The 72,089-nt window shown below is 39.0% G+C and overlaps 1 long non-coding RNA gene across 1 annotated transcript; it reads left to right on the top strand.

Annotated features, from left to right (window-relative positions):
- Window positions 1-16,476: 16,476 nt before the first annotated feature.
- On the top strand, window positions 16,477-69,525 carry LOC132325786 (uncharacterized). Its single transcript, XR_009486019.1, has 7 exons — window positions 16,477-16,729; window positions 21,577-25,572; window positions 27,677-27,774; window positions 28,610-28,738; window positions 38,739-38,951; window positions 50,399-50,466; window positions 69,380-69,525. It is a non-coding gene; the product is annotated as an uncharacterized LOC132325786 (long non-coding RNA).
- The last annotated feature ends 2,564 nt before the right edge of the window (window positions 69,526-72,089 follow it).

Raw genomic sequence — 72,089 nt, 5'->3', positions numbered from 1 at the left:
CTAGGTGATAATATGCCCATTGTAATAAATATTCAATCATACAGTGAACCGCTTGGCACTTGAATTTTTTTTCTAGATTACTGTCAAGTCAGCCAGCTTGAAGGGGCAGCAGGTTATTTTCAACAGCTGGCAAGTTCTGGCAGTAAATAAATAGTCCTTTTTATTTACATATTTTCATTTTGTTGTCTTTTACTGACTTAGACATGATGTATTTTATTTACAGCCTCTAGAGGTAATAATACCAAATAGAAAGAATGTGCTACTACAAAGAGATAGAAGAGCTACATTACAATACCATGTGCTGAATTCCATTGAGCATACATGAATGAGAATTGAATATGAGGAGAGGGGGAGAGTGAGGCATCTATCTTTCTGTCTGTACCTGTATATAAAGCCACCTGTGTTGCTCTACATATGAAAATGTGATTGCAACAAAAGTAAGGCTTTGATGTACCATATTTTTTTTATTGAATTAGAAGAAAAAAATATGACCACATTTTTTTGCAATGGGAATATTTCCTAAAGGAGGTGGAAAAGCCTTGGAAGGGAATATCTCAATGGTGGATAAACAAGAAGAAATAGCAGTGGGTAGAATAAAGCTGGTCACCCTTAGATGCTAGTCATATTATTTTATGATGTATTATTTTGTCCAGAACACAGGCAATTTGCCATGGATAGCCATTTCTAAAACATTAACCTTCAGGATCTGAGTTCTGCTCACCTAATCCACTGAAATAATTCTACTCCAAAACAAGATCTCTTGCAGTCTGACTTGCCCCTTGAAAGGCTGCATATATTTTTTTTTTCTGCATTTGAAAGTAAAGCTGTAAACATTGCAGTCACAGAGCTGGCAGTAAGAACAATTACTGTTTCCTTCTTCTCACCAGAAATTGCATCTGGATTGTTTGCAATTAAAACAGACTTGCAAATACAATTACAAATTTTGGCTTAGAGAATCAGCCAGTGCATGCCAGGGACTTGCAATTGTGCTATTTGATTATAAAGATGCAGCCAGCAAGTACAGAACTGAGGTGTTGGGGTGGGGTGGGGGCAGTGAGCTGGGCGGGCAGGAACTGGGAAAGCATCACAGCACTACTGCTGGGGAGTTGGTATTAAAAACTTCTCCATGGGAAAGGTGCACAATGCCATTACTCCTGGGGCTGTGCTCCACAGCTCCTGTCAAGGCACTCTTCCTGAGGCAATGGACAGGGTTATTTTGTCTGCCCTCCACCTCCCCCTTAGACATAATGCACAGCACTAAAATATGGCCTCCCCTTTCTTCTCCCTCTTCACAGAGGACTAAGGACTAGTTTCCTGCAGCTGCCAACTGCTGCTGTACTGGCTGGCTCATCCCCATCTCCTCCTACTGCACATGTTAGCCTCAAAATCTTCCCACAAAGAGGGGCTTTCAGATGATGTGCAGTCATCTCTTTCAAGGACTGAAAGCTGAGAGCAGTTACGACTAACAGGGTACTTCAAGCTGGATGTAGGAGCCAGAGGTTGCTGGATCAGGAAGGATGACATTAGAAAGCACTCCAGAACCAGGACCATGTTTTCTGCTGTGCTGTATGTGAATATGTGGAGCAGAGGAGCCATTTTCACCTTCCTACTCTGGAAGCCAGATGAATGCCAGTTAAACATTTGACATAATTTGAAGTAGCCTGGGATCCTGACAATACAGCATCTAGGGCTAGATGTGCATGCTGTGTGTGCACCAGCCAGCTGGCTGTTTCCAGCATGCTGCTGTAGCTCTGCCTCCAGCACATGCAATACCCCAGCCCTGAAAGCATGCTGCATAATAGCCAGGTAGCCTTGCTTTAGCCTGCTCATAAGCTCTATTGGACTTCCCAATAGAGAATGATGTGTTGTGGGTGCAACACAGGGGTTGCATGGCTGAGGAAGTTGTTTTCCAAGCTTCTGGCTTTCTGTGCCATGGGACAATGGAGGCAGAGTGAGCAGAAACTTGAAATGCAGCACATCCAAAGGAGAAGCTGCCAGATGTCCACCTGTGCTTCTAGTGAGAAAAAAGGAGACTTTTAGAAGGAGAAAACATTTGGTATTCAAAGACCAACAGCCTGCTAAGCAAGTATCTCTGTGCTTTTCATTTAGCTTAATGACAACCACGAATGCTGGCAAGCTTTTTTCTTCAACTTACTGAAGCATTACGCTGGTACGTGGGAGTATTGGCTCTGGCAGGCATTGTGTGCTGTTTCATTTGTGAGTGAAAGAGGCTGTCTGCATTTTGAGGCATCACAGTGAAAACTATACTCAATTTGTGGCAGAATAATAAGGTGATCTGTTGTACTGCTTATGGAAGTAGAAAATGAGCTCTGCTCTAGGTGTATAATTTTCTACCATGGAAGCAACAGAAGTGTCAGTAACGTGCAGATGCTCCTATGAGCTGTGCTGCACACAAAGGGTCTTTGCTTGCTCATATATGAGCACATGTATATACTTGCATTGGGAGGGGCTGTATTAATCTCTGGCCTGCAGCTGTGCAGGTCTTCAGCCTCTGGAGCAGAGTTTCTTGTGAGGCATCAAAGGTTGTGATGGTGAGTTTATATTGAAAGCTTGATGAATATTCCTCCACCCAAATTTCAGTTATGGCGATCACAAAAACCTGCTTTTTCAATTGGAAATAAAAAAGAGGTCTGTTCAGTCACATTAAAACAGCTGGTTGTTTTAATATCTGTAATATAGTCCTCTGAGCCTGTACTCTAGCTATATTCCTCTAAAGAGTAAGAAATGCCATTGATCAGCCTGTGATCTTAGCAGTCAGTCAATGCTGAGCAGAAAAATGCAGAAATATTTTTGTTATAACAGGTTATGGGGAGGAATGTAAGAAGATACCCCTTTAAACAATAAAAAGTAAAATAAATTTTCTGTTAGAAAGGGAGCAAAATACGCTTTAGAGGTGAAGAAAAAAGGTGTGTAGCTGGCAACATTGAAATGTTTTTTCTTCAAATCCAAGTTTGTCTAATGACTGTTCTGTAGAAACAGCTGCAGGTCTGAGCTCAGAAAGGGCTGTCTCTGCCTACATTGTAATAACGTGGTTTTGGACAAAGCGATGCTCAGTTTAGAAAATTGTAAAGGAGAGAGATGGGGAAATAAATGAACAAAGATCTAGTGTAAAAACTGTGTGCTTATGTCTTCTCTGTGACATAAGGTAATGGCTCTGCCTGATATAATGGAGCAGAAGTTGTCATCTTGAATTTAACGAATCAGAGCAGTGAAAGTTAAAAAAAACAAACCTACAGTATCAATAGGTAGCAAACTCTTCCTAAATTTCTGCTGGTTGTTGGCAGTATTTTCAAGATTGAATAAAGTTAATCCTGAGACAAAAATAAATAGCTCTGGTCAGTAATATAAAATCATACTGGTAAATATTTGATGAAACAGGGGTATAAATTACTGAGAACCAGAGCTCTCCAACCCAGTATTCAGAAGCTCAAAAGAATTAAATTTTGTGATTTCCACCAAACAAGATTTTCACCACAATCTTTCACAGTCACTGCTGATTCAGAAGGGTCTAACTCTATTTTAAGTCAGTAGTGCTTTCTCAATGCAAATAAAACAAAATATGCTGGTCTGTGTAAGGAGAGGCATGGCCAGGAGACCCAGAGAATTTACTGTTTGCTTTTCTCCGGTACTGTTGAGGCTGTACTTGAAGATGGCCCAAATCTGGATTTCCAATTAAAAAGAGGTGTTGAGAAAAGTGACAGGTTCTGGATAGGTTATCCAGAGAGGGACTAGAATGTCAGGGACCTCAAGCTCGTGACCTCTGAGGAGACCAAAGGGAGCTGCCTGGGAAGAAAAGGAAGTTAGGAAACTCTGTGATAGCCTGCATCTGTCTCAATGCCGAAGATGGAAAAGCTAAACTTTTCTCAGTGGTAGCAGATGATACAAAAGCAATCCACAGAGTGAGGATTTAGAGTTTCAATGGTTGGGCCATAAAAAAAACCTTTAACACAAGTAGGGGGTGGTGGAGGATTTAAAAAGTCAGCTACATCAAGTCTTGGCTGACCTGATTTCATATTGCAATAGCACCAAGTCTTCTTTAGGTTATCTCTGCAATGAATGTGAGATGGAAAATCTCTGTGACACGGGCTCTGCTGCACCCTGGGAATGCCTGAGGCTGTGATGACATTTGTGTCATTTCCCCCCTCACCAAGAGGGGAAAGCAGCCATGCATTTTCCATTATAAGGTCATTATAACATGTAAGCCTATTAAAGCCATCAGGGCATGAATTTCTGATTTAAGTTCTCAAATCCCAGCAATGAAGACTCCTGTCAGAGGACTTGTATTCAATTTACTTTGCCAGCCTTCTTGCTTGCTTCATGTATATGACACATTTATAAAAATACCATTAATGGGCATTTTTTCTTTTCAAGAGCCAAATTTTAATAAAAAGCAATTCCCTCGGATTTCAGCAAAAGTCTGGGAAGCATCCAGTGAGAAATCCTAATAATTCCGTTTCTGAGGTGCTGATATCAGAAGATGTCTTTCTTCACTCTCACTGACAATAAAAAACTTTCAGCTTTTTAAATAATTTATTTGATGCAGTTCTATGCTATCATGCTACATGGTGAGAATTGTTTGTAATTGCTTGCAAGCTGACTGAGAGGCTGAATTTTTGATGAGCACCCATTCATAATTTACAACACTGAAAAAGAAAAAAGACTAACTTTGCATTAATTTTCCCTATTTCTATTACACATATTCACTGAGACCTAATTAAAACTCTATTAGATTAGAAAGCAAGAAACTGAACATGAGTATGGAAGATTTTGGTGGATATAGTCCAACATTTCTTAAACAGCTGCATTATGGATTTCAATGGGATATTAATTATGTAGGGAAATTAACTTTCAGAAGTAATTAATATAATCACTCTTTGAAAAATTTAACCAGAAGTCTAATCATTAAATTATTTCATACAAATACTCAGTGTTTGATGAAGACCAGGGAATTGAATGACTGGAGGGGTCCCCTCCCTGAGAGCTGACATTGAAACCAGTGAAGGATCTGAAGGAAGACTTTCTGCCTCCTTTTTCTAAGTGTTCTGTCTCCTTTTCTGTACTGACTCAGAGACCCTCAATGACAGCAGTCCTGCAAGCAGAAAGCTGAAACTTGCCAACAGTTAAACTACGTAGCAGGCTGTCTTTATGTGGTTCATGACTGTTATCTGAATCTCAGCTTCATTTGCATGATTTTTAACCTGGCTACTTTCTTTTTAGGACAAAAAGACATGCCTAATTATCTGAGTTTTAAAAATCAAGGCACAAAGTATTGTGCCCTCATCTTGTACCTTTACATTTTCTGATGTGAAATGGAGGTGTCCTGTGGGGAGGAATTGCAGCAGTGGCAAACTCTTGGATTCATCCCCTCTACTTTGCTCCTATCACCGTGGGACAAAAGGAGCCAAGGAATAGAATGGTGGTGTCTGACTTGTAGCAGCTCCTCTGTCATCTCATATTCCTGTAGTATGGAAAGGAACTAATCAAACCAAAGGAGGGTCACAGGATAGTGGCTTTTTATTGATTAAGTCTCTAGCTCTGGTGGTAGCTTTTTAGAAGCTTTTACAGGTGCAGGCTTGCTCTATGTAATAATTTTATTTATAAACCACGACACAGTCACTGTGTATCTCTGCTATCTTGTTTAAACAAACGTACTGAATCAAATATGGGCTGCTGGGGAGAAAAAACCACAACAGACAAGCAGAACAGCAAGGCAGTAATTTCAGGTGAGTCATCTCTTAATAACCAGGTAGGTGAGGTGGCAAAATGCTGGAACTGCCAAAAATAAAGGGGCCACCGAGGAGCTCTTGCTGGTTTTCTGAATAAGGCTTGAAAGCCTGAAAATGCAGATCCTGGGGGTAGGTAGCTCTGGGGTGAAGACATGATGTGGAGTTGGCAGGAAATTGCTCATGATGAGTTCAAACAAAGATGAATTGGAGAGGAGCTCCTGAGGCAGCTGGCTCAGTTCTGCTTTGAGAGGAGACCAAACCACGAGAAAGGCAGGCTTCTGTGGAGATGTAGTTAAAGTCACCTCTGAAAAGTTGTGAGAGATGGTCAGATGGCTTTCTGGCTGTATCTGGAGCTGAAAGTGTGTTATGGGGAGCAGGGATTGTGTTATAGGGCCTACATTAAATGATATACAGATTTGAACATCCACCTTCCATGTGACCCTTTAAACCTAAACCCATGTTATGAAGGTAGAAGAGCTTGAATATGGAAGTTTTCTATTTTGTGTATTTTGTTAGCAAAATTAAAATGAATGAAAAACATAAATTAAACATGCAAACTAAGTGAATTAATATTATAACACAGTAAGAAACTAATTAGCCATCTGCTTAAGCTGACCTGATAATACTAATGCTTTTTTATGTGTTTCATACCATAAACTGGAAAACCAGAGGTCATATTTACTTATCAGCCTGTCAGATCCATCATTAACTTGACTTACTCACAATGATGTTATCAGAATATTTTTATTCTGGCAGGTATTTTGTGTGTATATGTGTGTATATAAATATATATACCCAGAGTAATCTCTCGTGGAATTAATATAAAGATTACAGTGTTGATGGTGTATAATGCAGAGTATTTATCCCCTAAATTGTCAAAAAACAAAGTCAGTGCTTCGTGACTGGCATAAATACGGATACATAAAATATTCTGAATTAGTTCAAGATATCAAAGCAAAGAAGACTTGCCAGCAAAGACACAAGCAGCAATTTCACAACAGTAACAATGTCTGTTGTGATCTGCAGTATTTATCTACTTGGGAGGTTTTAGGCAATGAAATTATAATAGGTTGAATTCCCAGAGTTGTCCTAGAATTAGGATTACTGAGTTTTTAAAATAACATCGAGGCATACTGGATGTGAAAGGCAGCTGACTGCTTCACTTCTAGAAGCTTGCCCAGTGCAGGGTCTTTAGTTGTGTCAGTCATTACAAGGTGTTGGCAAAACCATTCACTTTGAAGCAGCTTTGGAGTACAAGATGGACCTTTGAAAAAGCACTTTTTTTTTTCAATCACATAGAGAAAAAAAACAAAGGAATTTGAGGGTCAAAGCTAGAATATCCAGTGGAAATATATGGAGTCTCTAATGCCACTGAACCTGCTTGGTTTTCTTTGTTTTCTTGCTCTTATTGCCTTCAGTAGTCCAGGGCTGTATTTCATCTGCTGTTGGCCCAGTGACCAAGGGAGTGACAAGATGTACTGTCTCTCTTCTCTGAAGAGGAAGGTGCAATGCCTCTGGCAGAAACAGGCAATCTAAGTGGCAGTGCAGAGTGAATGTTGTCTGGTGCAACTCCCATCACTCAGCATGGCAACAGGTCTAATCTGAAATACTTTTGAGAGGGAAAAAAAAAAAAAAAGAAATTCTGAAAGTAGTAATATTTAAATAAAAAAAAATTCAGTTTCCTGAAACACTATTTTCTGTTGATATCTACCCGACTTTATTGGAGTAAAGCTTCCTTGAGGGAAAAGTCAAGAAAGTCACTACTTCAGGGTTTCCACAATCCAGTCACGGGTCTGAGGTGAGATAGCCAGTGATGCCTGGAATACCACAGGAGCCCATGGTTATGCTATGCAGCCATCACCTCTGTGGCTGCAGTGTGTATATATGCTAAATCTAGTATTATACAAAAGTAAGCATAGCCCTACAGAGGTTTTAGAGATATATTTTGATCTATATGATTTCCATTGCAAGGCCATTAAGGATTTTAGGGGCCTATTATGCAAATTACTGTTCTTACTATGAATTACCAAATAATATAATACATTTTTTCCTCTGTTTCAGTGAATGGGTAATTATCCAGGAGCAGGGCAGGAAATTCAAAGCCACTGAAGAAATAGATCAAATGGAATCTGTAACAACAAGATGCAGTAACTTTCCTCCAGGCTCTTCTCCAGTGGGATTGTTCTAGCTCTGAGTATTTAATATTCTGGATATGTCTCTTAAGTCTAGCTAGGTGAGGGTAGCCATATTTGTCTTTGTTTGGTTTTGAATTTAGTAGAAGGCTGATTGATTGCTCTTTGCTGTTAAATTTTGCTACATAAGGAGCTCTTGCTTTCTGTTAGAATTATTTTTTTCTTCTGCACCCATTCTGATAGGTACTGTGCCAATACGTATTATGAGTTACAGTTATTTTCCATTCATCTTTTTAGATGGTCTTTGGCCTTTAACAATACAAGGTGCATAGGTTTTCACAAGTTGATATTGCTTAATGGAGTATTTGGGGGAAGAATGGTCTGACACTAAATAGATGATTGTAACAAAGACTTTCAGGGGCAAAAGTCAATATAAAAATTTCATGGGCTGTATTGAATAGACAGTAGACACAGAAGTCTACCTATTTTAATTGTTTTTGATTTACCCATAGGAAAGTGGAAGGTGTAGCCCTTTATAATGCATTAAGCAGAGAGTTGTGTGTTACTGGCTGTTAATTCAGTCCCTCATGGAAAATTTCTGCCAGAACAGGAACCTGTAGAATGTGTGGAGTATTGCTGCATGTTCCTAAAATGTGCAGGAGATCTCTGGGGCTACTAGTTAAATGTTTTGACTGCCAGCTTCCATAAATTACATAAATCTAAATGGAATTATAAATAAATATAGAAGGGGGACAGAGTCACTGTTTTTTTCCATTCAGAATTAATAGTGGACTCATAAATCCCCAGGCACTATCTTTATGGTGATTAGTTAGGATTCCAGTGGTGGTGGGCTATTGGCTCAATGCCTGATGCCCATTAATGCTGCTTTATCACTGCTCTTTTCAAGTGGACAACGGAGAGAAAATATCACAAAAGGCTCTTGGGTTGAGATATGGGCAGGGAGAGATCACTCAGCAAAAACCGTAATGAGAAAAACAAGCTCATCTTGGGGAAAATAATTGAATTTAACAACAATAAATAAGAGTAGGAAAACGAGAAGTAAAACAAAATCTTAAAAACACCTTTCCCCCCCCCCACCCCTCCCTCCTTTCTGGGTTTTACTCTCTTCCTGATTCCCCACCCTCTTTCCCTGAGCAGCACAGTGTGAGAAGGAGTGGGTGTTGCAATCACTCCATCACAGTTGTTTCTGCTGCTCCTTCCTCATCATAGGGAAAACTCCTCACACTCTTCCCTTGTTCAGTATGGGGTCGCTCCCATGAAAGACAATTCTCCAAAAACTTCTCCAGAGCGAGTCCTTCCCAGAGGTGCAGTTCTTCAGGAACAGACTGCCCCAGAATGGAGCCAGCAAACCTGCTTCAGAATGGGCTCCTCTCTTCACAGGTCTCCTGCCAGGAGTCTTCTCCAGCATGGGCTTCCCATGGGGTCACAGCCTCCTTTGGGGATCCATCTGCTCCTGTGTGGAGTCCTCCATGAGCTGCAGGTGCATCTGTGCTCCACTGTGGTACTCCATGGCCTGCAAGGGATCATCCTGCCTCACCTTGGTTTGCGCTATGAGCTGCAGGGGAATATTTGCTGTGGTGCCAGAAGCACATCTCTCCCTTCTGCACTGACCTTGGTGTCTGCAGAGCTGTTCCTCTCATGCATTCTGTCTCCTCTCTTCTCTGGCCACAATTTGCTTCTGCACAAAACTTTTTTTCCCCCTTCTTAAATCTGTTATCCCAAAGGAACTACCACCATTGCTGATGGGCTAAGACTTAGTCAGGGACCGATCCATCTTGGAGCCAGCTGGCATTGGATCCTTTGGCCATGGGGGAAGTTTCTAGCAGCCTCTCAGAAAAGCCACTCCTGTAGCCCCCGCTGCCACCAGAACCTTGCCACACAAACCCAATACAAGGTGCTTGCCATACAATTAATATTTCAGAGTCATCCTTTCATCAAGCCCTCTAACACATTTCTCTCAAGTCAGTGGTCCATAAAGATCCACTGACAGTAGTGTTAGCATTTGCCTTGTGGATGGAGACTGTGAAGTGCAAGATTGTGGCAGAAAATTCCTTTTGGTCAAGATATTAAACAGAACTGACATCTTTCCTGCAGTATTTGTTGTATTAGCTATACTTAGAAAAGGAAGAAGTGCAAATGTAGCAGTACATTTGTCTACAGCAGTCAGTATGTTTCCAGTGTCTCATGGGGCCCCTATAGATTTGTGAAATGTTATTAATTTTTGAAATTTCATATTATTTTTTCATTGCCCTACAGCTCTGAGACCATGATATTAAAATAACAATAGTAATTTTTATTAAAATGTAACAAAAGCTTATCTGTTTTCCCTCACAACCTCTGATCAAGTCCTGCAAAATCTGAGTCTTTTGTAGAGACTCTTTTTCTGGAGACAATTTTATCAAATCAGACTTTTTGAATGGTTACAGCTGTTATCCTCCCTCAAAGAATGGATGTGATCTTTGCCTTTTGTTTATAGCTCAATCACGCTGACTTTTACAGACTGAGATTTGTTCCACCAGCTACTTCACTAGGTACGTATCACACAGCTCCCCAAAACTTATGTCTCTATGAGCATCTTCTCTGAGAGGTCTTGTGTTAGAATTAGAAAAATCTTACATAGGAAGATGATTTGGACCTATCTGCTTCAGTCTTCCTTGAAAGGAATCAGGTCCTCATTGAATAAGGACTTTCATACTCCCATTTGTGTGCAGAGATTAGAGAAAGTATGTACATCTTACCTTTGAAGTTAGGACTCCTGTTAATTTGTGTTTTTCCTGCAGGGGTTGAGATGATTAGCCAAAAATCTTTGGTGCAGTTCATTACAAAATAAAACCTGGCTTCTGAATCACCAGAGAAGTCTCTGTGGAAGAGGCTTAGGATCTGGGTAAGACATGTGAGCATTTAAATGAATGCCTCTCATTTTACACTCAGGGAAAAAAAAGCCCTTTGCTGTCATTTGAAGTGATGAAAAAAGTTCCTTTGATAAAAGGAAGGCAGCTACTCCTATTATTTCTTTAACTTCTCCTTATCAAAGGCTTTTTTTGTTTTGCTTTTGTTTTTTGTTAAACAACAAAGACTATGTTCAGGATCTCAATATTCATTGTTTTCACGCTGAACTGAAAATAGCTCAGCAGTGATAACAGTTGCTTCAAATCTCCCTGAATCTGCAGGACAAAGAAAGTTTTTTTTTCCTATCTACATGGGCTCTGAGTTAAAATTTAAGAGAAAAATATCTCATTTATTCTGGTAATGTAAAGTTCGATGTTGTTGCAAAATAAATGGTAAAGCAGGTAGATTTAAGTGAGAGCTCTCTACATATATTCTCCAAAAGAAAGCTTAAAACCTCAAAAGAGACTGTTCTGGTAGAAAATATGGTAGAAAATGCTCTATGTTCATAATAAATACATTTGTACCGCGTTTAAACTGCTACAAATCTGAAATCCAATAAGGTTTACAATACCTTTGCCTGGAAACACAGATAAAGATACTGCAGAAGACATTGTGTAAAACCTGTTTTTATTTAATTTTGTTTCATTTCAAAGGCTGTTGAAAAAACAATAAAAATAGTTCCATGTTGACTTCTGAAATAAGGAATATCAGGCACAGAGCTGCAATACTACGTAAGGTGTAAGTGTGGACAGATGTAAAACAGCCTCAGCTCCATTTGCTTCTGAATGTCTCTACTGCTACAGTGAAAGATGCAAAAAAAAAGAGTCCCTTTACTTCAGCTGCTGCATGCTTTTTCTGATGTGGGAAGCCCGTTAAAATTAAGCAGATTGACTATTTTCAGTGCAAAGTTTGCTATCTGAAACAGTGGATATTCAAAGCTTAAATGATCCATGAGGAAAAAACATGTTAGTTAAGAAGCAACAATTTAAAAATGTAATAAATTTAAATATTCTCTGATTATGGTATTATATTATATATAGTTCAGCAATTAGATCATCAGTTACTAAATGTATTTGCTACCAAAATAATTAAAATGTTAATTACCAAATTCTCAGTCAGTTTTCAGCTAGAATGCCAATTTTTAGATCCGGAGAAAATATCAGCCTTCATGTAGGCTTAGTCATTACTAAATCCTGGTTGGAAAAAAAAAAACCCCAAACATCAAAATTGAAACATATATTTTCAATAGAAAAATCCAAATCTAATATATTTTCAGCACTAAAATCCAAGAAAATATTTCCTGTTTTTCAGAGGTGACTACATTACTGAATTTCTGTTTGTTGTTTTGAAGTTTTGATTTCTCATTATTAAAACTGAACGCATTCATATCTGTTCCCCAAGTGCGGACAGATATTTGTACTCAGCACATGTGGGTATGAAAACAGGAAAAATTTGCTACATTTGATACATTTGATACATTTGTATCTTAGGAGGACATCAGGAATTACACACCTGGCAGAGGCTTAAGAACTTTGGTGGCAGCACCACCTCCAGCAGCCTTGACTACTATCACGCAAGGACCCACAGCTCACTGACCCTCCCAGTTCGGTCCTAGAAAGAGCCTTTGGTGCTGTCCGGAGAAAACAACCTCTGCTCTCAGTTTTCACCCCCTCATCTCTTTCTAGCTCTCTCTCCTTATCCCATGAATGGAAGAGGCACTTACGCTGCTGCCTTCTGCCCTCCTCTCTTGCTGTGTCAGCTTTTCTACCCAGACATCCTAATGTTTTGCCCTTTGGTATTCTATTCTTCAGGCCTAACTCCAGTTCCTTTAAAAGTCTGCCAGCGCATAAAGTCTTCATCTTTTCAGCCTTCTTGTCTCTGAGCTTCCTCACTACCCATCAGCTCTTGGGCATCTCCGGCTTTCTCAGTTATGCCACACCCCAAATTCCTTCTGCTTTTGTGTCTCTGGCTTGAGTGATGGTGCAGCTGACAGTGTTAGGAGGTGCAGACTCAGGACTGGAAGGGGAATGTGGACACTTGGAATGAGCTCCTGAGGCAGCAACAGGCTTTAGGTTCTTCATGTTTTAATGTGTAAAGGATTGGCTGTGGATATCACTGCTGTTGTCTTCCATCTGACTTCCTTCATATCTGCTGTGTGCTGCTGTCCAAGATTCTTCCTCTTCCCACGCGAGCAGTGGGAATGGCTGAAGTTACCTCCCAACTCCCTCCCTCTAACCTTGTTAATGAATGGCTCTAGATCCAGTTGTGCCCTCTGCTGAGCCTTCAGAGGTCTGTGTGCAAGGCTGCAGTTATTAAAAGGTCAGGATGCTGAAAGCTAAATGAGTGCCACGTCTGGGAATGGTAGTGGCAATTACACATACTCAGAGACAGAGTCATTCCTCTGGCAAGCACCCACTGCACCACCACCATCTATAAAGAGCAGGTCGGTGTCCGTGAGCGGACAGGGTGCCACTGGAGGTGCATGCCCTTCCATCATCCTGCATGCATCAGTCCAGCCCCTCCATGCCCTAATCTAGAGCAGAGGACAGAGAAAGGGAAATCAAAAGTCCATCTCTCTGAGAGGGGAGGATTTTGTGTGGCAGTAAAGCATAGGTGGCATTTTCTGTAATTGCTGTTTCTTTATAAACTTACTCAAGGCTATATAAGTATTTCTTAAAATTTATTTCAGAGCACTCAGCCCCAAACAAAACTTTTTATCCTTAATTTTAAAGAAAAACTTTTATATCTCTACTGGAGGGAAAAAAGGCTTCAATGAATTTATACTAATTTGAAAATGAAAAAAAGGTGGTTGTGATCTGAATTACCGTTTTGCTACCGAAATGTGTCTCTATTACTGGGTCCATTATTAAAAATCATGTTTCTTGGCCCTTGTCTCCAGTTTCCCACCCTCCACTGTGCCCCTGGAGAGAGGCTGTGTGCATGCAGTCATGTTTAACTCCATCTTTGTTTGAAAAGTGTGCTGGTTATGTGCGGGGTATCACCAGAGGCAGCTATGTGTTTGCCTTTCATTTAAAAGAAATTGGAGGAAACTGCCCAGTTTCCATTTTTGCCACTAGAAAACTTCTGGTACTGCTTCTTTGAGGATATGATCCCTTTCATGCCTCCTATCCTCACTTACAGAAGTGATGAATGCCTGGAAACATGCCATTTTTCCTTACCTGAGAGCAGGAGTGGAGCCATGCTGTGCTTACTCACCTTCTTTCTGCAGGGGCTTTGGTGGAGCACAGCACCCTGTTCCTGTGCAGGATCATGGAATAGGAGCACAAAATGCCACCAAGACAGAGAGAAGAGCAGTTCTTAAGGGAGTCAGTCTGGCTTTGGGGAATTTGGTTCTGGGAATATTTGCAAATGAACACAGAGATCATAAAAATTATTACTGTTGTTACCACAGTTTTGGTGTTAGCTGTTCTTGTTGCTGTGACACTTCATAGCCTCAGTCATGAGTGGGACCTCACTGCCTAAGGGAAGAATGGTTGGTTCCCCTGCAACTGGAAATCTAGTCAGTGTTTGGCAGCCCTCTTTACTCCATATTAAAATCTTTGGTTTAAAGTTTGAAAAAGCTTTGAGCACCATTGGTACAAATTTTTGAAAAGCATTTTTTGAGTTAAATAAATGAGCTGTGGCTTTTCCATGTTCTCTACTTTACTGACAATTCAACTTTAGATTGAGTTAAAGCCACGAAGACAGCTCCTAGGAGAATATCAGCTGTGGTTTGACAATATGTTGATTCTGGCAGAAATATCAGCTTTAAGACTTTCTACACATATGATATTCCTATGTCCTGCCTCTTCACCCCTCCTCTACCTCCTGGCTCATTGTAAATATATACTAGCTTAGCTGGTTTTTAGGGATGGTCCACATCCTTGGGGGGCTTTTTAAGCTAGATGGCATATCATCTGATATGATTTGTATTTTCCTTGTATGAAGGATTTAGAAATTGCTGTGGTAAAGGAGTGGGGTTAAGTGACAGGAATCATAGTACCATAAAAAAACTTAGGTTGAGAGGGATCTCAGAAAGCACCAGCCTCTGGCTCAAGACCAGGCTACCATCAAAGATACAGCAGGTTTCTCCTGGCTTTATCCAACCAGATTTAGACGTCTTTAAGTATAGAAAATCTTTAATCTCAGCTCTACAATCATAATGCTAATAAAGGAGGAAAATACAGAGGTTGCATGCCAGCTGTGTTATATTTTGATAATTGAGCAGGTCTTTGGGCTATCACCCCTTCTGTTCTATCGTAGCTTTAGAAATCGTTTGTGTCTCAGAGGAGCAGTGGCAGCTCTGTAAGGTGTTTGCACTTTGGCTAATGAGTCTTTTTTCATAATGTGGCTGATTATCTCAGGAGACATGAGCTGAAGGATCTGCATTGCTCCCAGTCTGAAACAAACCCAGGTAAGTGTTCTGTGTGTGTAGTGAGGTAGTGCACTGGATAGATGCCCACGATTGCTCCTGGACAATGTGCACATGATAAAAAGGAGTGGATTTGAGAATGTGAGCCAGACTTCGCTGTTCATGTGTCAGTGCTTGGATTGAATTTCTAGTTTGATATCCAAAACAAAGAGAGCTGCAAGATCAGCTAAAGCTACTGCAGTGCCTGTATCAGTCCATTTGTTTGTGCATTAGTTCTTTAACCACGTGTAAATGTCTGGTGCATGAAGTAAGTGTGAAGGGTTTCTGCTTGTGCAACAGTGCTGCTTAATATTGACAGTTTTTTGAAGCTATTGGAAGCAGCTGAAAGGCAAGCATGCCAGGCAAACCTGGCCTGACTGCAAAACAATAATTCATTCAGTCTGTTTGTCACTTAGCTGAAATTTGTGTTCCATTTAAAGAAAAATGGAAAGAAGAAATAATGAACTCAGTTCAGTAGCTTCTACTCATACAGTCTTGAAGTTATCTGGCTTAAAGTGAAGAAAAAGAAAAAAAAAGAATGGAACAATGTTTACAGGATCTGTATTTAAATGATGAGTTAAATATAGGTACAAACTGCTGAAGAACTTTCTGCAGGCTTCTGAAAGCCTTAAACACACCCCCAGAGAAATCAATATAAAATCTTACTTTTACCCATTGCTTGCAAAGGGAGCTAGAGAGTAATAGCTCTGCTCTCTGGTGCAAACTGGAATGGAGCAGTGTTGATTCATACTAGATTTAAAAGGCATTTGAGATGCTGGAAGCTTGACTTCATCAGGAGCTGACTATCCTCATTTCTGTGTATCGTTAGGCACAAATGTATTTCTGTGTGCTTTTTCCTTACATCTTAGGAACAGAACTCAGAGGCCTGAGTTTTTTGTTGGGAAATGTGCCTGTCCCCAGGGATTCAGGTGGAGAGCTGCCATGCTGTCCAGGGACCAGACCAGCTGGAGGAAGACCAGAAGCAAACAGTGACAGCACCAGCAGCAGCTTGCAACTGAACTGGAAGGTACTGCCATGAATGCTTCTGCCTCAATCCCTCTGCCTGACTCACTGTTGACTACATATGGTTGCTTGTTATAGTCTGATAAAAAGTTATTTTTGGTTAAAATACTCTTTCTTTCAGAATATAATTATTTCTTGCCTTCAATTCAGTGTTAGAGCAAATATGACCTAATAATGGTTCATATTTTAGGGCACCATTTTCTAATTAAGAGAATTTCTCCTGTATCTTTTGATTGAATATTTATGCAGATTTCCCAGGATTAGAAGGTGCATGGCATGGACCTTCTGGTCCCCCCAAAGTGCATGGTCTTTGGGTCACTGATATTAGCACTGCCGAGGCTCACCTCCCCAGAGGGTGGCTGATTGCAAAGTGAGTGAGTCATGGATCACTTCACTTCTGCTGCATCACAGTTCACTTGGTGAAGTGATAATCCAGAGGCCTTCAGTCTGGGGGAGCACACTCTGTATCCAGGAATTTAGAAGTCAAACACTGTCTTGGACTGCAGGTATGTCATTGCTAAAAAAACCTGTCTTAATTTTAATTGCCTTACATAGTAGTTCTGTTTTGCATCAATGCCTTTCTTTGGCCTCTATATTGTTGCTCTTCCTAAATATTGTATTGTATACTAGATTTTAAGAATAATAGTTCGCAAATAGTTATTTTAGGCAATTAGGGGCTAATATAACAACTGAAAATAAAACTATCCCATTGTACTCACATAGGGGACGTGTGAAAAAGGACACAAAACAAAAGACAGGGAAAAAAAGAAAATTAAAAAAAGTTAATAGGGAAACAGACTATTCATCTGATATAAAAATGAATACATGTGAAATGGCTACTAAAAACAGCAATTGGATTTCAAATGTGTATGGACCAGGCAAAACAGGGAGAGATAGGTACACACAGCAGATGCAAAGATAGAGCCAGAGACACCAGCCAGAAGCACAAAGCAGAAAAGAGGGTGTTAGAGACTTCATAAACATCTTTGAGAAAAATTGATCCTCTATTTAGTAGACAATCTGTGCAATTTCTTTAACCTGAAAGAACTATAATAGTATTTTTCAGGATCTAAATTCCACAAAGTAGATTTGAAATTCTGGTAACCTGAACATGCAATTACATGTGAAATGAAGGGCAAGGATATTTATCAAAGTAACTTTGTGGGTTTGGTTTGTATAATGACAAGTCCTTTGTGAATTATGGTGGAGTACATAATACTGAACTTACATATTTGTCTTGCAAGGAAAACAAAGTGTTTGAGTCCAGTTTCAGTGCAACTGGAGAAAGCATGCAGACAGACTCTAAGGTCAGATGGGTACCCCTGCATGATGTGTATAGGCAAGGCAGTACAAGAATTCAATGTTTCTTCATAATTTTGGTCTTAGCTGTCAAGGATGACACTGACTTAGATTACAAGGCAGGTCTGTAACTGATTGTAAAGTGCAGAGAAATTACTTTACCCATAAACTGTTCTTCAGCTTTCCTGAAATCAGTTTTCTCAACTGCATGCACAGTTTGCCTCCTCATTACCACTATTGTAATTTTGCCCTTTGCTTTAGTTTCTCCCCTTATCTCTATGATTTGCTATGACAGGCAGCTTGAACAGGCAAGGTCTGCAAGCTAAATTGAAAAAAAATGTCTTTCTTCCATGTCATAGTACTAATTTTGAGATATTTTAAGCCGCAAATATAGTCAACACTACTCTCCTCCCCTTTTATTTGTACGGGTGAAAATAATTAATAAGCTCATGTTGAAAAGAAATTACTGAAGATATTGCAGTGAAGGAAAAAGAAGGAAAACATAAGAGGGCATTAACCTCAACATAGTAGCAATAACTGGGTGTTTGTTTGGTCACCACATAAACCAATGGATCACACAGCCTAGAGGAGGGACAGACCTTTGTGAAATATTCAGGGCAGTAGAAGAACTTCAGTCTGATTCTTGTTTGCAGAATAAAGTTGTTATTTTAAGTAAAGTCAGATGAATCTTCAACAGTTGTAAACCACTCCCTGGATTTTTTTCTTTGTATTGCCTGTATTTTTGCTGTCACCAGAGACGAAAGAAAGTTATTTTAGTAAGGATTTAGGAAGAACTTGTTAGGAAGAACTTCTTTCCTGTGCAGTTCACCACAGTTTGTTCAGAGATTGCGGAGTCTCTCTCACTGGAGATATTCAAGAGCTGTCAGGACACTATCCCATGCCATGTGCTCTAGAAAGACCCTGCTAGAGCAGGGAGGTGGGACCAGATGACCAGATGTAGTCCCTTTCAACCTGATAGTGTAATTCTGTCATGTTTAGCATCTATGGTAATAAACATCTGCAATCATAGGAGGACAAGTATTCCAGAGGTGTGTAATTCAGATAGTTTTAGTTTGAAAAGGTATCTACTGACTCTTTACATGCTGATGTTTTGAATCTGAAGCTAAATCTAATTTAAAACTGGGGTTTTTTTCTATTTAAGAACAAACCTGATGAGCATTTTGCAAGCGATATATGGAAGTGAATGTAAACATTTTTAGGACTTATATTGTAAGGAATTGTGAGGCTGAAATGAAAATGCTATTATAAATAATGACTTTCCTGTTGATACTGTGCTGAGTATTCACTTGTAAAGGACAAATGCAAATTTAAAATTCTAGGAAAACACCTTATGACATAAGGAGCTATATATCATAAATATTAAACAGGGCCTGGCCAAGGCCTAATTGCTGTACAGAACAGAAATATTATTTTCAGATTTTTCAGCCATTTCTTACAAATCATACATGTTTGTAGAAAGTTAGGATCTCTTCACAGTAGTTCACTAACCAACATGAGGATTAATTCATCAGGAGTAGTATTCACATGTACAAAGTCCCTCCAATTCCTCTTTGCGGTCATGGAGAAAGAGGATTTTTAAATGCCTGCATCTTGTGGAGTCACTGGAGAAAACCAGGTTGATTTGAACATTGCCTATTGGCTGTTAAAAGTTTTCTGAAGAGCACTAAGTCCCTCTCTCTCTCTCCTTCCCCTTCCTCTTTCTGGTTATTCCTTTAAATAATATAATCCTTATTTTCTGCCTGTGCCTCTGTACTCTTCAGCAGCAGCACAGGGTTTACCCTCATAGCTACAGAGTTCTTTAGCTAAACCAGCTGGACTTTTGGCACTTTTAGAGGGCTGTGAAGCTTATGTTGCCACAATACATATTCAAGAAATGAGACCCATTCTGAAATTCAAACCACCTTGGAACATATTAATAAAATTCTTCCCTGAGTTCCAAATTAATTTGCTCTCTTTGCATTTAAAAAAAAAAATATGCAATAAACATTTGCTCAACCATAAAAAGGTGGAATGAATGCAATTAGGCCATTTAAATATCAATCATTTAGACAAACAAAACACTCAAGTGCCCAAGTGTTCAGCCAGTCAATTTTATAACCACACAGAAAAGAATAAACTAGGAGTATTTTAATGGAAAAGCAAGCTAATTTGTAGTCTGCTACAACACAGCACTAAGCTTCTTGGGCATACTGTGATTAGACATGGATTGCAGTAAAATAGCTACCTAGAAGCCGCAAACTCTGATGGTATTAGTGAGAAGTCTAACTTTCCCACAGCCACATATAGGAGAAACAATAGTTGTGAAGGGGGAGTGGAGTTAATACTGAAGCTTAATGGGCAAGACAGGTTCATCAGAGAAGCTGGCTTTTGGATTAGCTCCAAACCCATAAAAATATGCCCAAGAACATTTGAAACCTGACACAGAAGATGTGTTCACGTTTAAAAAGTGTAGTGCAATCACTGCATAGTTGCCTGGGCATTTTAGTATCAAGGAATAACAGTAAAGAAACCAGAAAAATGTGTTTCTTCAGAATCCCCTTGATGCCATCTGCAGCTAATGTACCAAATGCCATTTCTGAATGCTTTGCAGCCACAAGGTGACAAAGTAGCTATCAGTGAGATAAGGCTTGTTCTGCTTGGAGCTGTTCTTGCAGTTACAATAGGGAAGTGATAAATTACAGCCTTCAGTGGTCTTTCTGGACCAGAGGAAAGGTTGGAGACAGTTACAGCTGAGATTAGCACTTTGGATAAGAGAGTGAAAGGAGATGAAAGAAGACCAGAAGCCTGCAAGAAAGATCACAAGATGTAAAAGAAAAGACTCTAAAATATTCTGCTCATACAAATGCAAATGATCATGGAATAATGAACTGAGCACCTGCAGGACAAAATTAAAGCAAGAAAAAAATTTGCAAACTGGGTAAATTAGCTGGTTTAAAATTACTTGAGTTTTTACTGTGGTCTGTGAATGAAACCTTTTGTTTTCAAATACTGTGAAAAGTGGAAAGGAAAAGAGGGAAGTCCAGGAATGGAGATGAATTTTTTTCCTTTTCTAAGGATCTTAAACATATTATAAGCAAAACCCACACGCTGTTAGGTTTGGGAATATGTCAAATATGCCTGATTTCTAGAATATCCAGAAGCACAAATTGACTAAAATGAATATCAAGGAAATAGCTTCTGAAATAGCAGTGAAGTGTTTGTAAAGATAGATGCAAATACTTGGCAGTGGACAGTTCTGTCCGATAGAATCTGCTTGTTGATGGTAACAGCCTCAATGTCTGCACTGACATTTTGGGGAGAATCTAACTGTCTTTTCCCTGCAATGTTTTTGCTTTCAATATGAAGCTAACTTTAGCCATACCACCAGCATGTCGATTTTGAAGTTGTGGGAGGTTTCCATATGTGAAGGATTGGTTTGTCAGTTACTTTAATATAAAAACTGTAAGTGCTTGTAGCATATCACAGTGTTCAGTGCTCCTGGTAATATTCTCAAATGAGTGGTAGTACAGTCTTTCTTTTAATGAAGTGGAGTCTGTCCTCAAATAAGAATGTTAACTTGGAGATTTACCTTGAATCTGTTCCTAGCACACTCTTGAGGTATTTCCTAATAAAATGATCAATTTTTCTATGCAGTAATACGTTGAGCTTTTGTGTGGAAAATCAGATCTTGTAGATGTGTGCTGGATGGAACAATGGAAGCTTCAGAGGCCTAATCTGCCTGTGCTTCCATGGGAGACGCTTTCTACTTTAAGGATATCAATGGTTAAGAAGGAATGTAGACAAAGAGGAAAACTTAGGGCCCAGCTGCTTTCCTGGCAGGAAGAATGCATTCGATTTTGTGAGCCAACACAAACTGTGTTGGTTGAATGTACCAACGCAGCTTGCTACTTATTGATCTATTTGGTAATAAAAAGTTAACAATTGCTTGGGAGATTTTGGGGATATGTGAATTTGTGAGAAGCTTCCTGTATTTTTTCAGGAATGCAGGAAAAAGCTGCCATTGAAAAAAATAACTTAATTCTCCCTGTTCCAGAGAAGACCTGGTGAATATGACAGTCTACATTCAAAACACAATGGCAAAGAAAAAAGACGCCCCCAGTTCTCATCACTTGGTGAGTGAAGAGTTAGAAATAGATCATGATTTTTAGATATTGGGATTTGACAGTATTGTTGAAGGTAAGATGCAAAATACATCTGATGAGTGGAAAAATACCATTCCATTGAGGAAAATCTTAGGCTTTGAGACCAGGTCTTTTACATCAGTCTCAAAGTCAGTCTATGGCTGGAGAAATTTCAGGGATTTTGAGTTCTAGTCACATGCCTTAACCACAAAACTTTTAGAGTGTGGTCCTATGGCATCTCATCCCCTTGAATCACTGCTTTTTGATCTGCTAAACGGGACAGATGAAGATATTCAAAACTTTCTAATGATAACAGCATGCTTTCCAAGGAAGACTGTAACCTTCCAGTTGAATTATAGTTGTGAATATCTCTTCTCCAGATTATTGCATTTAATTAGGTCGGTGTGTGTTCAAACATAACTTTGAACAATAACCTGTGCAGATTGATATTCTGTGTGCAGCTCTTGGAAATCCCATTTGTAATTGTTGCTCTGCTTACTTTGGTACCTCACAGCTACACAGAGATATTTTCCTTGAACAAGATAATCTGGTTAATGGTGAAATAGTAAGTAATCATGAGCATGGCTGGGCCTGGGTTGAATAGTCAAGCAATGCTTTGAGCCAAGGCTTGGAAAAATAATGGTTTTGATAATTTTTACTAATCTTGTGGACTTCTACTAGATTTACAAATGGGCATAAATGCCAGATATTGCAAGAATAAAGAATAATCACTGGCACTTGCTCAATGACCATCATGAAAAAATATTGATTGAATTATTGGTTCCTTATTGACCTGCCAACAATAGCTTTTCAATTCACTTCTGCACAGACAAAAAAAAAGGTGGTTAGCTCATGTTGAGAAGACTACAGATCTCAGACATTAGCCATAGGCTGGGCTTCAGGATGTTTATCATCGTCTCTGGTTGTTCTACACTGTTCCAATAAAGAAACAACCTGTTCTGCCAGCTTCCTAAGTGGTGATTTCAATGATAGAGATATTCATAGGATTACCTTCTCAAAATTTTTTATTTTATTCATACTTTGACCATGTGTCAGCCTGTGAATATAATTATTTTTCCACCTGAAATGTGTCACCTCTTTCTAAAGCTTCTTTGAACAATAGTTTGTAGATAATATCTTTGAACTCTAAATCCAGCTTCTTGGGAAGTTTTAGCAAGGTCTAGAAAGCCTAAGCGCAAATGGCAATAAAGATAGGATTCCAGGAAGCTTCACATCAGTTAGTGGTATTTTGGGACTTAAGCATTCCTGTTAGAAATACAATCTTTTTCTTGGATATTCATGTCAGGATTAGTATTGAACTCAGAATTGATGGGAGTTGTTCAGTGCACAGGAGTCTGTAAGGTTATAAAATCAGAATGCTTGATTACAAAGAAATAAAAAATGCTCTTACATGAAAAAGATTTTGTTTACAGGCAGTGAAAAATGTAAGGTTTCCTTTAGCTCTGCACAGATTGTTGAGCATTTATCATTTGCCTCCATGCTTATTTATACTGAGACTTTGCAGCAGCAACTATTTAATTTATAGCAAAACATAATAGGAATGGCAAAAGGAACTTTGGAAAACAAAAGTAACTCTGTGTGTGTTTTTAGATATCTCCTCAATTAGCTACAACCCTTATAAAACAGCCACTGCAATTCTGCTTCTTTACTGCAATGAGGGTGCTCTGGACTTTCTTCTCATGTCGCTTCTCCGCAAGATGATTTAAAGTTTATTGACTTATTTCTGTAATTTCATGCTGGGAATAGACTTTATATCAGTGTTTGGGAATGTGTTTGGTAATTGTGAAAATATTCTTCCCCCACCACTTCCTTGCTTGAATATGTAACACCATTAGAGGCTGTAAAACAGAGAGCTGTGCTAGACAGCAAAAGACAGGTTTATGGAAAGGGGACAGCACCAGAGACCAGCTGTGAAGGCTCCCTTGTATCTGTCTTCTGCTCCTACTGTAAAACTAACTGCCTTTTCCAAGGGTGAGAAGTAATTCACAGTCCTTACAATAGACTCATTTCTACTGACTCAAGAGTTTTCTTATAAAAGACATTTCTATAAGAAATCATGACTACCTCACTGGGTAACACAATTTGTTCCTAATCAGTATTCTGTGATACAAATAGGTGGATGTTCAGATACTCTTCTATATCCAGAAAGAAATTTCCCAGTTAATGAATCACAGAACAAGTAATTCAACAAGATAATTAGCCAGGTAATAATTACATTAATTTAAGTAAAATAGAAAGGGCATAGTAGTGTCAGTTAAACTGCAGTTCACTTGCACAAACCAATTCCTTTCCTGAGGAAAGAGCCAATATTTGCATTTGAACTCGCTGGATAAAGGATCAGTATATAATTACACTATTTAACATATGCAGATCAGACTACAGAAGATCCTGGATTGAAACTCAATGAGAAGAAATGAAAATTCCATGTCTGAATATACAGTCTGACCATATGATTACCAATAAGTTTCTCTGTATCACAAAAGTAGGTCTTAATCACTTTAAAGCCTTGAATAATCTAAAGCATTACTCCAATAGAAGGGCTAGCCAACAAATCATCACTTGTCTCAAAAAGATGTGGAGCACTCTTAGCCTCTTAACTCTACTGAGAAATGTCATTAGCTGAGAGCTTTTCACTTTGAAAGTCAGAGGTAAAGCCCTTACTTTATTTATGTGCACCCTTCAGCTCTTAGGTGACAGACTGAGCACGAAGCATCTGAAGTTGATAGGTTCTGACCCTAGGATGGAGACTAAGCTAATGCCACTGAGCTAATCTGGAGAGCTACAGCCAAGCTGATGAGAGCTGTGACAAGAGCATTGTGTTCCCACTGTGAATAACTGAACAACTAATTTTCTTCCACAGCCACAACAAAAGAGTGCTTAACGTAAAATTGCCCAGGGATGAATTGGCAACATCCCCAAAAAGCAAATGCTATGGGCCAGATTCCTGTATGCATAGCTCCACATCAGTGCTAGGCCTGTTCTTTGGAATCTTATCTTCCCAAAGAAACAGCAGCAATCACTTCTGTATGGTGTTTTGCATTCAGAGCTTAAAAATTCCCACAGGGTCAGATGTGATCAGGAAAGGCTTATCTGCACTATGCCTGGTTTGATACCTGCTGGCTTGCTAATTATCAAGGAACTAAATGCCCATTTGGACTCCTTGTTATTTACTTTAAATGCAATACATTCAACATTATCTGGTATCTCCTGTGCCTACTCAAAAACACATTAGTTGCAGCCATTTAATTTTGTTTTTACCATCTGTTAATGCTGCAAGACTTTTGTCCTAGGGCCTGTACTTTTGGCATCACAGGCGAGATGACAGTGATACCTGTTGTTCTCCTTCCCCAGCTGACTACACAAGGCATAGAAAGGCCTCTTTTTGGTTGTCTGTGTGTTTTCTGGCTCGTATCCCTTGTGCTATAACTTTCTGTGTCTGTCTTAAGCTGGAACTTTCTTGAAAAACTTCAGGGGAAATTTTCAAGCTGCATGCAAGAGCAAAGCTAGGAAAATTGTATTATTTTGCTCATGTTAAAAATCCCTCCTGTGCCTTTTTCTGTGAGTTGCTCTAATTTACCTAGCCTTTGGAGAAGAACTTGAAAACTAGAGATGCAAAGGGCTTTGTTGTGTAAGAGAGCATGGACTTCAGCTGAATCACTTAAGTCTTTCCAATTCGCAATTTTCACGTTATGTAGAGACCTGCTAGAACCTTGCAGTCAAACCACTTTGTGCTTTGGGTATCCTGTTGGGGTGTCCTCTTGTCACATTTTCTCTGCAGCACCTGGCTGAACCTGGACTAGATCCTAGAGATATTTTCTGTGAATTGCCAAAGACCCCCATTCCAAGATCAGAGGTCTGGAAGTGTCCCCTTCTATCACCAAGTTTTGGTAGGTAAAAATCTTTTTTTACCAGCCTTACTCAGATTTATAGCAGGTTCTCCCCCACCCCCCCCCTTTTTTTTTTTTTTTTTTGTTATATATGAAGTATGCTTCAGTGTAAATCTCTTTTTGCACCTTTTTTTTTTTTCCATGTACTTTTTGTCTGAATAGCTCCTGTGCATCATTCCCAATCCCAATCTATATTTTCTGCACACAGGTATGACAGAGGGGGACTTCAAATAGTCTATCTGTGTCAGATAGCATTCAGCATTTTTCTTAGGCCGGGAACGATGGAAGAAGTACACTTATTAAGCAGAAATTTGACAGTAGGAAAAAAAGAAGGTTCTGTAATACATTATCCAAGGAGAATATGCCATCTTGACTGTAGGAGATCTCAAAAGAATTTTTGTTTTTAATAGCTGTCAGTTAGGGATAATGTATCCCAGATCTGAATAGATTTGGGAGATGTGGGATTGACATGGGTTTCAGATAGCCATTGCTGGCCAATTAATAATAATGTCTTTTTTCTGTTCCTAAAAGAATGTCTTTCCTCTTAGTGTTAGGTGTCTTCATCTGATCCCTTTTATTCACTTACTGCCATTATTTCAGATAATTTCTTCATATTCTTAGCTTACTGAATGATATACAGATCCTTTTATGTCTCCCAGTTTTATGTGACTAGAAACTGTATTAGCACACTTCCTGCTTTTACATTGAGATGACTAAGAAAAATATTAAATAAGATCAAACCAAGACAAACAATCAAGAAATTCTGCTCTATTAAAATACATCTAGAATGAGCACATGGTCTGTTTTTTGTTCTTTGATTTTTTTTTTTTCCTTAAAATGTTCCTTCTAACAGCATTACAATTTTTGTGCAAGAGCTATATTTTCTCCCATATAAGTGATAATTTCCCATGTGGTGCTGTACTTCTCTGTAATCCAAACAGACTGACAAGCTTCTTTCCCCTTGTGTAGAAAAGCAGATATTTTATTAAGTGAAAGTGTCAGGATAGTGTTACCAGATCTATTTGGTAAATCTACGTAATACCCTGCCTTCTGCATTTTGATTTTCTGCCTTTTCTTTGCAAAGTTATTCTTTCCTCTGAAATCTGTATGGCTTCTTTTCTGCACCACTGAAGAAAGCATAACAAATCTCTCCTGCATCTTTTAACTATCCCCTGTAACTGTAGGGATTTCTATATGATGGCTCTCTACTACTGATGCCAGCTTTTTGAATACATCAAGTCAAATTAGGCAACCTATTGTTTCATTTGTTATCCTTTTCAGAACCCTCATAATGATGAACCTCCTCCATATGGAACCTTTAGCCTCTGAGTTTTCCTTCCATCTTGGATGCAGAAATCTCATTTTATTTTGTCATTTCTGCTAGGCAGTCTTTCTGTGTTATATTGATTTGGGTCTCTCCATATCTTTGCTCCACAGCTGCCAAGCTTTTTCTTCCTCTTCCCCTCCCTTCTATTTTCTGTATGGCTGACAAGTCTTTTATTTATATTTTTTTAAATCTAATTTGTAATGTGCATGTCAGTCTAAATTTTGTTCCCTTTCATACTATTGTCTGTGCAATCTTAGCTCTGTCTTTGCTGATCAGTGTTTTTTTTCTCCATTCCTTGTCAGCCCTTCATCTTTTCTTATTCTACTTGATGTTTTGCATACTATGATGTTTTGCTCCTCTGTTTTTTATCTGTTTTTATAATGTTCTCAATAATTACTGCTATGAAATCTGAAAAAATAGTACCATCTGCTAAAAAGGCATTTGTATTAAAAGATATTACACTGTGTACTGTGGTTTTTTCAAAGTATCTTTAAAAGGTGCACTAACAAAGCTGAAATGCTGCGTTTTTACATGTCACTGCAGAAGAGGAAAATATTTTAAAGTTTCTTGCCTACTGCTGTTTTACTTTTGAAAACACCTCTCCAGTTCATTAAAAAGTGAATATTTTATTTTTCAAAATAATATAGAAGGGCATCAAGTTTTGTTCAAAGGAAAGAAGAAAGAAGCAGAAATATTCTGAATTAATTTTTCATCTACTGCCTTGCTGTCAGGAAATCTCACTTAAAAGTCTGTGTTGATTCTCTATTTCCTCTACAGATGAGCACTGTGGCTGTAAGAGGACACATGACTCCTTAATGCTTATTGGGGATAGTTGGCAGTCTACAAGGCTCTAAATGTTTGTTGGTATTTTAAAGGTTTGTACTGCTTTATCAGCAAGGCTCTGAATTGTAATGTGGCTGTGTTTTGTCACCTGATTGGTGAGCCAGAAAATTCCAGAATTACTTTTTCAGAGCCAGAATGGCCATTTCAGATATCAGTAGTGGACATGCCAATACTAAACAATTAGTTAAATGAAATGCTCTCCACTGGCAAGAAATGAATCTTGGGCTTAAAAAATACAAAGTACTTTGAAAATGTGGAATGGTATAAAGTTGTCAGAAATAAAAGCTGAAAACAAGTGTATTTCCTTGTTAGATAATGTACTGTATAAGCTCTAGGTCTTTATGAACTTCTAAATCTAAATGAAAAAATTTCTAAAGATGGGTAAAATTAGCAGTGTTTCAAAACCATTGTTTTCAAAATGTAGCGACTCATGAATAAAATCAAATTACTATTACATACTAAACTGTGAACATGTTTGCAATCACAGAGGGTAAGACTCAGCTTAATCAAAACTTTTATTCTGTTTTCAGTAAGCTTTATTGCTTAATAAAGGCTCCTATAAGTATTTCAGAAAGATAGATAAATTCACCAAATGCTTGTATCCTTAAGTATAAAAATTAAAAATTGCATTTAATTCCTTTTTAAATGTTTTTGTTGTTTGTTTGATAAATACAGCAAGACTGTGGCCTCGGTTTGGGAAGGATTTCAGGTTTTTTTTCAGATTGACTTCACTGTGGTGTAAATATGTACTTGAAAGTCAGTTCATGCAAAATGTTTTGCTAATGGATGGCTGAGAGAAGGCTGATACTGTGAATTAATCATCAAAGGGAGCATCTTATGATTCTGTGCCAGTGTTCACTATTGCAGTACCTGCTCACCTTCTACACCCAAGCGATGGCAGGTCTGAAGGCTCCGGGTCACGTCTAACATTGTCCTTTGAGGAATGAAGCTCTTGAGCTCCTGAGGTCATGGGCACTGGATGTTTACTCTAAAAATGTGAGTGACGTGGTTTTATTGTTGCTGATGTTGATTTGTCTTTATTGGCTGGATGGCTAGAGGTTTTCTGTTGGAAGAGTGTTATTGCTATGAGAGTCATTGTTCAGAGAAGAGGACACAGAACAAGCACCTTCTCTACTTAATTGTGCAGCTCTTTCCAAGTCCACTGGCTCTTTCTTATTCCTTGGTCACTTCAGGCGCAGAAGTGGATTGAGTCAAATTCTTTTAAAATAAGTGAGTGTATTAAAGTTAAGCCATCATGGATAAATGGATAAAATAGAAAGGAGTATGTGAGTACTGTACTATTTAATGTGGACTCATTTCTGGGGCATGACTTTCAGAAAACACTTGAAGATTCAGTGCTGTTTGGATAGGTTTTGAGTACTGTATAAAACCATGTTTTTCCTCTTCTCATTCCTCAGGAAACCATAGGTTCATACTGGAATGTCACAACAGCCATTTATTTCTTATTTATCAGTGTATATGTTCTTGCATTGAATTACTTGTACTTTTATCTCATTTCACAACTTAATTTCTGAGATTCAGACTAATCATGATGGCTCTTAGTGACTATTTACTCCTGCAAAATTCTTTGAGCTTTCCTATCCCATGAGGCAAACAGAAGTTACAGCAATTTGCATTCAGGAATAATATTACCTGTAATTTTCTAAAATGCTATTTTAACATGGCCAAATTTCTGGGTGACTAACTGTGAAATTACTGCTTTTTTATAAATGCTTAATTTCAGCCCATAATGGAAAACCATTATACAGTGCCCAAAGGCTGATATGGTAAGTGGCTTTCAGAGCTTTTAATTTGATAACAATTTTTGTTGAATTAGTTATAGGATATATAAAGAAATAGTAAAAAGTTTGCTCTACTCTGCCAGAAACTTTTCTTATGTATCAGAAAATCCTGAAAACTGTGCCTTCATAAAAGTTGGCAGAGGATGTCTAGCTTAAACTGCCAACTGAATAAACAAATTTGCCAGAAAGTTAAATTGCTGATTGCTTATCTGAAAGATTATTTGGCCTTTGTGTCCTACTGCTTGCTAAGTGACACAGAAACTAATATCAATGTGGAAAATTGTCTTATTTTTAAACATGGAATGAAATATTTTAGGATGGTGGGCTTGCACAGTGAGAAGGTGTACTTCAGGATGGGAGAGAGAGGAATTGTCAGCACTTAAGGGACAAAAGATTCCATTCTTTTGCTTCTCTTTCCTGTATTTGTCTGGTTTTATGCCTACCAAGGTCCTGAGCATCCTAGAGCTAGAATTCCCTCAAATGCTTTGTATGCCTTTATATTGAAGACTATTAGGAGCCAATATCCTTGCTTTACTCAAAGCCAAGCTGTATTTCTATGCCAGAACATCCTTGCAAGTTGTGAGTGAATTGAAGGACTGAGCCAACTCTAAAAACACTGGCATGTTGAATCCTGAATTAGGAACAAAAAAGTAATGAATTATTCATGTAAAATCATGTTCCTAGAAGAAGAATAGTCTTCTTCTGACTTAGCTTACCTTTGCATGCCTACCTGAGATGAGTTCAGAAAAGGGTGGAATTTTCTTGCAAGATAATGTGTCTCTATTAAAATATCAATTGCAAAATCCTGCTGACAGTATGTGCTGTCAGTACATACTAATGTCTTCAGGAACTCAGTATTACATTCATGCCATTTTAAAACCTGCTTCAATACATTAGGCTGAGCAGGGTTAGCAGAAGCAAGTTTCTAAAAAACACAAAATGTTGAGGCTTGTTATTAAGTGGTGAGCCAAATTGTGGTTCCTCCAAGGTCAAAGGGTAATTCTTATCAATTGCTTGGAGGAATTTACCAGACATCATTAATGTTAAGACTTTCCTTTAACTACACCAGTATTACAGATCCTTAATTTTATGTTAATTTACCAAAACCCATCACTCAAAATTAAAATTTAGAAGTCTGACTTTTTAGGTCCATCACCATTCATTGCTTTAAGTGAGTGTCTAAATATTGACTTTTTGACACAGCTAATTCCTCCCCCCCAGCATCAGTGATTCACAGAGTACACATGTTCTGCCTTCTGATAATGTGCCTTGGCCCATGGTTGGAATCAAACCCAGTTCACATCCAAACTGCTTGAATCTAAGCCACCCAGAAAAGAGCAGCCATGTGGTGAGAAATCGGATAAGAGAGGTGACAGAGCTTTGATTCCTGGTTGCCACCAGCAAGAATTGAAGCATGCCTTAGTCTGCATGAATCAAGCCTCTCCCTGTGCCTCCAGCATTGCTCCGATGGGGTGTGAAATGTCATCACACTGGAAGGGCTCTTCCTACCCCCATGTGAAACCTGTAGGCTGAGAGCATTAGTTATGGATGTTTTCTGGAGGGAAGCATTGTCATATGGTATGCAGATCAAATCTTCTGTCACACTTTAATCCTCTCATAACACCAAGGGCACTTAAAGATAGGATTTTTTTTCTCATGCTAGACTTGAATTTTTTCATACTTAGTTACTTAGCAGTCAGCTGAGACCAGAAGTTCTTCAGGGCTTCAGGAGGTGATAAAGGACCCTAACAATTCCAGGACAACACACTTTTTAGAGGAAAACACTGTCGTTTTTGTTTTGTTTTGTTTTTATTGAGTTCTGTCCCTGAAATGCAGGAATGTTGTCTAAAGACCACAAACATGTGTAAAACCTCCATACTAAAATGAACCCAAAAATCTGTGACAATAGTTAAACCTAAGTAGTTAATCTTTGTTTTCTTTTATCTTGACACCTGGCCCCTTCCAGGTTAAAACAGATGTATTTACCAGAAGAGTGTGAATATAGGTTCAGGACTTTTTTACATCATGTGTTCTGCCTCAAACAGTAACTAATTCAGCAAATCCTGCTGTACACGAGTCAGACTGCAAGATCACTGGAATCTCTTCTGGCCTTGTAATAAATGAATGTATGTTTTCATGCCAGGAATAAGCTGTTAATCTGGACTGCTTGTCTGAAATCCTTTGTCTCTTTACCTGACTGAAACAGTGAAAATGTCTCTTTACTCTGAAGACCAGGAGAACACGGTCAGGACTGCAGAGTAGTAATCAATATGGATGTGTATTATTACACTGTCCCCTTGGCAGGCTATATCAAATTCATTGAAGAATGTTTAAAAGTATTCCCAAATATTCCCCTAATAATTTATGAAAATGACTTCCTTGGAAAGTGCTGCTTTAAGCAGGGAAAAAAATCTACACCATTGGAAGCTCAGTGCTATGAAAAAAGCATCAATTTTCTTGATGAATTTACAGTTCAGAAGCAATTTGGTGTGAGTCTTCAATTCTGACAGTACACGTGACTTTGGCTAGATGCCTGGATATAAGCAGTGAGTAAACACAAAGTGGTGGAAATTATCTTGATCTCTTATGTTCCGTGTGCTAAGACAAATAATAGTAGCACTTTAATATAGCTGCCAAAGCTATCTGTAATAAAAGTACAAGACAAAAAAAACCCCAAAAAACCCCAAAAAACAAAACAGCAGTCCCTAAACTGAAGAATCATTGATCATTGTGGGCTGCAGTAAATCTGCTGGTATTAAAGTTTCCTGGAATGGGAGCAAACAAATAACTCTACGTTTTGTTAGGCCTTCTTTCTTTGAAGGGCTTGCCAGCCATATAAAAGGATTAAGAAAGGTCTTAGGATGCACACAAAATTTGTATTTGTCTCAATATCAAAGGCACATGAAAAGACATTGGACATATATGAAGAGAGATAGGAGAGCAAGTGTGAAGTTAGATCCTTGTAACCATTTTTCTTCACCTTATTATCTAAGTAGTCTTGTGTTGGCTGTCAGGTAAAAAAACCTGCTAAAAAGATAATGCAGATATACAGTAGCTGGTGCACAGGGAGGCATGAAAACAAATATTAGAAAGTGTGCAAAAGCTTTCCTATCTCCTGAGGTTTTAAGAAGAGAATCAATTCAAATGCCTCTCCACTCTGTAAACATAGGATAAAATATTGGAAAATAGTTACATGTAATGCATTTTGGTATTGTACATCATGTTAGTGTCTTTTAAAGGCTGATGGCAAATTTCACAGATTTTTACAACAGTGCCTGTGGTTTTCTGTGAGACTGAATTTAGGATTTTTAAAAATGTTTTTGTTTTTAAGGAAAGAAAGGACGAAGGCTCTGCTCACTTATGTTCTACATTTTCTCCTTAAATGCTGTACAAAATGTTAGTTTAATTTCTGTATCTGGTCTCATCAGGGAAATGCATTGCTTGATAAATATTCTTGTTTTCTTACCTCAGAGGAGCTGACCATTTTGGGGTAGCAGCGGTTTTATGTTACTGTAATTTTCTAGCTTTGAATGAACTCATTGATTCCTTGCTCTGGACAGATTGTCAGGGTTTGTTTTATAGTCCACAATATCATGTCTTCCCTGTGTGACTTCAGTGACTTTCCCCTCACAAAGCAGCATATAGCTCTTCATATGCATTTAAAATGAAGACACCGTGGAAATGGGTCAGCATGTACCAGGAGAAGGGGGATAGAATGCCACAGAGAGTTCAACTCTGCTTCTTACAGTAGAAATCTGCATCTGTAGGAAGTAGGGCTGCGCATTTGTTTGACAAGTGAAGGCTGCTTTAGGAATCTTTTATGTGTGAGAAATACTCAAATAATAATTTTGAGTTTTCTGTTGGTCCAGCAAGGGTTGCCAAAAGCTACATCAATATGTGTTCTCATAGTTTATCCTGCAGAGCCTCAAGCTTAACTTTATGATGTTGAAAAACTTTGAAAATCCTTGAAAAAGTTCTTGGAAACCTTTAATTTATATCTAGGAGCACTTAACATACAAGGCTTGCAACCCTTAGAATAATTTACCCTTCTTCTTCCCGCTTGAATGAATCTATGCAATTTTATTTAATTCCTGATATAACCTCAGTAGAAAAACTCATTGATCTTTCCCTCTAAAGGGATCTTGCTAGTCTAGAGTTCAGAAAACTTGAGAAACACAGATTGCTTCAAATTATGTGCTTATTAACAGTCATTTTGCTGTGATAGCAGTCTCCCAGTTCCATTGAATACATCTGGAGTGAATCATTAGCCTGAATGAGTTTTTATTAATTTTCATAGCAGTGTTTTCCTCTCTTATTTCTTTGTAGGTTTTTAATTCATTGGTGTCTCCTTCTGCCTAGAATTTCTGCTTCACACACTACAATTCATATATCCATGAAGAAATGCTGCATCCACTTCATGTTATTGCAAAGGGTGTATGATTCTTCAGTCTCTATTTTTCTGTTGATTTACCTAATTTTGATATCTGATTGAACCTTTCTTCTCGTGTATTCATTTTTTCTTAAAAACATCTTGCAGGAGCCTTTTTCTATACCTTTTATTTGAACTTCCAAACACAGCACGTTATGTTCACTGACGCTTTTACCCACAGCAGTATTCCAGCTTGCAAAGAAATGTGCTGACACAGGTGCAATTCACCTCTTATATAGGAAGAATGAGGTGATACATTCTTATCATCTCTTCCTTTATACCTATTTTTGAATGTGTATAATTGCGTCTACCTTGAAAAACAGATTGGTTTTTTTTTTTTCAAACAAGTATTTTGTTAACCTTCACAAGATACAAAGAATCCTTGAAAAGAAATTGAAGTTGTAACTTATGTCTTCAATTCTGTGATTCACTGTTGATCAAATCTTCCTCTAGTACTAAGGGCAGTTTGTAAATTATGATCTCCTTATAAGTAAGGTTGAAATACTTAATGTCAGCCAGTGCATCTCTTTAAAAAGCACTGTACTTAGTAACTATTGTAATTATGCCAGGAGACATAAGAGAAGAGATTAGTGCAACAAGTGACCTAGCTTTAATAATGTCATAGGAATCTGTAATTGCAAAATTATCCACTGTGTTATGAATGTTCACTAACATAATATTCAGGTCACTCATCATTTGTAGCACTTCATGAAGTAAGCAATTATTTTTTCCAGTGTACAAATATCAAGTCCATTAATTTTAATAAGTCCCTCACTTGCAAACCTGAGAGCTGTATATTTAAGCATAGTAAAAAATGCTTTCAGCTGTGACTGAAAAACATGTATTATGACAGACAGTGTTTGACTGCCAGCTTTCTAAATCTTGGTGCTGGCCATACCTAGAAAGATTTAGAGGTCAAGTTTGAGTTAAGAACTCAGAACTGCACAAAAATGCCTGCAACCTACTCTACAATAGATATTGATAATGTGTCCCAGATTTCCTTCTTTCCAGATAGATTGTGTGCATCTATGTTCATCTATCCATCCATCCGTCCATCCATCCATCCATCCATCCATCCATCCATCCATCCATCCATCCATCCATCCATCCATCCATCCATCCATGCCAATCTATCTCACAGTATTTTAGTGTCTCTTCAAGACTTAGGTAAACCTAAGGAAAATTAAAAAGGACCCCAAAACACAACAAACTGAATCAAAATGGAAAACTTGATCGTAATCTTTGTGTGGGATTTTTTTTTCTGTCGTGTAGGAAATGTTATTATTCAGAAGGATAAGGAACAGGTCTGGTTCTCTTGTTCTCTTAGCTGCACTGGGCTATTGTCAGAATGAATAAAACCCCCAGATTTTCCCTGTGGATAAATCAGCTGCAACAGCAGCTTTCCTTTGAGTTCCCTGGTGTTTTCTGTCAGTGTCTACATCTGGGAGCACCTGCTCAACTTACTCAAAAAAACAGTATATGGTGCTTCTCCAGATCAAATAATGGCTAATGTGTAATTATAACAGATACAAAATACCTGGGAAATTCTATTCCTTGCCTTTTTGCTGTCTGATGTTTACCTTCATGTGTTGCTTGTCACTGTAATTTTCATTCAAAGTCTTGAGAATAGGAAATTCGTTAACAGATGTGAATTGAGCCAGGCCCACTGAATCTTTCCTCTAGGTACCTTGTATTGTGAAATCTTAAATGAAAGAGGGCTTAAAAAACCAAAATATGCTAGGTCTGAAAACTGGAGATGCTTCAAAGTATTATCCTATTAAAAACTACATTCAGTGGGAGAAGGGAATAATTATGTGAAAATATTTTCCTTCACTGAAAACTCTCCACCAGCTAGTACTATTGTACTAGATAAAGGTGCAGACTCTGTAATAGGTGTGGTGTAAGAAAGTCACTTAGGCTCCCTGTGCAGCTGAGAAAAGTTGAGATAGAGAAGAAACTTTAGAGAACAACTCATGTACCTTAGACCGGTTGAAATTAATTGCTTCTGAAGACACATCTTTCTTTCAAGTAGCTGTAATGGAAGCCTCAATTCCTTATTGAGTCTCTATGGTCATCCTGCTAACCCTGGGCTTAGACTGGGTACCCAACTTTCAGGCAGCTGGTACGTCCGATGAACACCACCTGTATTATCTTTAGCACAGAAATGCTGTGTCCTGCGTTGTGCTTGTGGAGGGAGCATCAGCCAGCAAGCAGACTCAGAATCTTGAATCTTACAAGGGAAGTCTCCCTTGCTCTTCCTAAAAAGCTCCTTACAAAACTCCAGCCATGAGTTTCAAAAATGTTTAAACAGAGGTGGGAAGTTTTCAACAATTTATGTGAAAACAGGATTAGACAGGGACTGAACTTTGCTGAAAACATCATTCATGATGCTCATGCTGCACATCTGCTGGGGTTTTTGGAGACTGCAGAGGTGGTTTTTCAACCTCATCTGCTTACTTTTTGTTTCCTAAATCTCCTGTAAATTCTGCCTAGTGGGATTTTCTAGGGGTGGGGAAATATTACATGTTGTCATACCAAACATAGAATTTCTCCAGTGTTGTTAGCTGTTGAGAGCAAAAAGAAAGATACCCTGCACTGAATTGTCAGGAAAAACAGTCTTAGAAGCATTACCCAGAACAGTGACTTGTCCTTTCCCAATCACTATTACCAAAGGTATTGTCTTTGCTAGCATTTCTAGGGTGTAATTTCCATGCTGCTGCTGTTTTTTCTTGCAGCTTGTGGTCATTTTTTTTTTGAGGTCATAATTCCAGTTTATATTTCACTTTCATTACCTCTTATGTTACAGTTTATTTTGCAGGCTTTGTCATTGATAAGAAATTCAAGGTAGAGAAGGTGACCTAATGGAAGCCTTTTAGTACCTGAAAGATTGTTACAAAAGAGCTGGAGAGGAATTTTTTCTGAGGGCATGTAGAGACAGGACAAGGGGGAATGGCTCTAAACTGGCAGAGAGTAGGTTTAGATCAGATACAAGAAAGAAATCCTTTGCTGTGGGGGTGGTGAGGCACTGGAACAGGTTGCCCAGAGAAGCTGTGGATGCTCCACCCCTGGAAGTGTTAAATGCCAGATTGGGTGGGGTTTTGAGCAATATGGTCTAGTCAAAAGTTGTCCCTGCCAATGGAGCTGGATGATCTCTAAGTCCCTTCCAACCCAAACCATTCTACAGCTCTATGATTTAGATATTTTTGCTAAGTTTAAATTATTTTTCTACTTCTAATCTATTCCTCTGTAATGATCAATCACTAAAAGACTGCCACAGATCCATTAATATCCACAGTGGCTAGTTCTCCAAATTATGAGTGGAAGCACTACATAGCTTGGTTCAGATGATAATAAGTAAGATAACATGCTATGTTCCAGTGAAATTATTTTATATAATTGTATGCTGCTGTTAAATTATATAAAATGCATAAATGAAATTTATTATATGCTAATGAAATGACTTACAAAAAGAATTTGTGTGAATTAAGAAATTTCTGTGTTTTATATATTTTATTATTAGAGTGCAGAAAACTGATGTTACTACAGTTCTCTGTGTTTGACTTGTACTGATCTAGGGCAAATTAATTCCTGGTGTAGTGCCATTAATTTAATGGGAGTTACATCAGAGATATGAACTCATTTAGTTATTCCTAGCACCATCTGGAAATTTATCATGCCACAGCAATGTTTCACTTGCTGAAGACATGTTCAGCCTTTTTGTTTAGTATGGAAAGACAGGGATTAAAAATTGAAGATCACTTTAACTTGCTCTATATCATCTTAAACTCCCTGGTAGGCTTTGTTATGTTTGGATGATGAGATGTGAATTTAAACAATATTTAAATAAATGTAATAGTGCAATCAAGAAGGCACCAAATAGGTCTCAGGAGGCAAAACATTTTCATGAATATAAACATAACCCTTTTTGCAGGGAGTGGATCTGTACAAGTGGTGTTTCTTTTGGTGTGTGCAGATAGCTATCTCTGCTTGTCCTTCCTGACACAAATTTGTATCTCTGTTTTAGTGCTGGCGTGTTGGAACCTCACTCCGAGGACCAGAATATATCTGTATCACAAAGTTTAGCTCAATTCTATCATGGCTTACAACGTTGGAAAATTCTGCCAGAAATGTCAGAAATTTCATATTATCTTCTGTTTGTTTGGGAAGTTGTGTTGTTTGTTCTCATTATTTTTATTGGCATTGTGTCCAGAAATGTATTTTTAAGTGATAAGAAATCCTTATCTAGTTTTGAAACTATGCTTTATCCTTGTGGAAACATAAAATGACAGCCTCAGCTATTTCCTTTCTTCCCAGCCTCCTCCAGAGCACAGACAGGAATTATGCTTGTAATGACTTCTGATTTTTTGTTTTTTGTTCAGAAATGCACTGAGTATACCCAGGCCCAGCCACGTCAAAACCTCAGGTAGCTCAAGACCAAAGGTTCAGAAGCAATAGGAATATGAACACAGCTGTGACTACCCAGCATAAGGAGATATTTGCATGCTATGTGTACATCTTTATAACTGTGTAACAGGTAGCTCTGTGTTACACACAGTGACAACACCCCAGAGTTGGTGAATTAAAAAAAAAAAGTTTAAAAAAAAAGCAATGAACAAGTTTAATTGATTAATTACCACACTCCAGCTTTAATGTGACATCTTTAAAAACTTCGTGCAGGTGCAGAGTACAAGTTAGCGTGTTGTCCCATCTGGAAAAGTGACCCTTCTGTGCTTTAAGTACCTTCTTGTTTGTGTTTCCCATGCAGAGAGCATTGCTGGTCTGGACAGCATGCCCAGCAGGGCCCTCCTGCCATGAGCCCTCAGGCAGCAGCCCCGAGGGGAGAGCTGCTGAGCCCGCTGGGGAGCGATGGAGCACAGCGCTGGCAGCAGCATCCTCATCCTCACTCTCGTGGAGTCACACAAAGCAGGGCTGGAGTTCTTGTTAAACGTGACAGCTTCGCTGAAATACAAATATTGGGGTGAGTTAGAAAGTGTTTACTGTAAATTCACTGGTAATGTAATTTCATAACCTTGACTGAAGGTTCCTATCCTTAGGGGTTCATTTTTTTTGCCTATTAGGCCCTTGTTATTAGTGTCTGGTTTGTATTTACAAAACCAACAGTATTCATCAAAACTGTTCATCTTTGAAATGAAATGGAAATGTTGCTGTGTAGTTCACTGAAAATTAGCCCCTAGGAAAATTTATATACAGAAATTTTTAGTAATTATAGTTTATTTTTATTCAGACAGGACACGGTTAAGGAAATAAAAGATGGTTTTTTCAATGAATTTTTAATTTCACTAAGTTGATTATGTAGCTATCTGATGCTAGGGTGATGAAGTTAGATAGTCCCATAGATATGTGTATTTATATAAAGAAATAATTCATGCAGCATAAACCAGATAATTTATCTTTGTTGCAGTCAGCTTGGTAGACATGTTGCCTCTGGAATGCTAATAGCCACCAATTTTTATGTAGTGAAAATGGAATACACTGTACTTAGACATACTCAGAAAAAGAATTTCTTTTCAAGGACAGTAAAAGCATCAAAATGTCTAAGGGGTCACTAACAGCATAAAAAACCTCAACTCCCCCCCCGGACTGATAAGCAAAAAATACCCCTCTAACCAAAATATCATATTTGAAATTGAGTTCTTTACAAGAGATTATGAAAAATATCAGTGGATCCAGTGAATCAGGAAAAGTGCATTTGGATGTAAGGATGTAAAAATAAATCCAAAGAATAAAGGAGGAGGGAATTGAAAAGCAAATCTGAATTTTAAAACAGATTCTGATAAGTACATCTTCCCCAACTGTCAGTGCTGTAATATTTTTTTTTTATTTGCACTTAAAGAGATGCTGAAGAGGAAACTCTCTGTCCATTGCAGGGATCCTTGACATATGATTGATATGATATCACATTGTATAAACTGATAGCAGTCAGAAAGGTGATTGATTAGTTAGATCCCCTCCTATCACCCCAAATTCACTGCTGCCATGCCTCAATTTCTTTGCACCACTTCTGCAGCTTGTGATCCACAGAATTTCACTTCTCTGTTTGCCGGTGGAGGGCATATGCTGTAGGGACTCCTTGTATCAAAGAAGCAAAGCACTGTGGGGAGCCAGTTTCTGAGGTAATATTTCACATGAGCTCTGCTCCCCACAGTACTCATGTTTTGAGGTAAGCATAGAATAAATTACTCCTTTCTTCTTGATGCTGGGGAAGGAGCAAATTTGTCCCAGTTGCTTATCAGTTAGTAATCCTCATTGTCCTACACCTGCCCTTCTCTGAAAGACACCACCTATCTCTTGGGCTTTGACATTTGTCAACAGTCTCTGCTGACTGTTTACATGGCACTGTATGGTTGTATTTAATTTTTACCACTCTTTAACTAGTGATTTCTAATGTAACATTTTTCCATTTTGAATGATACGGCATATTTGACACTAGAGACAATTTTCAGTGCCCAAGACTGCAGTAGAAAAGCAAGATTTTTGTAAGATTATGCTGTCACACACCCATCAAGAGCATTTTCTGTCTTTCTTCCTCTATTGTCCAACAGTTGAGCTGCTGGCAGTCAGAATATGTTTTACAACAGGAGGTAGAGCTGAGTCATGTGAAAGTTTACCTAAAGCGAAATCCTGGCTGCATTTAGCCAAAGCACGAGAATCTGCAAATGAAGCCTCTAAAGACATGAGGTACTAAAGGGTTTTACATTGCTGAATTCATCAAAGGCCATTGTGCCATCTCTCTTCTCCACAGAGAAATAAAACTCTGACAGCTTTCTGAATTCACTTTCAAGAAGATGCAAGGCTCAACAATAGAGTAGTGAATTCGTGCTTCAATCTTACCATCTTCACCAAAAACTTGTCTAATATCCAGGCTTCAGACACTACATATGGCCTAAGAGAAAGGGTATTCTTTGTTCAAGAGAATGTTTCTGTGCAGAAATAAGCCTGGTTCAGGGTGAAGAAAATAGTCTAGGTAGTACACAGTAGATTGCAGTAACAATCATGTCTTCCTCCTCTCATGTGAATATTTCTGGAATTTTTACTTGCGTCAGCCCAAGATCCCATCTACATCACTGCAACCTCCTGGTAACCTTTCTGATCACGGCTACTTTGAAAGAATTGAGCTGCCCCTTTAAAAGCCTTCTTTATCTTCTGGGATGGTAACTGAGATGAAGAGCACACACCATAAATGAGGATTGGATAGGTGCATGGGTACTGTTCAGAGAGCATTAGAAAGGAGGCATGCAATTCAAGAGCAAAGGTTGGTTGTTCCTGTTGTGTGGAAAAAGATCATCCAAGGTTCCTAAATGCTTGTGGTCAAAAGGAGCGACAAAAGTCAGGAGGTTCACAAAAACTCACAAAGTGTTTTTAGTAAATTTCTTGGCATTGAAAGTGGTGTATTACTTGCTGACCTACTATATCAGCACAGGGCAGAGAAAAAGAAAGATATTAATTAAAGGGAAGACAGAGAAAGAGAGAAAAAAAAAAAAGAGAAAGAAAAAAAAGAAAGAAGGAAGGAAGCAAAAAAGCTCCCCCCAGTTCTGGTTCCAGCATTGATCCAGTTGATGGGATGTCTGGGTTCTTGGGGGCTCTGCCCAGGCTAGGTTGGGATACCTCTTTACAGATGGGGTTTCCCCCCTTGGAAGATGTGTTTATCTTTCTAGGCAAATTAGTTACTCAGCATAGTCTTTTCTTTCAGACCTTTCTGGAAATGGGTCAGAAGAGCTTCGGGAGTCTTGGGTGGTTTTGATCCCCCTGCTGCAGTCCACACCCACTTCTCGGCCTCATTCCTGCACTTGCGCTGTACTGTGCTGTGTTTATCTCCGGGAATTACAACAGGGAGGCTTGTCCTAGAAAAGTGCTGCCCTACTTCTTCGTGGCCCCCTTTTCCAGCCACATCTCATTCTTTCCTAGCATGTGTTCTTAGCAACATTCTTTGTCTGTTATTACCAACAATCCTTGGTTGGCTCCACAGCTGTCCAGCTGTCAGTGTTTGAGACATTTGCTCCTTATCTTCTGGGCTGCCACACTGACACAGGCAAGAAAGAGACAACACCTTGGTTACATTCTTATACAAGCTTCAAGGTTTGTGTGGCTTTACAAATTTGTCAGCTAGTAAGTATACTCCCAAACCTGTGTAGCATCGTCTTGATGAGTTTCCATCAGTTTGGACAGATAAAAAATACCCCAAACTCAATAAACAAGCACAGATACAATTTATTGTTGCTGAAAGATTTATTTCATTGATATTGTCGGTGTTAGTGTCTCATCTGTCTCCTTTGCAGCCTGAAAAGTTTCTGTAGTGAATTACAGACACTCAAAATTCCTTTTCAATGATGTTTCGAGCATTGCAAGCACGGAAGGAGAGGGAGAAAGTGAGATCTGCAGAACAAAATCTAGAAGCAGACCGAAGAAACTGGCTTGGGCAAACAGAGCTTCAGCTCTGTTTTTGGAAAGCCCAAATCAAAGACTTTTCATGTGTGGATGACAATTTAACACCCATTAAAGCAAGGTCACTTTAACAAAGGTCAGAAAAATATTTCATCTGGTACGGACAAACTGATGGCAGTGAGTTTATAACAATTACTTACTGTCAACTAAACCTGGTCTCTGCTTCTGAAGCATTACTCAAGTTCTGGAAAGTAAAAAGGATGAGCAGCAAATGCAATGTCTTGTCTTGCGAGATCATTTTCACTATGTACCTTCTCCCATAGAAATAAAAAGAGTAATAAAAATAGCAGCCTAGTCTTTTGTCAGGGTTTGAACTATCTTGCTTAATTAGGATAGAATTAGGTGGAATTTTCAGAGCACATCTGTCTTTATTCCCCACAGATATACTTCCACAGGAAGAAAGGACTCTGAGAAATCCTTTACAGCTTTCACTGGAATTTATTTCCAGGGCATCTGGCCTCTGATCAGCTATGGCCATATCCTCAACCTCATCTAGACAGATACTCTGTTCAGGACTGGATTCACACAGACTTTTTGAATTTTTTAGCTTAGTCTATTTCCAAAGCAGGCACAGTTGAGAAGTCTGAGGATGAAGCTACCAATGTTTTGAAAGGATGTTTTTTGCTTCACCATGATGCATAAATAAAAAAAACCTGTTTCTGTACTGCAGTGCTTGATGCTGGGCTTTTGAAAGAGGAGTAGTGAGGTGGTTGTTTCCAGCTCGGCTGACCTGTTCTTCAGAAGCACTGCCCCCAAACAGCTCTGCAGGTGCAGATGATGCCAGAGAGTGGTGATGATACTTTATTTATATTCGTAATAGTCCTCTGGAAATTTAGAAGAAATTGCAAATTGTGGATCCTTCTGAATGTTGTATCCCTTCTGCGCTGTGGCATGCAGAACTTAGGGCTCCCTGTGATTGCCCTGCTCTGTTCATGTGAGACGAGTTTTCCATGATTCAGCTGCTCATATGACCCAGCCGCAGGGAGCTGTGCAGCTCTGATCCCTCCCTCTCTTCCCAGCCAGAGGGCAGGGCCATCCCGAGATGTATTGCCAGCGCCCAGCACCTGGCTCAGCTGCTCGTGGTGAGCCTTTGCTTTAAAAGCACTTATCTGCAGTGATAAAATCATACACCACCGGTGCTCTTAGTGCGGTGCTAAACATCTATTAACACTGACAGTCGAGTAATGAGGTGACTGCAACAATTAATTTCCATATTTCCATTGAGCTGTGCTCTGGAGGATTGTTACACTGATTCTTTGTAAGCATCTGAGCATGGGGAGAGGGGGAAGAAAGGAGGTTCCATGTTTCAGCACTTCCATCTTTCTGCTAGATACTGCCAAGAAGCCACTGTCTTTGGAATGCTTCCCTGTTTTCAAGTGCCAGAAATCTGATATAGTGTTATTTCATGGTTTGCTGAACACAGGGAGAATTGCTACCAGCAGTGTGTTTTTGCAAAATCGGTGTAACATGCACTTGATTTCATGCTGTTTCAGAAACCAGTGAAATAGCTTCACTCTTTCTCTCTTTCATGTTGACAAGTCATTAGTAATGTTACCAGGAGACCAAAATATTGTTGGAATAGGCATTGAATATTAAGATTAATATCTCTAATGTTTCATTACATGTTGGATCTTTTTCCCAGTAAAATAATAGCCTTAAATAATACTGCAACATCTTTTTAAAAAAATCTAGACTCGTTAAAAATGAGTGATTGTTCTAAAGACAAGAGACAAAAACCAGATTTTCCCAAAAGGCAGGCTGCTGTCAGTCCCATCATTTCTGTTTATAAGCTTACACTTGGAATCACTGTTCTGGTTTAGGGTGTAGGAGGCTGCCCCAGTTCAATAAGGAGCTTTAGGCTGAAGAATAGTCTGTGTTGGTAACAGTAACTTACAACAGAAACCATTAAACAGACTTAGCCAAAGGGTAGTGGTCTCAATGTTTTTGGAAAGCCTTGGATCTGAATCTTGTGTACGTGGGCATAGTTCCACTGAAAATAATGGAGTTGTATCAGTTTTTGATGAGATTTGCCTCTACTGCTTTCAACAGACCAGTGAGAATTTAAAGTGGGCTTGAGAGTCACCTTTTCTTCTTTCAGCAGCTGACAGAAAGGCAAGAGAGGTGTTGGGAAATGGGATTTACATGGTGAGTGACAGAGTTTATCTGCTTAGTACAACTGTGTGCAGAAGAAGCTCCAAAAGGAGCAGTGATAGCACTAGCTGTGACACCTGGGGCAAACAACCACACAACATCCAGATAGCATGGCCGGATTGGGTTAGGGTGGCTGTACTGGGTCTGAATGCAAATTAAAGGTTAAAGTTCATTTCCAAGCACCCCAGAGACAGTTCTAGTCTAGCTAGACTTTCTAAAGAAAGTCTTGATAAACAAAAAATCAACTCTAAAATAAAAAATAGCCATATATCTGCTTCTGCAACTCTGAAATTAAATTAATCCAGTCAATACTTGTATTGAACGCTATACTAGGGAAACGCATACTGGAAAGTAATTAATTATCTGACTCTCTCTACCAATCATTATTGTAGCAATGCTGCTTAAAGCCTTTAAAGTGATCGCACTCTGCTGTGCCAGGTGCTTCAGCAATGTGTAAGAGACAGAGTGTGCCTCTAAAATCTTTGCCACAGCTGTGAGTGAAGTCCAAAAGCAGATGGATGACAGCTGAGACAGATGTCTGGGGAACTGATCCTCCATTTCACCTCCAGGGCCAGAGGTCTGGATCAGCCTCATTGTGCTACTGCCCCTGCAGCATAATGCTCTCTTCTGCAGACTTTCTTCCCAAGTGTGCCTATTCCCAGGCAAGCTTGTATGCAAATTTCTAATCTGGTAAAAAAGTGAAGAGAGGGAAGGGAAAGTCAGCTTGTCTGAAATTTGCCTCAGTCTACAGTAGCTCCAGTGCGTTTTTCAGCCAACAGTAACTTGCAAATTCAGGAATTTGTGAAGACTGACTAAGGAGCTTCTGGAGACAGCTATGCAGGAGCTAAGGAGAGACCTTTCCAGTCAGTGTGGTCTCAATCATGTTTTCTAACAGCATCCTTTGAAAGCAATATGTCCAGAATTTAAATCGCTTGTTGAAGGCCACTACTCACCAACAGAGGTGCAGCAACAGGTCTGAACTCATGGGACCAAAATCAAAAAGGCAATTCAGCAGATTTTTGGGAGTGACAAGTAAAAATCTCCACGGATTTATTTGAAATCCTGAAAAATAAGTCTAGAAGTAGGTGGCGAGACAAACTGATGCATAGGAAAATACTGGCTCTCTGACATACAGGACAAATCGACACCTATCAGAGGCTCGTTGGCTACCACACTTGGCAGATAACATGTAAATTGCTTTTTCTTTTTAAATATTTGTTTTGCAAAACTGGAGAAGTGGGATCTACCAGCCACAGAGAGCATTCATGACATGGTTTACTGCAAATAAATCTTAAGGGCAAAATTAATGCCTGGCCTCTGGTGTGGTAATCTTGCAATCAATTTTGGTGAGGTCACTGTACCTTTTTCAGTCTGCTCTCTGTCTGCTGAACAGCTTCCTATGGAGAGTGTCTTTCAATGCTGCATTTGTTTCTGTCATGACTCTGCAGAATCTGAATTTCAAATGGTCATTAAATTTCACACCCAGATTGAAGTACTGCAGCCTGACACAAGTTTTAGCTTCATTGCTGCCAAATCCTCCAAACTGTCAAGAAGCCAAGTATTATAGAAGGAACAAGCCAAGAAGTAACATAGCAAGCAACAGTAAAATTCAGTGCTTAATTTGGTCTGGTATAGATCCACCAAAAAACTTGCTGGCTCTAAATAAGGGAGGTATAGACAGACATTGTCAAAGACATTAAAAGCACAACAAAATACATATTTACCACATGTTTATTACTATGGTTTAGGTTTATTTAATAGCTTCAAAGAGCAGTGCTTGCAGACTGCATTTTGGTTACAGCAGCAATTTTTCTTATGCAGTTATCTCCCTGCTTCCCTCTTCAGTACCTCAAGAGATTTTTCAGAGCTTGTTTATCTACATGTAATTTTCTTTTGAAAAGAGAAAAATGGATTTTTGGGGTTTTTTCCCCCCTGTAGATTTTTTGGTGGAGCCTATCTTGAAGTTCCTCTCAAATTTCAGTTTTGCAGTGTTTCTTTTTTCTCTAATTCTTAAATTAAACATAGTATCTGACCTCAGCCTCCTACTTCCTCTCTTTCAGTCCTTCTGTTAGCAAAGGCCTCTGTAAAAGCCATCTGCAAATGAGGAGATGCACAAAAATAATGTCAGCCCTCAATTCTTCAAGAGGGCAATTTATATTTTCTTGTAAGAGCAGAAAAATGAGGGGTTTTTTTTGGTTAGCAATTCAAAGTGAGCAGTTTAGTAAATGGCCGGGAAGAAAATCTCTGTGTTCAGTTATCAGTAAGGATTTAATGCAGTGGTTGGAAGCTAGTGGAGAGCCTGGGTCAAAAACTGGTCTGGTGCATCTGGGGAAAAGTCCAGAGGACAGATAAAAAGCCACATATACAGCTGAGTGTGCCTGCTCTCATCTTATTATCTATTTATCTCTGGTTGATGCACTAAGAGCAGAATGTCCCTCCAATATCTGGGGAAAGAGGAGAAAGAAAAACCCCTGGATATGTTTCCATGGCCTGTGAGGAGTCCTACATAGACTTGAGCCTAGGCCATCAACTATTATCAGGATAAAGCTAGATGTAGGATCCCAGTGAGCAAAAGGTAAGTGATGAGACAATGTCCAGGGAGTTGTCTAACAGGCAGCCAATTACAAGCAGCACCATCTGGCCACCCCTGCAATCAGTCTCTACCTTATGTTTTAGGGCTGTACCTTAAACTTCTGTCCCTTGTGGTTTTCAGAGTGGCTGCAAGTAGATGATGGAATTAGTGGATCATCTGTTGGAATCACCACTGACTCCTTGGCAAAAGTGACTGTCTGTACATTTTGTATGGACTAATTAGCTGCTGGAAGATCTATTCATTGTGGCAACTCTCTTTTTGAAATTGGCATTTACTAAACACTTGGAATATTTTAGTGGAGAAGTAATCTTTGGCTTTAAGAGTTGAGGTAAAAAAACCTGACACTTTACCTTGCTATTCTGCTTTGTGCAAACCATCTGACAGCAGAGCCTGCAAGGCTAGGAAGGTAAATTTAAGCTTTGTGCTACTCCCACTGCACCCCCTCCTGTCCCTTCCCCACCTACTTAAACAATGATGCTTCTTCTCTCTCTTTTGTACTGTCATCCAACGCCAAGCAATAATTTGGCTTCTTTGCATTTGATTTAGCTGTTTCCTGCCACTCCTTTGTCCTGATGTACTGGAGTGTGCTTGGGGACAAACCTGTGAGCAATTAGGCAGAACTCAGATGTCTCCAAGTGCAGCCTGGAGAACTCAGTTATGATCAGAAAAACTCTGGTGGTAGCAAAGGGGTTGGTAGCATAAGCTACCAAATTTATTTTCAATTTTCTGATAGCTTTGATTCTAATATTCACTTTAAAATAAAAAAAACCCCAAACTTATTCAAGAGGATGAATAAATACGTTGATAAACTGGTGAAAAAAAAGAAGCTAAGATTTAACAGCATCACCCAACCTGAAGGGAGCTAATTCTGGCTTTCAGTACTTTAGAAAGATTGTTTTCACACCCATGGCAATTGTTACGTGACTGCAAAAAAATCCCCATTGAAAAGGAAACCACCGTTTCCATACCTTCAGCTAATGTATGCCTTTGAACCACAGCCTGGCTCTCAGTGCAGTGAATAAAGTGAAGGAAGAAAAGGGGTAAGAAAGTGCAGGTGGTGAGCCCTGCCAAGCACAAAGCTTGTGACACCAGAGGGCAATGTTCTCTTGTTATATTGGTTGTGGTATGAAACCACAAGCCTGAAAAAATCTGCATCACCGGCAAAAGCTCTTTTTAAAAAACACAGTTTTGAAAAATTGTGGATGTTTATGGCACTGTATGCTAAGATAGACTATCAGTTCTGAAGCTTTGCAAGACACACAGGTACTGTATCAATTTTTATACTGGATCACATGTGCAATGTCAGCAGACATGCAGTGTCAATGGAAGCTGAAAATCTCAATCACATCTGTGCTCTGGCTGAACATGGTATAACAAATTCATGTTCACTTCCTTCTTTGAGTTCACAAAAAAAAGGATCACAAGTCCTTCTTCAGCTGAAATGGAAAGCAATTGCTTGTGTAGCCACTTGGTAAAAATTAAGGTTCTAATAAATTAATAAGCGTAATTGACATTGAATGAAAAGTTAAAGAGTCAGTAATGCTATGTTCTTCTTTAATAAAAGTATTAAAACAAGCATGTCCCCTTTTCCCTTGTGCCATTTCTACAGTGGTCTATTAGCTTCTCCCTTCCCTCCAAATGAAATAAGACAGCACTGTTGGCTGCCTGATCAGGGCTGTGCTGGAGCTTGTTGGAGCCCTGGGAAGACGCGTGTGCCTGGGCAGAGCTGAGGCCCCAGGCAGTGGGCAGCCCTTCTGGGGCACCATGTCTGTTTGACCTTTTTTATGCAGGACGTGAGGGGCAATTTGTCTGTAACTGGGTAATTAGATGTGTTCAGTGAACAAACATCTTGTGCAGAAATTAAAGGTAAATCAGAGAGATATTATGAATGGCCTCAGGCAGGTGTGAGCGCGGTATCTCTCAAACACGATTTAAACATGGCAGTGCCAATTGCTAATTTGCTGGTTTCTGTTTGTTACCTGCTGAGCCAGAAGCAGACACCTAAAAATGGGGTTCACAAAGTTTTAAAGGGTTAGATTTTTCTGAAGGGACAAGAACAGGAGTGTGGAAATTCACAGAATCACAGAATAAGCTGAGTTGGAAGGGATCCACAAGATTCATCAAGTCTATCTCCTGGCTCTGTGCAGGACATCCCAAAGTCACATTGTGTCCAAGAGTGTTCTCCAAACACTTCTTGAGCTCTGCCAGGCTGGTGCTGTGACCGCTTCCCTGGGGAGCTGTTCCAGTGCCCAGCCACCCTCTGGGTGAAGAACCTTTTCTTAATATCCAACCTAAACCTCCCCTGACACAACTCCAGGCCATTCCCTCAGGTCCTGTCACTGGGAACCACAGAGAGGAGATCAGTGCCTGCCCCTCCTCCTCCCCTCATGAGGTAGGTGTAACTGCAGTGAGGTCTGCCCTCAGTCTCCTCCAGGCTGAGCAGACCAAGTGACCTCAGCTGTTCTCATACAGCTTCTCCTCAAGGCCCTTCACCATCTTACAGCTCTGCTTTGGACACTCTCTAATAGCTTTTATGTCTTTCTTATGTTGTGGTGCCCAAAACTGCACACAGGGCTTGAGGTGAGGCCACACCAGTGCAGAGCAAAGTGGGACATGCTGGCTGTGACCAATGAGTCACTGTCTTTCAGGTGCTTTTCAGTATCTCCCAGAATAATCTCTGTATGGGTCTGGCTTCATCCTGAAAAATCTTAAACTTTCTTCCCCTTCTGGGGATGGCCCAACTGCTTTGGGCAAAAGTAGGATGGACATTGAGGTGGCAGAGAAAAGGCAAGACAAAGCCCAGAGGATGGGAGCAGAGGTGCTTGGAGTTATTCAATGGCTTATGCCCAGGTAATACCTCCGTGGGTATGGCTGCTCAGCTCCAGAAAACAGAGCTGAGGGGCAAACCAGAGGAATTGTATCCTGGAGTGGAGAAGGTGATGAGGTGTGATGGCTGGGTGTTTCTCCTGGTGAAAGAATTACAGAGCATCTAGAAGAAGCAGCTGGTAATGAACTGAAAATCAACAAGGTTTTCCTAGATATTGTGAGTGCTAGGAGTTTACACTGATTTGTGGAAAACAATGCAGTACAGTAAGAACTATTTAACAGATAGATAATGCTTTTTCCTCAATGACCCATTAACCACAAAACTGTGGAGCTGTGAGTAACTAGTGGGAAAGCAGAAAAGTGGGCTATCTTGTTTCTGTCCTCTTCCCTAGGTACCTGCTATGGCACCCTGATGGAGACAGCCCTGCAGGAGAGGGACTGCAGATTTGAGCTGGTACAGGTAAAGCTTATGAATTTAATTCTACTTGTTCTTGCTTTTCCACTTTGTACTGGATAATGTCATTCCCTGATTTTGTAGAGGAAGGACAGGGAGAGTATGCATAACTTTGGTTAGAGGTTAAGTTACTTGGATCTTTTACCTCTCCCAGCCATCCACAGCTGCATCAAGCACATATTATCATTTTGTCTTAATTATCACATTATCTTCTGGGGGACTTAAAATATCTCCTTATGGCTTTTGAACTTAACTGACCTCACTTACGTGCAGGGATTATGTAGGGAACTTTGAAAGAAACACTAATTAAAACTCTGCGGATAAATGGAAAGGGGGATAAAATGTAGTAAGGCTTGGTCAGAGGCACATTGTGTCAGGCTATCCTGATGCCTGTCTAATCAAAGATTGATAAGAATCTTCATTCATGTTTTTTTTTAAAAAAAAGCAAGCTGTGATTCTGTAGACAAAAGCAGATGATCAAATCTATCTGACCTTGAGCAGAGCACCTGACGCAGTGTCACATGGGAAATTATCAGCTAAAACAGTGAAGCTGGAGATTATTACAGGAACTGTGATGTGGTAAGGAGCTCCCTAAATGAGAGATGACAATGAGTCATGCTGTGAGGCAAATGATCAAGCTGAAAGAGGTTACTAGACAATTTTCTCAAGGACTCTCTGGACAAAGTTTGTTTACTATTTCTAATAAAGACCTTGGCATAAAAGACAGGAGCATGAAAATTAAGTTGACTGACACATCTAGGAATCATCTATGGCGCATGGCAGCTTCAGAATCTTGTACACTGACATGGTGTGATTTTGAGAGCAACAAGGGTAGAAATGGGTACAGCAGGACACAGGCTAAAGACACACATCTTGGGGCTAGCATGAGTCTGTGCTAGGATCTCAGTGGTAGGAAAGGACATTTGGGAAAACATCTTTAACTTCAAGAAGTCAAAAGAATTTGGCTTAGTTAGGAATGTAAGATGATGTCTCGAATGGGGCAGGAGAGGGTGGTTCTCTCCCATATGCATGTCCCAGAGGACACTGCTGGAAACTGGAGAACTAGTTAACCCAAATGAGGTACTTATGATAAAACTATTTGGGATGAATCAGCCATAATTCAGTTGCAGCTGCCAAAAGGAAATATTTCTTAAGGAGAAATATCGATGGACCCATATTCTAGACAGAAAAGTAAGGAGAGGAAAAAAATCTCATTTTAAGATTCATCGTACAATAATGTCAGCATCAATGACTGAAACTGAACTCAGTTGCTCAAAGCACTCATCCATTCCTTCCATCTTTGCAATTATTTGGTTATAGTCAGTCCTGCTTTTATTCAAAGCACACTGAATTCTTTCAGTCAGATTGAGCAGGTTGAATGGAGAGAGTTGCTGTTCCAAATGCCTGTTGACACATTAACTAAGATACACACCCAGATAGGAATTCAATCAGGTCTCATACCACCCTTGGAATAATAAATAAATGGAGAAAGACAGAATTTTCATTCTTTTCTCCTTCCAAATTCTTCTTCCTGCCTCTTGGTGATGTGTTTTTCCTTTCAAGCCACACTGAGATAAAAGGTGCACCAAATGTCACAGAGTGTAAGGGCAGGACAGATTGCTTCGGCTAGCCCAGGTGACCCTTGGCATTTTTCAAGGCTGTGTGGTACATCACTTATACTACCTTATCTTATAGTGTCTCACGTGTGAGGAAACTTTCCTGTCTGACTGTTCAGAGGGCACTCTGGTAGTCACACTCTCACCACCAGGGACTGCACTGCTGGGACTGAAGCCCCATCAGTGGGTGGCTCTGGTGAGCCCATGGGTGCCCTGCTTGGCTCCCTGCATACACCCAGCACAGTCACACAGTCAGATCAGATTTTGTTGTTGGCTGGGTTTCTCTCGCATCCTTAAAGCAATTTATTCATGATGCAGTAACACAGGAACAGCTCAAGCTGAGTGCCTCCAGGAAGGGATACCAAATAAAGTAACCCCTGGGTTTTATGCCTTCACAGTCTATGCACATGAAAGTCTGGGCTCGGGCTCTTGCTGCTGAGTCCTCAGCTTCTGCTGTGTCTTTCTCAGTCCAGTCACCTGGCTTCGCCACAGGTCCCCATGCCCTTTTTTTGTGCAAAGGGTCCAGTTCATGGCCTCTTGCCTGGGGCTCCTGCCACCCAGAGCTCAATTTGCAGCTTGCACACTGTGCTGCCTGCACTGAATGTGTTCCTCACCATCTCGTCTAGCACCAATGACCTGCAGGGCTTTTCATGTCCCTCAGAAGAAGAATTTGATTATTTCTGTACAGCACAGAATATCCAAATCATTGTAGATGCTTTCCATGTTAAAGAACTGTCCTTAAGTTGATTTATGTCCCTAAAATATTTCATTCAAAGTTATTCAGTACTGCTGGCATATTTGAGACCAAGAACTTTTCATATCATAATTATTATTCCTGCTAATCTGCATTTTGTTAATCCCAAATTATATACAGTGACAAACATACACACACATATATATGTGATATATAATAGGTATTTTGTTGTTGCTGTTGTTTCCTAGCTAGATGACTCAAAGACCATCCAAGCAGTTTGAAAGAAACTACTGACCACTTCCCAAACAAATACTTCTGTTCTGTGGCTGGGTTGGGTTTTGTGACAAATTTAATTTCCTCAACTACTTTTGACTACAGAAGTGTTCTGCAGACCGGTGTTCACTGAAAATGGCTGGTGCTGTGCTGCAGGTAAAACTGGAAAGGGCCCTGCATTTTAGTCTGAATGTTCAATTGCAGACCCCTCCCTCCTCAGCTTTACAGTTTTGTAACACTGCTGATAGCAGATTTAGTCAAAACTTTTAATCATCATCCTTGGTCACTCTTAATCTTGTCAGCTCATGAGCCACTTCTATAAATTGTTCCCTTGAGCAGAGAGTGGTCACAATTGCTGCTGGCCTGGGTAATTGCTGCTATGTTGTATCTGACAATCATGATATGTGACCCTCATTACACCACCTTCCACTGGAGGTTGTCACAGCACACAATGAGAGAAAGAAAGGGTACCTGACTTTCCCACATCTGTGCAGTGTGTGTGTGTTTTATGAAGACTAACGTGCACACCTACAGATACAAGTTAATCTAATTCTTCATTGTTCTCAAACTGTGGGCATGATTAACACATTCCAAATGAGAATCTTGTTTGTTTAGTTTTACATGTGTACAGCAGAACTAGGGAGAATAGAAGAAAATGACATCAAGTGCTTCTTTGCTGCATCTCCCAGGACTTCAGGAAATAAAACCCTGCAAGGATATAGACACAGTTTCTTGTTGTGCAGGCATTCAGAACAATACTGCGTACCATCTGTTGAAATATAGTAACAAGACTACATGGCACATTTCCATGTGATTTTTGTTTATTCCAAACACTGTAGAAAAACCAGAATCCTTTGAGGAATGGGAAGAATCAAGAAGCAGTGAATTTTCTGTGTGAGAAAAGCAAGGTTTTCTATATGAGCAAATGTGAAAAGGAAAGCAAATGGGAAAATGAGCTGAGAAAAATGGTGGAAATTCCTGAGTATGGATGGTTCTCCCCTTCTTTATGTAAAATTTTTAGGTGACTAGCATATTTAAAGCCCCCATGGGATATTGTCAAAGTAAAGATAACCACTGAATTAAAAGATGGAGAGCTGAATGAAAATTCCCCCCAATATATATTATCTTGGACTGTTTTTTGCGAGCCTTTGGCATAGTCCCATGTGGAATCCAAGCAAGGTGACTTCAGAAGCCACTTAAGAACTTTCTTAGCAATCACATTTGTGAACTGTGTGCCTGCTGTCTGTCTGTTCCCATAGTGGCTTATTACTTGCTGCCTGCTTTAGGTGCTCCTTAATTTCACAGATAACTGCATCTCCATGTGAAAAGTTTTCCAAAGAACCTGCTCCCGACTGTGCCCAGAATGGCAAACAAAGGGTTGAGCAGCCAGGCCCCAAAAGTTAAGTGAGATGCTAAGGGCACACAAGGTGCAGTTATGAAAGGTTTTCCTTACATGCAGGTGGTGGCATCATTGAAGTCTGTGTATCTGAGGGCAGCCAGCTGGCTGTGCACTGTCACAGGACAAGGCAGTGGTTCCACTGCCCTTGGCCAGGAAAAGTGTCAGTGATGCCATGGAACTGCCATCTCAACTACATGTCTATTTTGCCACAAAGAAGAAAACAGTGGCTTGACAATTGAGGGGGTGAGGAGAGGTGCCTTTTTTCTCACACAGTTATTAACCTGCAGTACTACAGCTCTGCTGCCTTTATTGCTGCCCTGGAGTTTTGGGTGGTGGGATGTGTCTGACTGTGCTGCTTTTAGCTCTGCCCCAGCTGCTTTCACCCCCCAGTAGATACTCCTGGCTGTACAGCTTTGGGCCAGGGTTAGATTGTTAGATTAGGTGTCTCTCAGATGGTTGTAGCATGAGGTAGCATGAAAAGAGGAATTTATTTGAACATCTCTGGCCAATGTAGAATTATTCCCACTGCAAAGATATTGAAATGGAGGAATAACATTCCAGAAGCCAATTTTTCTCCCTTATTCCTTCTGTTTTCTCTCCTGGTGTTCACTTTGTTGCTACATCCTTTAGTTGTTCTCATTGCCTCCTCCCTTGCCATTATGCCTGGTGCAATATCCCTGGTGTTACATGTCTGAGAGGGTGAGAGAGGATACTGCTGATGCCAGAATCAGTCTCCCAGATGCATAAAATCCTGTAGCCATGTGTATATTGGCTGTGTGTACTAGCCGCAACAGAGACCTCACCAGGAGCAGAGCAAGGGAGCAGCCAGGTGTTTAAGGATGTTTAAACTTACCAGAGCACATTTTCACTGTGAACAGAAGGAAAAGTCTTATTTTATATCTCCCCAGCAAATATGGTTTTTTTTGCAAGATTGCATTAATCATGTTTTTCCTCCAGCTCTTAACTGTGGGGATACACCTCTCAACAAACAAGGACTGAAGCTTTCTTTGTTGTCTCATGATCTTGAGAGGCTGCAAAATGCCAAGCTTTCACATGGCACCCCTGTAAAGTCTCTGTTCTATTTGCCTTTATTTCAGTGTCTACAAGCAAAGGTTTGTGTTTATGAGAATTTATGGTTTATTCTATGCTTCTTCTCATTATTTTGAGATCTTGTTACTTGGGCACCAAGCACTAGAGAGGGAACCTAGAGAAACAATGTGCAGTGTGAAAAGGGAGAGAGCATTTTTTCTTGAGAGCATTCACATCTTGGAATATGCAGATAGCAGGTTTTTGTTCCCTGCTGGAGGGGGTACTGACTCCTTGACACGATTCATGGAGGAATTAAGCAGAGTCATGAGGCTGAGATTGCTTGGTAATGGAGAAGTGATTATCACAACATATGAGCTGCTGGCAGTGGGTCTCACTGCGATTGCCATCAGATCTAGGAATGAGCTCTGCAGGCCCTCCTTTCAGTGAGGATGCTGCTTGTTTTCTCTGCTGGTTGCTTGCTTTGGTTTTTCCCATTTTTCCTTGCCTTAAAACCTCTTTGGAATAAACAGTGACATGCCAGAAAACTTTCTTACCACTATCATACTTATAATAAAAATAGATGGCACTGGGGATCAAAAATGATGGAGCAGAACAGACAGTGGGATCATTAGCTTTAGGCTGAGACCTGGGCAGGATGCTGTGCCTGTGGGCTGAGGCATTGGGGTGTGCAGCAAAACCGTTAGCCTTGATATCCAACATTTAATCTTGAATCTTTTAGTCTATAAATGTTTGATCCAGTATATTTATCAACTCACATAAGATCAAATACTGCTTGGTAATTAATTTGGCAAAGAACAGGAATCCATCAATAACTTCAGTGTGTGAATATATTTGCTTTGCTATCGCTGTTTCTCAGACTAAAGTCACTTTGACAAGATTGATGCAGCCCTTGATCTTAAATATAAAGATATTCATCTGGAAATAAGAATAAGTAAACAACAAAAATTAAAATCCAATGTAAAAATATTTTATTATTTCTATAATTTTTTTTTTTTGCCTTAAAGTATTGAAAAGTTGATTACTTTGCTAATGGTACTGTGAGAGTTTCTTACTAGTGCAAACAGGAATTATAGCCCTAGACATTTTGTGCCTTTGGAAATATTCTCTTTCTCTACTTTGGAGCTCAGTAGTAATGAGTAATTTTCTATATATGCTGTAGCACAGTAATTGTGCTGGTCTGAGTCTGTTATGTTCAGATTAGATTAAACAGAGAAAATTGGTTCTTATCATAATGCTTCATTAAAATTTTAGAAGTAGGACAATACCAAATGAGAATTTGACTTTATTATCTGCAGAAATATGAAGACAGTTACATTTATGCTATTTATCATATCCAATTAGACTGTGCTTATGAAAAGAAAAGAAGGGTTAGTCTTCAGTGTGACTTTTCACAAACGTATGTGATATTTTGTCATACAAACTGCCAGCTGACAGCCTTTGTATCTCTGGGGTCAGGTTAAGCATTGGCTGGAGAGCTCATGTAATGCATTGGTACTACTGGCAGTAACAAATTTCACTCCTGAAGAATTAAAGTATTGCATTTTTGTCTTTTTTTTTGAAGCTGCTCCTGCTGACTTTAAAGTTGGTGGAAGATTAGCCATTCATTTCACAGCCAGGAATGCCAGACTCTCAAAGCGTACTTTGATTTGTTCTTAGGTCTACCTCATAAGTATGAATTTCCACACTTACCCAAACCAGTCTGGAAAACTCCTGGAAGGAGAGTGCTGTGTTGTAACGATAGCTCTCACTTCTGAAAGCGAGAGGGAAGAAGCCCAAGGGATCACTCTTGGACAGCAGCTCTGCAGTCTTTGCACAGCAGCAAATCTGTTAAGCAATTAAACATACATCCTTTCATCTGTGATGTGCTTTCATGTGATCTTAAATTTCATAAACTGCCAAATTAAGAATTCAATAGTAAGTGGTAAATTGCAGTCCTTATTTTAACAACCAACAATTAGTCTAGCAAATGACGGGGTTTGATCTGCCAAAGCAATTTTGGACATTCACAAAAAAACAGTGACACAAAATATTGGTCATAATGAGCCTCAGCTCAGAAATCTGTTTATTGTACTGTTAGTGAAAAATCTTTAGGTAATGGTAATGCTATAATTTGGTAGTCCTAGACTGGTCTACAGGAAGCCCGGTCTCTCCCATGCTCATTATTCTCAGTAGAATGAACAAGAAAAAGTGGGAATGTTTTTCCATGGCTGTGTGGGCTTTGGCACAGCCTGCCACGCAGCAAGAAGCTCACTTGGTGTTCCAATCTGAAGCCAGGTTTTCTGTTGGGCCTCAGTTTTCTTCTGTCCCAGCCTGCAGGTTTTAGCATGTGTAGAGCTAAAGGACTCCTTTCATTAGCTCCTCATCCTCACAAATCCCCGTGGCCCAATTGGTCTCAGCGATCAACCAGTACTTACCTCAATACACACCCTACCAAAAAACCCCAAAAAACATAAAAACAAAACAAAAAATCCCCAAAACCAAACCAAACCAAAATTTAAAAAAAAATTAAAAAACCACCAAAAAAAAACCCCCAAAAAACCCAACAGAACAAAACAAATCCACAACAAAAAAATCCTCAGTTCTGGAAGAGCAGACAGCTCCCTATGTGGCATGTTATGATTATAGCTCCTCTAGATCTGTATGCTCCACAAAAAGAACATTTTGCACTGCACAATGCCAGTTTATGATAAATTCTGCTAGTACTGAACAGGAGAAACACATCCTGCTATCCCAATATGAAATGACCCCATCAATGATAAACTTAATCTGCTAGAAGTTACTTACCTGCAGGGCAAAATAACTAAGATGTAAACATTTTCTTGCAAGAAGCCTTCTAATAAAATGATATGTCAGAAATGTGCCCAAGTCCTTTTAAACACTATAAGGGTAATTACTTGGTTATTAATTTTTGGTGGCACATTCCCTTTTTGTGAATGTTAACACTGGAATGTACAGGTCTCTGACTTGGTTGCTCTAAGAGAAAAAATAGCTGTCTTTGCCTACTGTTCTTTTCCCCCTTTCTTGGAGAATGATCTACCATTTGTAGAATAGAAATACATGTGCATCCTGAAGGAAAGTGGGCAGGAAAGAAAGAACCACCAAATTATGTGCATGTGTCATCACCAGAAAAATATCTTTTTAATAAAGAGACTCTGTATTGCCATTTAAAACTATAACCTTCAACTTAGACTTACATCCTCATGACATCAAGGGATGCATGAAATATGTAACCACTAAAATATAGAGCACTAGTGAGGTTATCAAATGTACAGAAACTCAGTTTGGAGTCATGGAACTTTAATACAAGAAAGATATTTTTACCATTTATGGGGAATAGAGATTGGAAAATGTTTCATATTTTTTAAAAAATTAGGCCTTTAGGAGAAACATCCCTTAATTATAGCAACGTAACATCTAATGGCTCCACTAAATCCCCTCTGGTTTCAAAAGTATAAATCACTTCTTAGGTTGAGTTAACAGGATAAACTAATTGCACTGCTCTCTCAGTTTTCAGCACAACCTGTTGATAAACCCTTCCTGAACTGAATCTTGTTTTAGTTACACAGTTATAGTCTACACAAGCAATATTTTTCCAAATACTCCAATATTCACAAATTTTACTTTTTTTTAAATATGCTATTCAGCCCTCTGAAAGTCATCAGTGATATTTTGAAGGTGCCATATAAATAATTGGCTCATCTCACTTGCTTTCACCACATTTTTGAACTTGCTTTGTGTCTCTCAAGCTGATTTTTGGCTTCCTCATTCTCATCACCTCATGTCAGATGCACCTTGGCCCTGACGTGAGCTGCAGGTCACCTCTTCATCCTGCCTGTACCACCCAGGGCAAAGCAGCCCGCTGTGTATAAAGTGCCAGGAAGGCTCAGGGTGTCCCAGAAGGCAGGAAGGTCCATCCAGCACAAGTGGATGGATGCTCACACTCCTGCTTCTTGCTGGTGCATAAGTGGGAGCAGAGCTGCCTGGCTTAGCTGTATTGGTGGCATCCAGATGGCAAATTTTGCCAGATAAGACTTCTCATTCCTGTTATAAGCAATTATCAGAGACTGCTCCATTTTTCAACAGAGATTGGAGGGTTAGGAGTTAAATTGTTGTGATTCTCTGCATTAAAAAAAAAAAAAAAAATCTAATTTATTTTTCCATCGATGAATCTCATAGGTAGTGATTGGTTCCCATCTTCTTACATATCTGACCATTGTATACATTTAGTTGAAGTCTTCTGGAAACACAACACACTTTAAAATTTTTTTTGTTTTCTAAACATATTTATTTAAAATTATTATTTAGTATCAACTTCATAAGGGAGCTTGCAAAGTTTAATCTTAAGCTCCATTGCAATTGAAAATGTTGGTATAAACATTGGTATAGCAGCCCAAAACTGGTCCTTTTGTGATTATTATTTTATATGACTGTATGAAAAGGAATTTAGCTTCAAAATGCCATTATGAATCATGCAACTAAACAAAAAGAAAGAAATCTAGTTTTGCACTGGAAAATCAGGTATAAGCCAACAAAAAATCCAGGATTAGCTTTGGACATGTTTTATTTTATCATAGTGCAAAACACAGAAGTATGGTGTGCTTAGTCACATACATAATCCTGCCACCTTCAGTGAGACTCTTGCAAAGAGTGCATTCTGATTCCACCAATTCAGGGGTTGTAGCATTTCATGTAACAAAGCTCTAATACACACATTTGTACAACAGGTCCTTGGGATTAAAAAAATTTGTATATCACAGTGATCTAAAATCTGTCTTGTACAGAGAATCTGTCAGAGTTTTGTGGACAGAGAAAAATTCATTTAAATATTACTAATAACTTGTAAGCAATCATTTCTATCTATAAATAAAATTAATCCTAATAGAAGAATAGGATTTTTATTAGTATTTTTATAATATGGATACACACACCTACTATTTCGACATCCACTCATTCCACCAGTTTCTTCCTTATTCTTTTTCTTCATCCTTCGCCCATTATGAAACCTTCTCCTGGACTCCTGACACCCCTTTTTAATAATGGTTTGATTGTTTGTTTTCATAGGCATTCCTCTGGACATTCTCACTACTCTGACTCCTGTACAAAGGTTAATATCTTCTCTTCTGTAAACACTTCAGCTCTTTCACTCCTCCCTACACAACGCCACATTCAACCACACACCATTAGTTCCTGACTTTTTATGGCTCCCATCTCCAAATTATCAGCTGTTTTCAGCAACAAATACAATTACAAAGTTGAGTCTTTATTGATATATAGCTACAGCATTTATGTTAGTATTTAAATGCTATATAAATGTCCTGTTCATTGAATGCAAGTTATCCCTAAGCAGGTGTGCACATCCTTTTAACTCTGCATCAGGCTGTGCAAATGTGTTTTTCAGAAGAATGGTGGACGAGATGAGAATATTCCTGACTCATTGATAAAATGCTCACGTTTCTTGTTGTCATACTGATACCAGATATAGGAAATGTCCTCATCTCTGAGGATTGGGGGCACAGGCAGTGAAATGCTTTGGGTGAGACTTGCAGCAGCAGCGGGATAAACAGCCCCTGGCAATGCCAGCGCTGCAAGGAGCTGCAGGGACAGCTCCACTTGGCCAAGTCCAAGCAGACTCCCAAGCCCAGGGAGGAGCTTGGGCACTGATGATTTGTTGCAGTGATGTGCTGGCTCTTTGAAAACACTCTGTGAGCTAAATGGGAGCTCAAGTCAGGCAGAAGTGCAGCCCTTTGTAAGAGGTGACCAGAGCCTCAGAGGACTGTGTCTGTGACTCAAGAATGTAACACTGTTTCTCTTCCAGCTTGCTCACTCTGTCACATTGCCCTTTTTCCTATTTGGCACCTTAAAAGTTCACTGCCAGAGCACTGCTACAAACTTAGCATGTCATTTTTTCACTTGATTCACAGGTTTTCACGTTTCTGTGGTGTTTCACACAGATCACTGGATAAGATGCCTGAAACAGCTCTTGATCATATGATTAGTGAATTGTCTACTCAAATATTTTGTTGTCCACACCATTAGAAACAAAATTTTTACTCCTTTTTTATTTTCCAGTAGATAAAAATAGGACCTGGAGGAAAACCAAAATAAATATTATCTAGATAACATATCTAAATTATATTCTACCTTAGTTTTAATGCATGTTTGTGTTAGTAAACATGTTTAAATATTAGTATCTTAAAAGCAACAGAAATCCAAATGCTTGAATATTTCCATGTTCTTCCTTCTCTTTGCTATGGTCCTACAGACTAAATTTGAGCAGAACTTTTAAGTAATTTTAGTCCCTTGGGAAAGTTCATTCTTCCTGGAGAATGCTTCCTTCACAGAAAAATGGTGTCAACTCCCATTTTACCTTAGTTTGAATAGGAAAGGTAGAAAAATCAAAGTTTTCAAGCTGTGTTTTCCAACAGTGATGGTGTCCTGCTGGTGCCTTGGGACTGAGGGACTGTGTGAGCTGCAGAGCACTGCTTTGCTCAAGCTGGCATTGAAGACATTCAGGAGCAGTTCTCAGGATTACATGTGTAAAACTAGGACAAACTAGCAATGCTGGTGCACCTGTGCTTCTGTACAGGTAATAGCTCTTTTCCAGCTGTACCTTCAAGTAATGAGCCCCATGGGACAGAATTATGTTATCATCTGGTACTGCTACTGTCTGGTGCTTTAATAATAATTCACAATATGATTTTCTTATCCTTTTAATGAGGTGTTATTTCTCTTTTTAATGTACATACAGTGCTTTTCTTCCAGACATTATGAAATACCAAAAACCAGCCTACAGTATTGTCATTAGAAGAGACACAATTAACAACTAAGAAAGGAAATGAACAGCCTGCAAGTTTTGAATCTGAGAGAATACAAAACCCATTGTGTGCAGGAGTGACAAGGCAGTGCAGAGTGACAGCAGAGCCACGAGTGTACCTGAAAGCATGCTTGTGAGACTGCAGTAGTTCATTCCATAAGAAGTGAGTGTCTGCACTGAACTTAGGATTCTGAGAAAGATAAAAAATCCTTTTTGACATGTTAGATGAGTGTCTCAGGCTTCAGGGTGAAAAGTTGCATTCGTAAGATTAAAACTTACAGCCCTCCTAGAGGCACTGAAGTGAATTACGATGACTTTTACAGGGCTCTGTCACAACTCTGTTGATACTTTGTCAGTTTAATTGCTGACTTTAATAATCTGGCTTGTAAGAGGTTTCTTTTGTTCTCAAATATTATTTTCTCTTCAGCTCTAATCATTAATTGCAGTAAACAGCAATAAATAAAATCAAAATTATTAAAACTCAAAAGAGTTAATAGTTTGACTCATGTAATCAGGCTCATGATTGCACAACAAACTGCTGACAGTCTCTGGTTCTTCATGGAAAGGTCTGTGAATTCCAAATGTTATTGCAATGCCTATTTGCTAGAAAATATTTATTGTCTATCCTCACAATTAATTGATTTCCTGCTGCTTATTCTGCAACAAGAAATTAGATTATGGCTGTTTGTGATGTAAAACACCATTTGGCAGTTTACTCACTGAGAGTAAACATAGTTATATTAAATTATGCGTAAAGATGACTAGCACCACAGAAATGCCCACTGAAAATTCAGAGCCCATTCTTTGCTATCTAATCTCTATAGACAGATTTAGACTTAATTCAAAAGTCTTCTGCTGCATTTTACTCTGGAGCTTGTGTCCATGTGAAACCACAAGGGATGGAGAGTGAGCCCATGAACAGATTTGGATGTAAGTAAGTCACAGCCTGCAGAGCATTTGCTTGGCTGTCTCTGCCATTACCAGCATCTAATTAACACATTTACAGGAGCAGGGACCTCTGAAGAAAACGTGAACTGAAAAAGCAGATTACCTCTATTAGGGTTTATTGACTCCATGAGTTCTGGATTGGGCAGACCAGCAGTTTGCAGATAGAGCAGGATAAGATCCAGACTATTGTGGGCATCTCTGCATGCCAGGATCCTGGGAATAATTACCCACATGCAGAGTCACTGCCTGACTCATGAAGATTGGGTCTAGTATCTCAAATGCTGGACCAGTTCTAGGATTATTTTCAAAACAGGGACTTATGGCTCTGTGTTTTAAATCAGTCCTGATTAACCTCTGAGTATGCAAGTTGAATTACCTAGGTTTTGCTTTCTGCAGCCATTACCAAGCCAATCACCACCATACCCAGGCTGCATTTGTAATGTGTTACTGGGAAAGGGTCACTTTGGCACAGGCCCAGTACTTTCAAGATCTGTATTGAAGGAAGTACTTAGCACCTCACTGGTGTATTGCTAGTTATTTTGCATTCTGTGATGAGAGTGACCTCTGTTAAGGACTGAGTAATGCTATTTCAAGGTTTTGACTCTATATTTAGAGGTCAACACAGATAGTTCTTGAAAGTGCTTTAATTAAACTCTTATTCTTAAAAGAAAATTTGCAATGGGTTAGCTACAGTGGACTCTTTCCATTGCAGAGAAATCTTCAAGGTGGAAAGAATAATAGTGAAAATGACCTTCGTTTTCTCGCTTTGAGTGCAGTGGTGTCTGGCTGCTGCATGGGACCACCACTGAGTTCAGACAGAACCCAACACAATGCAATTCTCTGAGGGAAAACAGGACTCCATTCTGTTAAGCACAGACATTGTGTGTGCTTTTCTGCAGAATGAACAGCTCCTTTTTGGACTCTGCTAAAGAAACACTTTTTCTCAGAAATAATATCCTTTGCCCCCTCATTTCACTTTTTAAAATCTTATTTGCAGTGAAAGCTGGAAACTTTATTGTTTTTTGAAAACACTGAAACTTTTAATCAAAAGAAAGACAACTAAGAAAATAAAACAGCATCAAAGCTGAAATATTGTAATGGATGTTTTATCCCTTTTTGGTTTAAAAAAATGCCTTTTCCCTTGAGACAGACTTTCTGAAAAAAATATTAACAGAGCCATCACTTACCTTAAAAATATAGGATGGTAACAGCAATCTTAGGCTTTACTCTATAACAGTAATTTAACAAAACTGACACTCTCCTGCTGATTCACTGCTGATATGGTCTTGCTACTAGGCAATTGTCTTAAGCTCAAAACAGAGGAAAATTCTGAGGCTTTGAGGACTGCATCATGGTGTGACAAGTCCTCTCTTTTGGTGCTGGTATTCTGCAGATGGATTTCTGCTCCTGGAAGGCTTTAGTCATCTGGCTAGAGGAATATTTAGGTGTGTAACCACTCAAGACAGCTCTACATCACTGGAAAAATAAAATTTACCCAAGAAGACAAGGTTCATCTCTAACTTGAAGAGTTAGGTGTTTGCCTTTGACCTCTTTCTCACAAAACAACAGGCTAATTTTCATGAGGCACAGGATAGACCAAAAATTAAGTATAGGGACTGGTATTGTACCCTTGGTGCCTTGTGCCCACTTGGATACCACCATGCAGGTAGAAATATGTACAGAGTAATAAATGGTTAAAACTTTAGTTTGTTTCCAAATTAATTTTACTTCACTAGAATGTTTCCTCTCTTAGGCAGGGTTTTATCCTGGAGAATGTTATCAGAGTTTGTTGGACTGGAAATCGAAAAAAGTGAGAGAAGACTATAAATTATTAGAATATTTTTCTTTTATTCATTCTTTTTTGAAGATATCAAACTTCTTCTGAAACAATTCCAAACCTCCTGAAATGGAATTTTCGTAGGTCAATAATAGAAAATTTACAACTAATAAACTTTGGGGCAAGGAAGAAGGTAACTATTTTCTAGTATTTGGTTTGTTAAAAAATCAGTTGGTGAAGGAAAACTTAACTGAAATTATTTTGATTTCCTGTGTTTTGTACTTTTCAGGCCTATTTTCTGATAGAAAAAAAACCTTTCTTACCCATTCCGTCAACATCTTGCATAACTGTTATTTTGATAATCATACCTGGGTATGAAAACTATTGTTTCAAACCCCATCTTTTTATGGATTCCTTATTTAGCCTTTTGTTCTATTGGATTCTTTCCTGTGTCTTCACTGACTGTGTTATTGTGTGTGGTTTAAATTTCTCTCTGCTTACGCACAAAGATAGCAGAAGGCGTCTTGGTAAATGAATAAAAACGAGTCCATCACAGTACTCACTGAATAAGATACCCATGAAGATGTGTTCAGAAAGTGGCAGCAGGCAAGAGCTGGGACATGATCACTGAAAGCAGAGACAAATGAGCTGCTGGAAACTGATTAGAATCAAGGACTGTTGAGGAAACATGCAGCGTGGGAGTGAGAGGTATTTAAACCAGAGATAAGCAGGAGGATAGATACCCTCTGTGCTCACTAGAGTGGAATCTAGGTGTCAAAAGAGAAAAAAAAAACAAACCAAAAAAAACAACTTATGTGGATTATTTACTAAGAAAAGTACTATCAAATATTTGCAGTCAAACACTCGGGGTAAAATGACCCTAGAGGGAAAAAAGAGAAGTGTTGGCTTGGCTGCACTAAATGCCATCCTGAATGAAATATTAAACAATGCAGGAAGGCCTAACAGTCCTCCTTCACATATTCCCTCCTCTCTGCCTCCCAAAAAAGAAGGAAAATAAAAGCTGCACAACTTAGAACTTGTTAAAGCTGCTTTTTTTTTAAAAAAAAACCCTCAATAAATTAGTGTTGCCAACTCATCTATGGAAGAGTAATGAGACGAGAGTGGCAGGACAATGCTGATAAAGTTTGAAACTGCACTTCTGAAATGAAATCAGATGGCTTGGCATGGTCCTATGGACAGGAAATACAAGGTTAAAAACCAGAGTGATAGACTCCAGTGCATCTTCTGTGTGTTTCCAGGGTCTGTTTCCTTTTTGATAAAATTCGTGTGGAGAGACCTCTTTCTCTAGAGGAGAAAACAGATGTAATTCTGAGACAGGTACCTAAATCTTATCATGTTTGCAGGATTTAAGAGCATCCAGTATCACATACTGTAAATATGGATTTGAAAAAGACCCTCATCCCTCTTACCATGCTCAGAAAGATGTCCTGCCCCTTCTTTAACACAATTAGTGATTTTCTGTGAGGAGTCTGTTAGGGGCAGGCTACTGGGAGAGACACCAATTCATTAGGTGCTATATTAGCAATCCACACACAGTCACAAGCCTTTAATCATGGCAGGGTTCACTTTCATCTTGTGGGTAGTGTCCAGAAGTTTAATGAAAGAAGAGTTGAATGGTTTGTTATTCCACATGCATTTCTACTGGTGCTTGTGAACAAAATATTCTGTTTTAATAAACCAATGCCAAAGTTCTTCTGCAGTCTTCAGGAGGGCTGACTAAAAAGTTAGTGCTCAAACATGATATATATTTTTTTCTTTTTAAATTTTTTTCCACAAATAATTTCCAGACTTCACTCTTGAATTTTGTTTTGTCCAGAAGAGAGGAATGGCTGAGCTTAAAATTTTCCAGAGATACTTATGGCCCTACCTATGGAAAATTTTGTGTCTTCATCCAATGGTAACTAATATAGGGATTAACAGCACCTCAATTTATTGCTACAGGGGCAATCCAGGAATATTCCAATAACAAAAGTCTTCAGACAAACTTTGCCACTCATTGCTTTATCTCCTGCATGCAGCTATTGCTGATGTTTTCCCTCCATCAGCCAGATGAAGTGTCCCATGCAAGTATGACTTTGCCTGCTCCTGGATGTGGATCACTGTGGTCTCAGGGGTTCTGTCCTTGTGATTAAATGTGAGCATCTGCAGTACAGGACTTACAGCTAGTCTTATCACTTAATACTCAATGGAGTTCATTTAGTTTATGTAGTCAGTAATGTATCTAATGCAATCCATCTTATCCTAAAGTCAATGTCTGTGTTTTCTGAATGAATCATGCTCTTAACACCATTACTCTAAGGACATCAGCCTTGTTGCAGATCCCTACACTGCCATTTAAAAAAGATTAATTCCACAGTAACATTTCATTGTATCACAAAACTGATCTATACACCTATTCATACTGCTCTTAAAACACTGTTATGGGCAAACAGGGAACACAACTGACATGTAGACAGAATAATTTATTCTCAGTCTCAATAAATTCTTGACACATAAAACAAATAGTTATTATTAGCCCAGACACAACAATAAGAAGAACAGTCATAGTCCAAAGGAACACAGGAAAAATCCCCAAAGAAACCCACCTTGTTAACAACGCAGTTAAAATATTTAATTAAAAAACCCTCAGAACCTGCAAAGGCCAAATTTCCTCTCACCTACCTGGTTGGTTCACTATTGTTATGGTTACTCATTGTCTGAGTCACCATGTCACAGCTTCAGAGTTCTTCCAGAAGGGGACGGGGATATCAAGAGTCACTGGTGCCCTGGAGGCACGGCACAGAAAGGGTTTGATACTGGTCACAATGACACCTTCTTTCTTGGTGCTGCAGTCTCCTGAGGGCTATTCATCTCTTGTTTCCTGACATGACACATATGTTTGTATATGCTCTCTCCTTTCCTTGCTTGTCAATTCTGTTTCAGTTGTCTTTGCTGTCCCTGATTTGCCCGCTGCACTCCTGCTGTGACCAGTGGCAGTCACTGTGATTTGTGTTTGCTGTAGGGGACCTCTGATATCTACCAGTGCTGGTGCTCTTCCACAGCTTGTTTTATTCTAGAATTTCTGCCACAGAACACAGCTACTGGGTATTGTTATTAACAATAACCATTAACCACATCGTTGCACAAGATTAAATGAAATAAAAACCAGTTTAGGGAACAGTTACATAGTTGCCAGACAATTGCTATCACAGTTTAAACAAGCTAAACCCAGCTCAAGACAAGTCAACATCAGTCCTGGGGTCTCTAACCACTATTAATGGCAATTTGCATTTCATGTGCTACAAAAGGGAGCTGAGAGCTGCAGGTGCAGTGGGGGTAGAACAGGAGTATAAACTGCAAAGAGAACTATTGTGAAATGTTTTGGCTGTGCAAAGGCTTGGGGGTCTTGTGTCGGGCTCATGCTGCAGCTGGGATGCTGCAGTTAGGATGCTGTTCATTTTTAGTACATGTGTATGGTTCAGTGACATCACTGCACTGAGCATGTCCACGGCTGAGAGTCCCTTGCCTTCCTACAGCTTTATTTTCTGGAGCACTGCCAACCATGTGAATTCTTCACTGAAAAATATAAAAATTCAGTGGGGTCAACCTCTTCTAAAATGTCCTTGTCAAGGTTATTGAACGCCAGCCAAGCCTTTCCTCTTTAATCAGTGGAAGCTGCCATTTGAGTTATGATTGTAACCTTTGCTTTACTGTGTTCAGCTCCCAGTGGGATCCCATAGAAACTGTGTTATATCCACGGGAAATTTATGTTACCTTCTTTTGGTTAAGCTTTGTTTCTTTAGGTTCTTGCTCTCTTGCATTTTAACCTCAAAATAGAAAATTATTATCCCAATTTATCTCATGCATTGTAACAGTAATTTCATCAATACTCTTAAATTTTATCTAATAGTTATAATTTAGATTTCTTCTTGCTCTAGCCAATTGCTTTTGTGAATCTGAAAAACACTGCCTGTATCTTCAATTCTCCTTGCAATAGCTTTTGGCTTAAGACATTTTAAGGAGAATTTTTTTTTTTTGACATAAAGAAAAATCAAATCTGTTGCAAGTTTGCCAAAGTGTACAGAAAAATGTATGCCTCAAATAATACCATTCCCAAATGAGCCAAGACATTTTATTGTAGTATTTTTAGGTGCATATCTTATTTTTTTTTTTCTGTTCAGAACAACTAAGTTTTTTCAACATAAACAAACACTACTGTCAATGGTGTGTAAAAGTAATAATTTAAGGCAACACTTCTCAAGCAGCTCTCTGAAGAATCTTTGTAGCATATTTTTTATAGTCCACAACAGTCACCACATGATTCTCTGTTTTATATTTCAAAAAGTAGCACTCTTATCTCAGGGAAGAAAGAAGCAAACTGGATGTCTTAGAGACAAGGGTCATCAGTGGGGCTGCGGTTCCATGAGTCATCAGCAACATATCACTTAAAGGGAAGAAGAGAACCAAATAGTACTGGTATCCCAACTTTTTCCTGATTTGGTAAGTTTTGAAAAAAGGAATGCAGATGTTTACAGAAAGAGGAAAAAGTGCCACAAAGAATTCTTGTATCATTAAAGACAACGAAAATGCATTAAAGCCTTTTCTCGAGTCACAGATTACTCTAAGCAATGAGAAACACTGCAGAGGGTGAGGCATATGACAGTTCCCCCATTAAAAAAAAATATAACAAACAAAACACCTTTTGGACCTGCTTAACGTTTTTGGAATCCAAATACGTCCATGGAAGACATGCATCCACCTGAATACCTTCCAGTATACTCTGGTGTGTCAAAAATAAAGCCCTTTGAAATCATGCTCACAGGTGTTTCAGATTTAGATTTCTCTAAGTTTCTGTGTGAATTGTTAATCATAATGCTTCCTATTATTTGTGAGATGATGTTTTGCTGTCACACAGACAGCATGAGTGACAGATTTTTTTTGTTTTGGTTTCTTTTTCAGTCTGGTCTAAATGAACTGTTTCTGAAAAACTGGTATTTAAATTCTGGGATTTGTGCTTTATTTTTAAGAAGAAATGTAGGTTCTCAGTATCTCAGTTAAGCATATGATATCTTTCTTGAGTATATCATCAAGTCAAGGAAAAGTTTGTGCTTTGAATTTAAGTGGAGAAAAATGTATCAAAACTAAGGCAGAAAACCATCTGGAACTCTTAAGATGCTAAAATACAAAGAAATATTGACTATTGCAGAAGCTACATGCCCTGAAATGATTTCAACTTTTCTTATACTCCCACTCTTCTGAATTACTTTGTTCATTATTTTTTAACTTCCTATTCATAGGTGTTGAGTTAAGGTTACTCTTTTATTGTTTAGTTTGGTGAGTAATTGTCTTATACTCCTGCTGCAATCCCAAAAGCACATGGAGGGGAAATGATGTTCATTGTTGATTTTTAAATTTTTCTCTCTTTTTTTCTTATATTTCACTCTGATTCCTCACTGCTTTATGTTTTGCATAGCTACTAATAATTACATGTGTGCACCATGGGAACTTAAGCTTTTGCACCAGAGCAAGAGAGTGACAGGTACAAATGATGGAAAAAAATCAAAACCAAAAAAACCACAACAAACCCCCAGAAACATTGGGCTTCAGCCTGATTTGTTTTTCACTATTTCTCCATTGTCTTCTGGTGCAACTGCTGCAGTTACCAGAACCCCTTAACATTCTGTAATTTTCCAACTGATATGCAGAAGAGTCTCATCTCTTGTCCCTCTTAATAAAGATGACAGAGAAACTATACATAATATGTTCTAACAAATTAGAACTTCAAAGAATCATCTAAAACTGGTACCCTTTTTCTAGAAATTGAGTAAGGCTAGGTGCTTCTGAAGAAGATGTAAGAAACACTAGATAACGATGAACTAACTTGTTATAATGACCAATTAGTAGCTGGCTTGTGAACCCAAGCAGCAAGGTTGGTATTCAGTCATATTTTTTTCAACACCTTTTTTTCATATTGCTTTTCCCACTACTTTGTTTCTCTACAGCAGAACTGACTGTGCTCATTATCTTCAGAAACGCCTATTGTTCTGACCCTTGAGAAATTCTTGGCCTTACTTTGTCAAAGAAGTATATTTATAGGCTAGTTATGAAGTATTTTAAAGTGGCAGCTTTTTTTCTCAGTTTGTCCCATAAAGTTCAGTGCAAAGTAGTCACAGGGAAAGCTATACAGTATCATGAACATCAGGAATAGACAAGCTAGAGGACATTTCTTCATAATATCCAAAGATTTCCACCTTTTGGTACTGAAATCATATAATCACTGTCATAAACTTCAACTTTTATGTCTCTGAACTCACACAGGGAAGCTGTTCTCACTTTTATGCTTATGAGTAGAAACTGGCTTCACATTTCTAATGTAACTTTATTTATTGACAGTGTTTTTCCCTTTGACAAGTTGTTTTTTTGTTTGGGTTTGGGTTTTTGTTTTAAATTCTGGTTTGCTGTCAGACAATCTTGCAAAATGCTCTTGGATCCTCACTCAGTCTTTGATTTGCTAAACAAGTTGAGCTTTCCTAGCCTCTCCTCAAAAGATCATCTACCAAGTTTATCTTTGCTTACCTGGTTAGAGAATGGTTTGTGGTAGGAACTGTGGATTTGTGCATAATTCTGGTTAAGGCTTTATCATCATCTAACAAAATATTTCAATCACATCCATGCATCTACTAGAAACAGCTTTTTAAAATAGAGTCTTCCTGTTTATCATTTTCCAGTAAGTTTATTCTTTGTGTTCTCATTGACATTATTTTGATGTCTGCAGGCCTGAAACTTTTTTGTCTCTTTTTGTTCAAGATTTAGATTTTGCATAGTTTTTTTTTTTTAAAGTATCTATCCTAATAAAATTCTAGGTGCCCTCTCAATAGTTTGTTGATACTGTTAACTTTACATTCCTCTTCTTTGATTAAAATTTTCTCTTTTTCCCTAAAGAATATCAATTACAGATTTACCCTTATTGTTTCATTTTGTTTCGATCAAGTTAATCACAGATCATTCTGACTGAATTAATTCAATTCATCATTGACTTAATTTTCTATAGCCATTTT

Source organism: Haemorhous mexicanus, chromosome 3 (assembly GCF_027477595.1).
Source record: "Haemorhous mexicanus isolate bHaeMex1 chromosome 3, bHaeMex1.pri, whole genome shotgun sequence".
Classification (NCBI taxonomy): domain Eukaryota; kingdom Metazoa; phylum Chordata; class Aves; order Passeriformes; family Fringillidae; genus Haemorhous; species Haemorhous mexicanus.
The sequence above is the reverse complement of the archived record's forward strand: the minus strand, read 5'-3'. Positions and strand labels throughout refer to the sequence as shown.